This window comes from Schistocerca piceifrons, chromosome X, assembly GCF_021461385.2.
Source record: "Schistocerca piceifrons isolate TAMUIC-IGC-003096 chromosome X, iqSchPice1.1, whole genome shotgun sequence".
NCBI lineage: Eukaryota > Metazoa > Arthropoda > Insecta > Orthoptera > Acrididae > Schistocerca > Schistocerca piceifrons.
In genome coordinates, this window is record NC_060149.1 from 433,199,206 (window position 1) to 433,271,294 (window position 72,089).

Consider the following 72,089-nt stretch of genomic DNA (forward strand, 5'->3'; position numbering starts at 1 on the left):
CACAGAAACTGCAAATCAGTATCCTCTACAGTGGCCTGGACAATCTTCCGGTGATTAGGCTAAAAACTACGCAAAGCATCTGTGTCTTTTGCATCAACGTAACAACAAGAAGCAGAGGATTCACCGAATGCGGAATCTGGGCCAACAGGGAGGTGAGAAAGAGCACCTGTGTTCGTATGCTTAGAAGCGGGCTGAAACACAATCTCATATTGGTAATTTGATAAAAGGAGAGCCCATCGTTGCAGATTCTGCGCTGTGCCCTTTGGGACTGACGGAGAAGGACTAAACAAAGACTGTAGAGGCCTATGGTCAGTAACCAAGTAAAATTTTGCGCCAAATAGATACTGGTGAAACTTACTGACACCACCAATAATGGCGAGAGTCTTCTTTTTAATCTTCCAATAATTACATCAAGCTTTGTTCAACAGCTTCGATGTAAAGGCAATCAGCCTGTCAACAGCACTGGATTTAAGCAACAAAACTGCATCGATGCTGTAAGAGGAAGCATCCACAGGCAAGAACACAGGTTTGGCTGGATCAAAACGACCGAGTCATCGATCAATAATCAAAACATCTTTCAACTTCCGGAAGGAAGACTGACACTCTTGCGACCAAACAAAAGGAAAATTCTTCCTGAAAGTGAGTCACAGTTTGAGTGGCGTTAGGAATAAATCGGATGTAATATGTGAGCTTCCTAGCATAGACTGCAATCCTACACATTGCGTGGGGGTGAAAGGGCACAGATAGCAAGCAAATTTGATTGCAACGGGTGAACCCCCTGGCTATAATGATATGTCCTAAGTACTCAATTTCAATCTGAAAAAACACATACAGGGTGAGCCAAAAAGGACTTTACAACTTTGGAATGATATATAAATTTATTGAGATGACTTACAGAGCCGGCCGGTGTGGCCGACCGGTTCTTGGCGCTACAGTCTGGAACCGCGCGACCGCTACGGTCGCAGCTTCGAATCTTGCCTCGGGCATGGATGTGTGTGATGCCCTTAGGTTAGTTAGGTTTAAGTAGTTCTAAGTTCTAGGGGACTGATGACCTCAGAAGTTAAGTCCCATAGTGCTCAGAGCCATTTGAACCATTTGACTTACGGAATCGGCAGTAGTGCCTTTTGGAGCATACAACCGCAGGTCAGTCGCTCGCACACTGGACTCGCATTCGGGAGGACGACGGTTCAAACCTGCGTCCGGCTGTCCTGATTTAGGTTTTCCGTGATTTCCCTAAATCGTTCCAGCAAATGCCGGGATGGTTCCTTTGAAAGGGCACGGCCGACTTCCTTCTCTAATCCGATGAGACCGATAACCTCGCTGTTTGGTCTCTTCCCCCAAACAACCCAACCCAAAATCCACCAGTAGTACGAGACACAAAAACTTTTTTGTTCTCAGGTAGCACTGCAGAAGAGTTGGGAACCTGTCCTGAACGGCTATTACACTGTTGTTTTGCACTAACAATACTGTAGCGCCTGGAAAACACACTACACACTGTTTGTGACAGACTTGCGTGAAGAGTAACAAAGGGGACGTCTTGCGCTTCTGTTAGCACACATACTGTATATGTTTCCTTTTGCTGAAAAAAAAAAAAAAAAGCAAGTCGCTTCACGTGAGGGGCAAGATCAGCGATCACGTGCCGTATTACAGCTACGGCATGACTTCACACCTTTTGCCGGACGCGATACATGTTTATCTGAGCGTTGTGGCTGAGGCCGGCCGGGCCACTGTTTGCGAGCTGGCTGCGAGGCTTGTTTGTCGCCGCTATCTACAGAACGAGCAGGCGCTACCTTAAAAATGTTTACTGCACTTCTGCTAAATCTTGATAGTCTAGAATTTGCAGACTCTGATGCAGGTATTAAAGAATCAGCCGGCCGGTGTGGCCGAGCGGTTCTAGGCGCTTCAGTCTGGAACCGCGCGACCGCTGCGGTCGCAGGTTCGAATCGTGCCTCGGGCATAGGTGTGTGCGATGTCTTTAGGTTAGTTAGGTTTCAGTATTTCTAAGTACTAGGGGACTGATGATCTCAGATGTTAAGTCCCATAGTGCTCAGAGCCATTTGAACCATTTTTTAAAATTAAAGAATCTGTTCCTGAATTCGAGAGTCAGCTACATTTTGCGTGATGGCATCACGAATCATGGCATTACCGTAGTACTTGCCACAGTCACAATTGAGTCTACAGTGTCTAGTAAGGCCTTGCAATTCAGTCACCCACTGACGGTATGTCTGTCCTTGTTGCTTACGCAACCTAAATAATAAATAATTTCTAACGGGCAGCCGCCATTTGTACCCAGTCCTCATAATACTTTTTAAGCTTCTGCAACAGGTCCTCATATGGTACCAACTCAGAGCACGACATTGGAAATAACTTCGGGCACAGCCGATGAATAGTCACTCCTGCCGTGCCCATGAAAAAGAGTACCTTGTGTGTGATGCTCTGCGATGGGCAAGTTGAACCGTACGAGGTACTCCGTCCAGTCTTACTTCGCCTCGTCAAACGCACGAAATGGCGGCATATATGCACACAGTGCAGGGGGTGGCGCTCCGTTGGGTCCGGCGTCTTGTGTGAAGTCATCTGTCAATTTAGGGAAATCACTCGGTAATTGATCACTTCAAGCAGTTGCGCCATTTGTTGACTCAGAAACTGAATAAACTGAGTTAGATCAACTGCAGGCAACTCAGCAGCCGATTGCAGATTAGTAGCCGTGTTAATTAAGCGATGCACACAATAACAAGACAAACAAGCACAGAGAAAGCAAAAAGGGATGCGAAAGCAGTAACCTTGAAACGTAGAACATAAAGAGCACAAGCAAGGCAAACACTGGGGACATAAAAAATAAATGGTTCAAATGGCTCTGAGCACTATGGGACTTAACTTCTGAGGTCATCAGTCCCCTAGAACTTAGAACTACTTAAACCTAACTAACCTAAGGACATCACACACATCCATGCCCGAGGCAGGATTCGAACCTGCGACCGTAGCGGTCGCGCGGATCCAGACTGTAGCGCCTAGATCCGCTCGGCCACCCTGGCCGGCGGGGACATAAAAGACATGTAAAAAAAAACCTATAATAGCAATAGACAACAGAATAGGGAGAAAGAAAACTCGAAGACAGCCACAAATAGGCATGATGACTCGTCACTGGGTATGTTGTGTACGACTTCGTACACAATGGTAAGGAGAGGTGGGCTATGGAGCGGTGTAGCAACTATCATCGTATCAAACCTGGTCAGGAACAGAAATAATTAGCAAACAAGTTAACACAATAAACAGAAGATTTACTTAACTTGTATTTCTCCAAGCGTGCAAAGACTCATTACAAATAATGCAGTAAGAATAGAGGCTAGCTCATACAATAGAGACAAGGATGAGGCTCTCTGAAGTAAGTATTAACGACGTCTGCATAGCATTACGTAGAAAAGAGGCTCCAAGTGCGAGTGAGTTGTGTCGTTGCCACCGACCATCTTGTATTGTAGCAACTATCATCGTATCAAACCTGGTCAGGAACAAAAATAATTAGCAAACAAGTTAATACAATAAACAGAAGATTTACTTAACTTGTATTTCTCCAAGCGTGCAAAGACTCATTACAAATAATGTAGTAAGAATAGAGGCTAGCTCATACAATAGAGACAAGGATGAGGCTCTCTGAAGTAAGTATTAACGACGTCTGCATAGCATTACGTAGAAAAGAGGCTCCAAGTGCGAGTGAGTTGTGTCGTTGCCACCGACCATCTTGTATTGCGGCGACAGATTGTGCTCGTAGTCCAGACCCACAGTAGGCATAGGTCAGCGGGCATGCACCACTGGGTCCGCCAGAGCCTGAACGACTGTTATTGGCATCTGTCCGAAACTTGCAGCTCTGTTGACAATTTATGATGCCCATGAAGTGGTAGCAATACGTGATACCACAAGACATTCTCACCTCGACCTCAGGCTACTCCACAGGACCAGAACCCATCAACTCCCTCTACTCATTGCCTGTCAAATCTTGTGCCCAACGCCTCATGCGCTATGACAGGGCATCTTGTCCTTTTCGAGACCTGCAATGCCTCTTTTGGCACATGCAGGGTCACAAAGCTGAAGTACATTTATAAATACTGCACCACACCAATCCTTCTGGTGCTGCAGGCAATCCAGTGTTCTATGCGACTCTCCCCTGAGACTTGAAAATAAGGTGCTTCATATTCAGTTATGAAGCTGTAAAGGTGGTGCTGCTCAAGATGTTTGTTTTACTGTACATTCTATTAAACATAATGTAGATAAAGATAAAAGTATTTGTTCTTCTGCTAATTCTATTGGAACTAATGTGGCCTTAGTTCCTGAACATTTTTATCGTGCAGTTTTTCTGGGTTTGGACACTGATGGGCATATTGTTAAATTTTAAGTAGATACTGGGTCTTGTAACTCTATTTATTACTGCAGATACTTATGCTTGAATTGGTTCTCCACAATTGTTTTTTCAGGTGCTCACAAAAACTATACTTTCCATGAAGTGCTGCTTGGTGGTAGTTGTCATGTGCAGGTGCAGTGCCATTCAGTCACAGTGTGCTGGTGCAATTTCTTGTCAGACGTTCATACAGATCCGCTGACATTTTGCACTTTGATCTTCTCCAGTGTCTGAGTCTGTGTGTCCACAAACCAAATGCCCACATCCAGGTCTCGGATATCCAGGTCTGGTGGTACCACCACCATCGCAGCGGAGTCGTCTTGGAAAATAACTTGGTAGATATGGAGTATTAAGAGGAACTATCAGACTTATACTGCATGTCAAGTTGCAGACTTAGTTATTGATGGCTATCTGTTCTAGGAAATGCTATTAATGTTCAATTATACTAGAGTTCTATATTTTGTTTAACTGTAATAATAAACACAGTATTGTACTTGGATTCTTTGCTTGTGCAGGTGTCTCAGGCACTACACTGGCAAAGTCATATGGAAGTGACGTGCTACTCGACAGATAGCCATATCACAACACAGTAATTCATTAACATAAACTGTAAACAGTAATGAGCGTATAACTCTCTAGTTGAGTACACCCAAAATTAATTATGCATCTGTCGATTTTCTTCCGTTAAAAGCAACATGTTGAGTTCTACACTGCCTGCTCAAAAAAGTGGATCACTCAGAAGACGTGGTCAGATGCCAATGCACTTTCCCATATCTACACACCACCGCTGTGTCTGTTAATGATAATAGTTACAATTTTCTGTGACAGGTAAAATGACAACCATAGCTCCAGATCGAAACAGCCTTGCGGGTAATGATCGGAGTCAGTGTGCTGGCCAGCCTGTATGTGGTTTTTAGGCGATTTTCCACATCCACCTAGATAAATACCAGGCTGGTTCCAATGTTCCACTTTCTATACACATTACACAAATTCTTCGCAAAGCAATAACACAGTAGACCATGAGATTACAGTAGACTCACGCAGAAGGAATACACGGATTCTCACTGCAGAGGAGGAGAGGGGAAACTGGCAATAGCTTTAAAATGCATTTGCACAGGCCAACACTGTCACTGTATGACGATGTGACTGTTTTCTATGAAACTACAGAAGAACCATAACAGTTCTGACCTGGCTGGATAAAGGGCACTAGAAAGGAAGGAAGATAGAAAGGCCACAAGAGTGTATTAGTGTTGTTCATGTTTAATGTTGCTATCAAGCCTGATAGGATATATAAGGGATGCTAACATAATCAACAGTTGAGTGATCACAGAGGTGTTGTGAGGCAGTGTTAACAGTGTCTGACATGGTTTGCCAGTAGGTCTAATTGTGGAATATCCAGATTTTTGAGGCATTTGAATGTGACAGTGGGCCAATTTGGACTGTACAGGAACGTGAGGGCAGGCATACTCGTCATCCAGGTTCCAGTCAACAGTGTCTGATCACCACAAGGTAGCATCAACATATTGTGCACGAAACACATCATACCCCTCCCACATCTGCACCTGTCATCCAAGAGCAAGTAATGGCCTTCTTACAACATTCCATGTCATCCCACACAAATGAGTAGATATGAAGTGGTGCCATGACTGGAAGCAAAGACTGTTGACGAATGACAAAACATTGTGTTTAGTGATGAATTGTGGTTCTGTAGTACCTTGAGTGAATATCGTCAGTGAGTATGTCGGCTACCTGGGAAGGGGTCCCATTCTTTCAACGTTTTGGTGAGATGCAGCAGTGTTATTCCTGGTGTCATGGTGTGGGGAAAAATCGGGTATGACTTTAGGTCACAGCTGGTAGTGACTGGGGGAACTCTGATGGCACAACAGTATGTCACGGACATTCTGTGTCCTCATGCAACAGTACCATTGTGCCCTTTGTAAAGAGGACAATGCTCGTCCACACAAGAAACATCTTTCTATAACCTACTTGCATGATGCTGAGCAAGATCCTCAGAGCTGTCTCCAATAGAACATGTTTTGGACCAGTGTGGATGTCAACTCCAACCCAGTGCCAGTATTTAGGATATCAGAGACTAGTTACAACGTTTGTGAGCCACTTTACCTCGGCAGAGGATACAACGACTTCATGACACTTTTCTCCACAGAATCATTGCATGCATCCAAGCCAGAGGGGGGGAACGTCATAAAGTAGGCTCATATTACCAGATTTGTTGTGAATTTGATTCAATTTGGTAACCCCTGAAATAACATCCCATACTCTCTCAACCTGTGAAGTTTCATTTCGTGTCCCCCTCCCCTTCTGGGTGCTCCACTTTTTTTGTCAGGCTGCGTACCAGCAACGACGTCCAGACTGCTGTTACAAATGTGGTTTGATACTCAGTAAATTCGTAGTTTGTTCACTAAACGACTTTGTGGAACAGTATCGAATGCCTTTTGGAGTCAAGGGACATCACATCAACATGGGCTCCTTTGTTTATCACATATTGGATCACATGGACAGATAGTCAGAGGTGGGTTTTGCAAGAGTTTTTGTGTAATCAATAATTGTAGAGGAGATTTTCGTTCTCCAAAATGGTGAGAGCATAATACATGTTCCATAACAAAGAAGAATGTGTAACTACGTGATTCTTTGGAACTGTATGTCTTAATCTGCTTCTAATTCCGACATTCTACCAACAAAAAGTATCCTATATACTAACGAAGACCTCGTTTTTGGAACCTCCTGATAGGATGACGAAAGATAAAAATCACGTTACTAGAAGGGCGAGTGGAGAAAACCGGCAGTCTCCCCATGTGGACGATAAACAACGAAAAAAGGCGTAGTATCACCAGCTCTTCCAACACCCTGGTGTTGCGTTGATAGTATCGTCTTTTGCAGTACAAAAATTATTATTGTATCGTAAAAGGGGTATAACTAACTTGGAAAGCAGGCAAAAATCTGGGGGGGGGGAGGGAATCAATTTATAAATATCGAAGAATAAAGTGGCACGAAACTAAGAGTCTCGAAGATGACAAGGATTCCAGAATATTACAAAATATCTTTAATACAGGATACCTACCAGTTGCTAGATCACATGGATGGACTTGCGGTCTAACTGGCTGCAGATAACAATGCAGCCAGGAAAAGGCGCCCATTCACTGGCTGACCATAGCTGCTGTCAACAAAAGTCCAACATGATTTGTGAGTCCACAATAAGAATTGGCAAACTACAAGAAGTTAAGTAGTGCAAGCCAGGAAACGAAAGATGCATGATGAAGAAAAAAAGTAACAGCGACTGACTTGCCAGGATGTAAATGGAATCCTCTTAGAGAAACATCATTCCTCACCATTTACACCCTCACATAGCTGTCATCTACAGAGCCGTGTTCACAATGATAGTGCTAAGTGAAACACTGATAATAGTGAGCACACACTTTACGTGTATTGTGTTTAAGTTAGGTCTTTTTCATGGATATGAGAGTATTTTGCTGTTTAGTTTTTAGATAAATTGCACGAAACATGTAAATTTCAATTTTTCGAACAAACGCTTTTCATATTATGTGTTTCTTTGAATTATAATTCCTTGTAGTTTTGATAAAGCGATGTACTTAGCAATCATCTAAATAAATTATTGTTACAATTATTATATTAACTTTTTAATAGATTTTATTATTTTATTAAAATCATAGGTTTCTGTGACATTTTGGAAGTGAGAGTGAGGGCAAGATATAATTGAGGGGGGGGGGGGGGGAGGGGGAGAGGCAGTAGCAAACTAGAATCCCTTTCCCCACACCCAGGTAAAAGGACGTTGCAGCCGATAACTGAATTAATGGAAATGGTAGATATAGACAGGGAAACGCCAGAATGGAAGAGAAATGCAGAACTTGAGTCAGGCACAGGATTTGCGCAAGGGAGAGAGAAAAGTGAAGCAGAGAGTCAAGCCAGGGTCAGTTTAAGACACAAGCGACACAATCCTCCACTTGGGGTGCCGAACTGAGAGAGGCACCAGATGTGCCACAGCAGTTAAGTTTTCTATAAGAACATATCATAATTAGTAGCAGATGCTTGAGGCATCAAGGTAAGGAGAAAACCATGGGCGCCCAAGTGAAACATTTGTATACAATGCAATTCACAGTTAGTAGTGAAAATTAACATGGATTAAAGTGTGCAAGAGAAAAGGAGGTAGAGGGAAGGGCGCCAAATGGTAAGTAAATTGTGTGGATAAATGGGGTGAAGATTCGAGTAGAGCTCAGTGGCATGTTTTTGTGGCTTTCTTGCAAAAGCAGTAAGAGGCGCAGGGTATGGTCCCAGTAAATTCCTCCTCCCTCCCCTCCTGACTCAAGGCAGGTGATGTGCCTGTACAGTCATTTGCAGCTGAGTGAACAATATGTTCTTCCCCACAGATGCTAGTCATATTTTGTCACTGAGATCCTGCATAGCACTAAGTATGGCTCTCCTGAACCCTTCATTTCCATATTCACATGATATTCGTGGAATCCTAAACAACACAAGCAGCAATATCAAAGAATGATAAACCAGTCTTGATAGTCCACAATCCTGCCACTGTCGAACTACTTACATAAGCATTTGAATGTCAAGGAGCTATTTATGAAATTTTCTCTTGAGTTGGGGGCTAAATTAGAAATAGCCCGCTACTTACTACACACCAATCATTACGCCTGTTTGCCTTATCCATTTTGTGTTTCTTCTTCCATAACTAATATCGTCATAAACAACTGGATTTTTCTCCTGCATTAAATCTGACTTTTCCTTTATTTAATGAAAATTGCTTCATCAACTTGTGTTCTTATTTATGTTCAGTGTGGCCGCCAGTTCTGTCCTGTTACTGTTAAACCTAAATAATTGTTCGCTTTCAGATATCTGACCTCGATTGTTGTGGAAGAAGACTTAGTAGAATATATATATAAAATAAAGATTAAGAAAATACAAAAGCATGAAATCCATTATTTTAAAACGAGTGAGCGGGGCGAAAGTAAGTTAGCTTTCGATATCAGGAGACGATGAGGCCGCCAAAACTTCCTTTCCAAGAAACTGTGACGTGACGTGACGTGATGGTCCGTTGGTGGCTTGTGTGAATGCTGCCATTTAAATTGTACAGTGGAATGTTTTGACGTAATGTGATGGTCAGTGTGAATTGGGTTTAACTCCTACATTAGCAGACGACACAGTCGGCCCACCAGCGTTCATGCAAGAACCTTCTTCCTAAGTAAACTTGACTTCAACGTCCCGCTCTTTTCCGTTGACAGCGTATGTGAACTCCACCATTTGATTTTCCGTTCCTGTACGTCAAGTGTGAATCTACGTTAATCGTACTAACAGCTTCGTAAGCAACATTCGACCATAGATCAATATCTGTGGTGGAAGTTGTCAACAGCATCCATTGTCATCTTTGGTTGTTTTTGTTTTTCGCGCTTTGATTGAAAAACAAATCTGATACATATAAAGAGAAAAATGAAACTGTTAGTAACTGACGGCATAGTAAGAAATGAAACGATTTTGCCGATATTTAATGGTTTCTTCGTGTGTTGTTTATGTGGTTGTCACCCTGATAGCTGTGTACAAACTATACTGTGTGGTTGGTGACAAAGGTACATTACTGTATTTTTCTATGTTTCTCACTATCTCACAGTTGTGTTCCTGGACAACAAAGAGAATGTGTTTTCTGTGCTGGCTGTGTACCAGTTTTTCATTTAAGTTTCATTTCTTCACACAAATGGAGTTAGATAATAATTTAGTTTCATCGGCTCTTGTGACGTGAAAGTTTGTTTATACCAATCTTCTGAAGTATTATTGATCAACGGGTACGTATGGATAGAGGAACTGGTAATACGGATTGAGGAAGGGTATCTTTGTTCAACCTGATGCATGGTGTTAATGGTTCAAGGTTGTACAGTTTCCTTTGAGCCTCAGAACATGCCATATTCCTGACATACTTTTCATTTCGTACTGCCTCTACAGCTTAACATCCTTAATATCATTAGTGATGAAAATTAGTAGATATGTAGGAAGGATTAATAGTACCATTGGAAATTCACGCGTTAATGCCAAATAGTGAGACAACTCTTTAGACGAAAACAGAAACATTGAGAGACTCCAGACATGTGATTGTAAATGACAAAGTGAACGTTCTAGATTAGGCTACCGATACAGTTTGTTAATTAATTGTGAAAATAAAGCAGACTTTTTGCAAATGACGTGCATTATTTACACTTTCGTTACACATCAAGCAGGCAGGTCGTGTTATACATAGCTTGATGCAAAGAATTGATTCGTCAATAAGCAATGTCTTCATCATTGTGTGTGCCTGTTGAAAACTGAACACTTCTGCATTTTAGTGAATTGGTGTTGGAAGTGGTACTACATTTACTCAGTTAAAATTCTAGAAATAAACATGAACTCTTATGCTTGTGTGTGGAAACGAACACCCCTGCTGTCACACTGAAAGCATTGAGAATAGATAATGATGTAATCAACTTGTGAGTCTTAATAATCAGAGAAAAACTTCTGCATGAAAGGAATATGCCCTTACTCTCAGTATCAATAAAGGAGCTATCGTAATGTAGGACAAAGCTGTAGGATAGGACCAAAATAAAAGGAGCAAATCAGATGATGCTGACCATAATGGTAGATAGGAATATTGCAATATGGAGTAAAGCTTTTCCTCTTTGTTAGCATCCTTGTAGCTGAACAAATGCAACGATACTGCACATGAATTTGTCCAATGCTAGGTTGTCATGGATTTGAGACTGAGGAGAATTGAGGTATCTAACAGGGAAATGTTTCTTATTCCACACCAGCAGCAAATGCAAGTGATTGCTTTCTCTATCTGTACTCCATTTAACACTACACTTTTCTGTATCTAATTTTGTGCTCATGTTTCTCTTGAAGAGTGTTTGAATTTGTTAAGCAATCTCCGCCACTGAACATTTGAGTGGTCATAGTGCCAATGTCCCACAAGTTGACTAACTGAGAACTTCATACAACCAGAGGATGTATGTTTTCTGAGTGCAGGGTACAGCACAACTTTTAGGGCATTACAGAAGTGCCCGATTCCACCCGTCTGCTTTGACCCATGATGTCATCAATATGATGGAAACAGCTAGTTCCAGTGAATACAATATGGTGACAATGATGTCACTACATACACACACCACCAAACATGAACAAAAATAAAAATGACCCAATAATGTTTCACTACAAAAATAAAATGAAACTAATGGGACAGCTGTGGAAAATTGGGGGTTAAGAGCAGGGACAAGCTAAAAACATAACAATAACAAAAATACACTGCAACATCCTAAAACAAATAATATTAAAAAAATTTTAAATCACAACATTCCGCTACACCAACAAAACCACAGGAATTGGACATCTCCCTTGATCTATAGCTATTGATACCAAAAAACCAATACTTACATCTCTGAAAGGTAGAATTAGACATTTCCCTTGACTTCAATCGCAGCTGTTGATATAAAAAAAACCAACACCTACAACTCCAAAAAGTGGAGCCAAAACCCCAACAACCCAAATACCCTATATCACAATTACTTTAGAATAAAGCCAAAACAAAAATTACTGACAGAAGCCTCCGGTAGTACCACCTGTACTTTCTGCACAACAAATATTGAACTAATTAGACCTAACAATCATACCAAACACATAAACAGAAAAAAAACCTTAGTAACTCCCTGAATACACTTCCACAACCCACATTACTGCGCCAACTACCTAAACTATGAACTGTGTTAGCACAATGACAACCAAAACTCAAATGAACCCAATACCACCTGTTATACTCAGCACATCCACCACCAGAGGACACCATCAAATACAACATCACATCTACAAACACAACCAACTCAAAAACACAGTGCCATAGTAATGTCACTCCACAACATTATTACATCCCGGATCAAAACAGATGGGTGGACACTTCCATTGAACTCTTCTTAGTGCATAAAATGAACTTTTCTTTGTAGTTGTTCTCTGGACCCCTGTTGTTGGAGACATTGCATTGTGGCAAGAGTATAATGATTTACACCATTGTAGCAACTTCCCAGTAATTGGCTACATATTTTTGTTGAAGATAAATGCATGTCTTCTGCCAGATTCGTATGTGAGGAGAATGGGAACTCCAACAGTCCAGTTGCAAAACAGCACACATTCTACTTTAGAGTGAAATATTTATTTTGGAAATGACACACAGGCTGTAGCTAAGCCTGTTCTTTGTGATACTGCTTCTTCTGTGAATAGTAGTTCAGCAACTTACACTTCTGTGATATTTGGAAACTGGGAGAGAAGTACTGCTAGAATTTAAGCTCTGAAGATGAGTTGTGATGATAATTCAGTGAGTAACATGATTATGACCATGACAGGCAGCCTGATTTGAGCTCCTGCCCAGCACACACTTCTGGTGTGCTAGGACATTGTAAAGATGGTGATAAACTGAGTTTTGACTGCAGTATGTGGCTTTACAAAAAAAAAAAAAGAGAGAAGGAGGTTTGTGAATGTGTCACCAGCATTATTTATTTTGCTGAGTGTTATTCATGTCACCCAGCAACATGGAGTAGTATACTGCAGTTATCGTATTTCTGTCAAGAAGGAAGTTAGGAACAGTGCAGTTTCTGAAACCCGGTACACAGTTGCAAAATCTTTGCTTGCTGACAGTCGAGTTTGGATTTTGATTTCTATCCTACTTACCCTTCATTCTGCATGCGTCATCTTGTTCCCTGGGTTGCAGTAAGGGTGACATTTTGTGGAGCAGGTTGCAATTTTATTAACAAAAACCTCTCATGTTGCTGCAAAATAAATGGCAATTGCTATCATATGTATTTCTTGTTTTTCTTTCTGAGGGTATAAAGAATCAACCTTCCATACATATGACAGTGCCCAAAACTTTCACAAAGAATGGCCCAAGTACTCACAACAATTATGCAAGCCTATCATTTAAATTCTGCATGTTCATTTCCTTAAGCAACATGATTACTGGTACATTTTTTGGACCAATCAAATACATAATAGACTAAACAACACTCTTGAACTGTGATCACACTCTGGTCAAAATCTCAGATGATTTGACCCATTTGTTAACAGCAAAGTGGGTAATATGAAATTGTTCGAAACAAGTGGATATGTATCCGATAGTTGCTCATTACACCACTTATGAGGGGTTAGAAACGGAAAGATAAGAAATTAATCTTACCCTCCATATGGTCCTGTATAAGTACTAGGAGCACACGAATCTGCTTACTGATAACTCAGACTCCACATTTTAAGCTTTGCGTATATTAATATGGCTCCTGTGCAGTGTAATATAACTAGCTGTAGTCAAGCATAATGAACATGTTTATTATTATTTTCTGTGGACATATGGTGACTAGTGGTTGGAATTACAGCTTGGCAAGATGGTAGTAATTCAGTGATGATTTTGTACACTTTTGATTTAGTAAGTACTGCTTTTAGATTTTTGGTCACTACTACTACTACTACTACTACTAATAATAATAATAATAATAATAATAATAATAACAATAATACTGTTTTAAAGTATGATGTTCATTTTTCAGAAAGTGATGGCATTTCCCAACTGCATTATCCTGGCATGAATACTCATATCTCCAAAACAGAGTACTCGAAAATCAATTTGAACAGTGAGACAACAGATAAAAGAAGTAATGTGGAAATTTGGGGAAAAGCTGCTATAGCGAAATATCTGTGGCATCATATTTTGGATGGAAAAGTTGAAAATGGAGAAGGTGGTTTAGTTGAGACAGGTTTCAAAATACTGCATGGCATCAACTTTACGTATCGATATGGACCAGGTGTTATACAAACTACAGTGCCTAGTAATGTGGAAAAACTTGTGCTAGTGTTAAATGGTCGCTCAGAAGAGAAAATTAACGTTGCAAAGCAGTGGTTAGATTATGTTCCTCTTTACAAAAAATTGACCCACATTGCAGTTGTGTTATTAGGAGATGAAGGTTGTAGTAATGATTGGCTCCTTCCATATATGAAGTCCAGAGGAGGAAGAATTGATGTTGCCTTTCTGGTGTATGATTCACCACTGATCGATAATGTCCAGTTTTATCAGTGGCCTCTTGGAGTTGCGATGTAAGTAATTATAGTACAGTTATTGATGCAAATATAAAATTTAATAATTATTAGCCAACTATACAAATAATGCTGTAACTACTAGTTGCTTTCAGTTCTGTGCTTATATGTACTTATTTTTTTAAGCAAAATGTGCAAGTTAAGAAGTACAAGAGATTAGAATTATTGCTCTCTGTTGGGAGATTAATATTTTCACAAGTGTTTCATTTGATTATGAACATGGCTGTTGTTTGATTTATTGGTAGCCTATGTTTCTCAGATGATGACAAGAATTGATTATTGATTTGAAAGAAAAACTTTTTTGCAAACTGAAAACTTAATGTGGAGGGAATCAATTTTTTTGTGCGTAATGGAGAAGTGATAGAATGTTACATCAGTGGAACCTCAGTATCTCAGGGAGTTATTTTCTTTCTTCTTTTTCTTCTTCTTCTTCTTCGCAGATGGATTGCTTAGGACCACTCGAAATCAACATTTATTGGCCTTCCTCTTCACCCAGTATTCCTTCATATGCAACGAATGGGCTAGTTTTCATTGGGCAGACCACATATGTTGGTTAGTTTTTCTCTCTTCTTCCTCAAAATCCAGTGTGTTTGTGATTTTTCTGATTTCATTTCTGTCATGCACATTTGGAGACCCTAATTCTCCCAGGTGTTTTTCCATCTGTTTGTACCAGTTCAGTCTTGTAGTTTTTGTTCTTTAAAAATGTATGGATTTTGTGCATTAATCTGTTTGAGTCCATTGTTTCTAAATGCCCCACGAATTGGATTGTTCTCATGCACATTTTGTCCGTTATTTTGGAGATATTTTTATATATTTCTGCATTGGATTTCGGATAGTGCACACCATCTGTATTTCTTGGTCCTAGGATTTTCCTCATTATTTTAAGTTCTTTCACTTTTATTAATTCCCCTTTTAGTGTTCTGTGTTGAAGATTTAGTGTCTCAGATGTGTAGAGAGCTTTGGGTTTAATTACTGTTGTGTGGTGTCTTATTTTGCAGTTCCAGGAGAGACACTCTTTGTTGTAAATGTTTATTGTTAACTGAAACACCGTCGCTATTTTCTGGACTCTTGATCTGACAGATTTCTTTTCATTACAATTTTCTGCAATCCATTCACCTAAATATTTAAATTCTTTTACTTGAGAGATGTAGTTATTACCAATTTTGAGATGAGCCTCGACCAAGGACTGCAATAGTCTAGTCAAGGGAAGACAGAGCTTTGAGGGGTGGCATACATGCTCTGGCACATGATGCAAGAGGATACCATTTGAGTAACAGCAGTGTCTATGCCACACCAATAGACATGGTGGCGGGTCAGATATTTAGTGAGCACCAAGCCCCAGCACCCAACATGGAGAAGAGTCAAAACGTGCTGCTGGGAAGCTGCAGGGATGACCACCCAGGTGCAGCCATTTTGATGGCCAGCTGTGGCACACCAGGCAGAGGATCTCTCTGAGGGTTGGGCCCTCTGTGGTGTGGCGTGCGATGAGTTTGGCATCCAGTAGGAAATTGGCCATAGCTTCTTCCGCAACGATGTTGAGGTGGAAACACATTTGGGGAATCTTTGTCGAACGCTGGGTCTTGATCCAAGGGTATGCTCAGACCAGAAACCCTTGACCATGGAGCCAGTCTTGGAGAGACATGAGGAGATTTCCCAAGGCAACATGGAAGATGGCGCCCAGGCACTCGGTCTGGTATTTGTGGGTGTGCTTTATCTGCTGGCGTAGAGTCAACATCTGGGCAGATGGATCCACTGGTTTCATCACACTGTCTTCAATGTTATAATGGTCATATTGTCAACTGCAAAACACATGCAAGCAGTGACTACCTGGACCAGAGGATGGCGATGGTGAAGTTTAGACTTTTGGGTTTTAAAAGTATATACGAATTGTTCCACTAGTCCATTTGAGGCAGGGTGAAAGGATGCTGTGTGAATGAGGGCAAAGCCATTTTTGTCACAGAAGGTGGAGAATTCCGCAGATGCTAATTCGCGACAATTGTTTGTGACAGTGGTGTCAGAAACTCCTTTAATGGGAAAAAAAAAATGTGAGATGGGTTTGCCAGCTGTGAACACAAAACCTCATTGCCAACTGATACGTCCTCCGATGGTGGCAGAAAAAATATTCCATTAGCAATGATTGAACAAGTTTATTTATCAAAGTTTAATAGCATCTCTACTCTGATGTGGATTGAAACAAAACCTAAAATAACAATATTATACAAAGGATGGAGTTATACTCACCATATAGAGAAGACTCTGAGTTGCCGACAGGCATGATGGAAAGACTGGCGTATGATTTAGCTTTTAACCTAAAATCCTTCTTCTGAAGTAGAAAGCACGCGCGCGCGCGCGCGCGCGCACACACACACACACACACACACACACACACACACACACACACACACACACACACACACACACACACACACACAAATATATATATATATATATATAAAAATCACTGTCTTTCTCCACTGTGGCCAGACTGAGTCATAATTGCACCTAATGGGACAGCAATTCTAAGAAGGAGGGGTAAAGAGGTGAGGAAGTGGGGGGGGGGGGAGGGAGATAACGGGATGGGGTGGGAGAAGGTATAGTGCTGCTTGTTGAAGTGTGCAGGGATGTTGTGGGGACAGGGTATGGCTGTTGGGTGCAGTTGGGAAGTTTGGGGGGAGGGAATGGAATAGGGGAAAAGGACTAGTTAGTGGATTTGGTGCTGGAATGAAAGGCTGTGTTGTGCTGGAGTGGGAGCAGAGAAGGAAATAGGTGTGGAGGACAGGGACTAGTGAAGGTTGAGGTGGATATATTCTACGATCCCCTAACTCCTGACCTCATCTTTTGCTAGTCCATGTTCCCCTTCCCTGCTCCCCCTCCAGCATAACACAGGTTTCTATTCCAACACCCCTACGAGTCCTTTTCCCGTTCCCTCCTCCTCTCCTTTTCCACTCCCCATCCCCAGCCCCCAAATGTCCCAACGGCACCTAACAGCCCTTCCCTACACTCGCCATATCCCTGCATGCTCCCACAAGCAGCACTACACTTTCTCCCACCCTACCCTGCTGTAACCCCCCCCCCCCCCCCTCCTCTCGACCCTATGCCTTGCTTTACCCCAACCACCATATTGGGTAAAATTCTGGAATTGGGCCAGTGACATACTTACGTGTTTTTTTGCAGGAATATTGTCAGTGTTTGGTGTGCAGTATGATGGGAACAAGTGAAGGTGTGTCAGCTGTTTGTGTTATGCAACCAGTGAGAGAGCAGCAGGCAGACGGTGTGTGGCAATGTAATACTTTGGAAGACAGGGTGAAACATTGCTGTAAATGGGGATTATAAATTTAATTGCTCCTTGTTTGAGTTACTGTTGTTTAAACTGTGCCAGAATCTGCAAACCAAGGACAGTGTTGCAACCCGTGATATATTCAAAAAAGCAGTGAAATATTTCTCTGCTCTATGTTGCTACGCAATCAATCTGTGTGAGCACAATGAGTAAGTGCATCAATGTTTTTTGATTAAATTATGGGAGGAGGTAGGTGAATCAATGTTTTTCATTAGATCTTGGGAGAAGGTGGGTGAATCAATGTTTCTTTTTTTAATTAAATCATTGGAGGAGGTTGGTGGATCAATGTTTTTTAATTAAATTATCAGAGGAGGCAGGTGCCTCAATAATGTTTGTTAATATGAACATACATTGATCCACTTCTCTTCTCCCATGATTTAATTAAAAAACATTGATCCACTTACTCAGTGAGCTCACACAGACCCCGATTGCGTTCTCATTTCATGACCATGTTTGATACATTTTAATATGAGCAGTAGCTAAGCATTGCTTTAACCTCCGCTAACCCTGATCTAAACTTTAGCCCCAGATTGCTGCGTCCATGAGGCACGGTTATACAGTTATGACTCTGTCCAGCCACATCAGCCAGAAACAGTGTGTGAGCTGTGCTTCTGTGTGTGTGTGTTTGGGGGGGGGGGGGGGGGTGCGCACCTTAGAAGAAGGCCATATTTAGCTGAAAGCTAAAATGTATAGTAGTGTCTCCTCTATAAGCTGGGAATCCATCCTTTTCATAGTGTTGTTGTTAATCCACCCTGGACTTTCCATTGATTGGAAACATAAAATAAGTCGCTTCTTGAAATAGAACAGTAATATTACAGGTAGATGAAGGTAAGTTAGATTGTCACTGAGCCTAAGTTCATTTAAGACACACTTTATGGAAATCAGAGTCCAGTATGACGCTCAGTGTTAAATTACAAACAGAATTAACAGAATTTAAGTCCCGTAGGGAGCAAAATTGTTTAAGTCTGGCATTTAGCTGTTTGAAAGCTAAACAGGAATAAATTTATCAGTCCACAATTCTGCCACGATGACAGTGTCCCTGTCTTTGTCACGGAGGCCACGAACACTCTTTAGGTCCACTGCTGGCCACTCCTGGGGTCACAAAGTGAGATGTGAATGGGAGCAACATCATGGGGGTGGCTCTTGAGTGAGACTCCTGGTTGATGGAATCCTTGCAGAAATGGCGCCTGGCCCTGGAAACTCACTTGGAGTGAATGAGCCTTGTCTGGATTGACCACTGCCTTACATACTACTCGTCACTAGGATATAGCTGGCCTTGCAGAAGAGAATAGCTCTATGCGGCCTGTAGCGTCACTTAACCTTGTGGATGGTCAGAGCATGGCCATCTAACTTCAGGAAAATTCTCCCCTGTTTGTTAGGCATCTTCGAAGAACTGATGTGATAGTGGTTGCCGACACTACAGGTGTGAGGCATTGATACAGCAGTAAGGTGACTGCATTAACATTACGCAAAGACCATAGGTTACAGAGCTGTTCATACCAATAGTGATTTTTGTCAACTGTTCATAATATACAGACTGTAATCTACAATTTTTGAGCCAGTAGAGGCTAGTGTTTTTTTTTTTTTTTTTTTTTTTTTTTTTTTTTTTTTTTTTTTAAGTTGGATCTGATAGACAGATGTGACTTGGAAACATTAGCAATGCAAGAGATGGTGCCATCTGGGATTTCCACTAATCCAGTGGACTAAGGGTATTTGCTTTGAAACTGGGATCTGATGGATCAGTTTTCCCCTAATCACCTAAAGTTAGCTGTCAGTGAGACTCGAAATGATTGGTGAATTAGTGTTCCACATTTGTTAGGCTAGCTTGAAGATTTAGAGATTTTCCAGAGAATTACTGTTAGCAGAAGGAATGGATGATAAATGGGACTGTATGCATTATACCTACATATACATCCATACTCCGCAAGCCACCTGACGATGTGTGGCGGAGGGTACCTTGAGTACTTCTATCAGTTCTCCCTTTTATTCCAGTCTCGTATTGTTCATGGAAAGAAAGATTGTTGGGCTCTAATCTCTCTGATTTTATCCTCATGGTCTCTTTGTGAGATATACCTAGGAGGGAGCAATATACTGCTTGACTCCTCAGTGAAGGTATGTTCTCGAAACTTCAACAAAAGCCCGTATCAAGCTGCTGAGTGTCTCTCTTGCAGAGTCTTCCAGTGGAGTTTACCTATCATCTCCGTAATGCTTTCGTGATTACTATATACTCCTGTAACGAAGCACAGTGCTCTCCATTGGATCTTCTCTATCTCTTCTATCAACCCTATCTGGTACGGGTCCCACACCGGTGAGCAGTATTCAAGCAGTGAGTGAACAAGAGTACTGTAACCTACTTCCTTTGTTTTCAGACTGCATTTCCTTAGGATTCTTCCAATGAATCTCAGTCTGGCATCTGCTTTACCAACAATTAATTTTATATGGTCATTCCATTTTAAATCACTGCTAATGTCTACTCCCAGATAATTTATGGAATCAACTGCTTCCAGATGCTGACCTGCTATATTGTAGCTAAATGATAGAGGATCTTTCTCTCTATGTATTCGCAGCACATTACACTTGTCTACATTGAGATTCAATTGTCATTCCCTGCACCATGCGTCAATTTGTTGCAGATCCTCCTGCATTTCAGTACAGTTTTCCATTGCTACAACCTCTCAATATACTACAGCATCATCCCCAAAAAGCCTCAGTGAACTTTCAATGTTATCCACAAGGTTAGTGTGGTGTGCGTACTGTAAGACCTTCGGTACACACACCATCAGATTATTTGACTGGTCGCTCTAGCGAAGTAGGCGAGTGTCAGCAGTATGTCTCGGGGTCTTATCGTGGTGTGTTTATCTTCTGCTGTTAGGTCAGATGATAGAAATGCCACTTGCACGCTTAGAGTAGCAGATTGACGGTGACCAACTTTAAACAGAACTTGATTAATTTTCACACACATTTATTAAAATAATAACAAGCATAAAAATAACTTAACTTGGTTTTGGATGCTATTTACAATTGACAATCTGAAGTTCCTTTGGTCTTGGTACGTTAATCTTATTCTCACATATCTCTGATACTTGACAAAAGTGTCTATACATTTATCTTCATGGCTATGTACAGGAATATGATAATCTTATTAGGCGCAGACTGAAACTTGCCTATAGACTAATGCAGACTGACTAATCGGAGGTCTGTACACTTGTTATAATACCTCGTACGTTCATGTATCACTGCGCGAGTGTGATCCGCGAGGAGAAAAGGTTCTACGTTAGGAGCAATCTCATTGGCTGCGTTACATATTAATACGCGGATCGGCGGAAGTAGAATTTGGTCCGTCTTTATGGCAGCGCCATCTCTTGGAGCAGAGATGGACGAGTGCTCCGTCTGCGCTGTTGTGCTTAGCGGGGCGCGCTCTAGTGGGAAAGTTGTGTACGCGCTGACTATGCAGAACTATGTACACAACACTTAGCAATGGTTCTACAACACTCCCCTGTGGCACACCTGAAATCACTCTTACTTCCCAAGACTTCTCTCCATTGAGGATGACATGCTATGTTCTGTTATCTAAGAAATCTTCAATCCAATCACACAATTGGTCCGATAGTCCATATGCTCTTACTTTGTTCATTAAATGACTGTGAGGAACTATAACAAACGCCTTGTGGAAGTCAAGAAACATGGCATCTACCTCGCAACCTGTGTCTTTGGCCCTCTGAGTCTAGTGGACGAATAGCGCGAGCTGGGTTTCACACGATCGTCTTTTTCGAAACCCTACAGCGTAGATTTTTAGCCTCCAGAAAAGTCATTATACTCGAACATAATACATGTTCCAAAATTCTACAGCTGATCGACGTTAGGGATATAGGTCTATAGTTCTGCACGTCTGTTTGACATCCCTTCTAGAAAACGGGGATGACCTGTGCCCCTTTCCATTATTTTGGAACGCTAAGCTCCTCTAGAGCCCTATGGTACATCGCTGCTAGAAGGGGGGCAAGTTCCTTCGTGTACTCTGTGTAAAATTCAACTGGTATCCCATCAGGTCCAGCGGCCTCCTCTTTTGAGTGATTTTAATTGTTTTTCTATCTCTCTGTCATCTATTTCAATACCTACCATTTTGTCATCTGTGCGCCAATGTAGAGAAGGAACTACAGTGCAGTCTTCCTCTGTGAAACAGCTTTGGAAAAAGACATTTAGTGTTTCGGCCTTTAGTCTGTCATCCTCTGTTTCATCACCATTTTGGTCACAGAGTGTCGGGACATTTTGTTTTGATCCACCTATCACTTTGACATTAGACCAAAATTTCTTAGGATTTTTTTCCAAGTCAGTACATAGAACTTTACTTTCGAATTCACTGAATGCCTCTCCCATAGCCCTCCTCACATTACATTTCGCTTCGTGTAATTTTTGCTTGTCTGCAAGGCTTTGGCTATGTTTATGCTTGCTGTGAAGTTCCCTTTGCTTCTGTAGCAGTTTTCTAACTCAGTTGTTGTACCACGGTGGTTCTTTTCCATCTCTTATGATCTTTCTTGGCACATATTCATCTAATGCATATTGTACGATGGTTTTGAACTTTGTCCACTGATCCTCAACACTATCTTTACTTGAGATAAAACTTTTGTGTTGAGCCATCAAGTACTCTGAAATCTGCTTTTTGTCACTTTTGCTAAACAGAAAAATCTTCCTACCTTTTTTTTAAATATTTCTATTTACGGCTGAAATCACCAATGCTGTAACTGCTTTATGATCGCAGATTCCATGTTCTGCGTTAACTGTTTCAAATAGTTCGAGTCTGTTTGTCACCAGAAGGTCTAATATGTTATTGCCATGAGTCGGTTCTCTGTTTAACTTCTCTAAGTAGTTTTCAGATAATGCACTTAAAAAAATTGCACTGGATTCTTTGTTCCTGCCACCCATTATAAACGTTTGAGTCTCCCAGTCTATATCTGGTAAATTAAAATCTCCACCCAAAACTATAACATGGTCGGGAAATCTACTCGAAATGTTTTCCAAATTTTCCTTCAGGTGTAGTGCCACAACAGCTGCTGAGCCAGGGGGCCTATAGAGACATCCAATTACCATGTTTGAGCGTGCTTTAACCGTGACCTTCACTCAAATCATTTCACATTTCGGATCTCCGTCAATTTCCTTTGATACTATTTCGCTTTTTATTGCTATAAACGCGCCTCCTCCTTCACTGTCCAGCCTGTCTCTGTGGTATACATTCCAATCTGAGTTTAGAATTTCATTACTGTTTACATCTGGTTTCAGCCAACTTTGCGTCCCTAGTACTATGTGGGCATTGTGACTATTAATGAGAGCAGTTCTGGAACCTTTCTATAGACGCTACTGCAGTTTACTATTACCACATTAATATTGTCATTCCCTGTTGCGTTTTGCCTACTGCTACCTTGTCGTGTTTCAGGAGGCGTCTTGTTGGGCCTAGGGAGGGAATTCTCTAATCTAAAAAACCCACATGTGCACTCCACATGTACCCCGCTGGCCTTGTAACTGCTTCCTGTGTGTAGTGCATGCCTGACCTATTCAGGGGGACCCTACATTTCTCCACCCGATAGCGGAGGTCGAGAAATTTGCACACCCTGATCTCCGCAGAATCGTCTGAGCCTCTGGTTTAAGCCTTCCACTCGGCTCCAAACCAGAGGACTGCGATTGGTTCTGGGAGTGACACTACAAATAGTTAGCTCAGATTCCACCCCGCAACCGAGGTTTTCCAACTTCACCAACTCCGCCAACTGCCTGTGTGAACTGAGGATGACCTCTGAACCCAGATGGCAGGAGTCATTTGTGCTGACATGAGCAACAATTTGCAGTCGGGTGCATCCAGTGCTCTCTATCGCTGCCGGCAGGGTCACCCGCACATCTCAGATGAGATCCCCCCGCAAGCAGACAGAATGACCACTGGCCTTCTTCCCTGACCTTTCCGCCATTTCCCTGAGGGGCTCCATCACCCGCCTGACACTGGAGCTCCCAATTACTAATAAACCCCTCCCTCTGTGTGCCTGCTCGGACCTTGCTGAAGGAGTGGCCACATGTCCACTCACAGGCAGAGCAGGCGATGCCACATGGCCAGCCTCCACATTGACCCTCCGCCTCGTGCGACGCAAACGCCGCTGAACCTGCCACTCCCCTTGGTAGAGGGTAGCCCAACCGTGCCCGTTACCTGCGAAGATGTCTCGACAGCAGGGACCGTGGCTGAAGCATGCAACACCTGGGGTGTACCATGCGGTGCACCAGGCTCCCCACTGCCGCTACACTCCGAGGCAGCAGCCTGAAGACAGTTGACCGCTGCCATCAGCACGTTCAGCTGTTCACAAACTGTGGTCAGCTCCTCCTGCGTCCGTACACAGCAATCATTCTGCAAGTCAAGTCTTTTTAGTTGAAAATCTTCAATGTTTAAACAGTTTTTGTGTTGCCTGGACCTTGAAAAATCTAGGCGTCCGTTGGCAGTGTCCCTGGGTGTTGGTTGTGGGGTCATGGACATTCTGGGACTGAGGCACTGTTTGATAGTGTTGTGTCTTATGTTGGAAGTTAATGATTCAGAGAAATCAAGGAAATTATTCTTCTAGTACAAAAAGCTTCGAGATTTGCCAGTGCATTTTCATGTGTGAACATGAATATCTGGTCAGTTGTTGTAGGCAAGAGTTGCAGCTTAGTATGTGAGTAAGTGATTATTCAACAGCAGACCTCACATTAGATCATGCATAGATCTGCCTGATGTGATGGTGAGATAACAGTTTCCTGATTTCTCTCTTGTGCTGTCTTGTGGTGCCTTGTTTGACCTAAGAATATAGTAAACTGTCCTGTTTTATGATGTAGTCCCATTTTCTCCAAGTAATCCAAGGGTGTTAGCTGCTACCAACCTGAATGTAAATCCAGTGTGTTAACTACTGCGTCACCTCACGTGGTAGCTTACAGAACTCAACAATGTTGTCACTTTTGTTGCATTTTTATTGCTGCTGCATGGTAGGCAGAAATAATTTGTTTCTGTATTTAACGATAGCTACATATTGAGAACCTTTTTTTTATATTTAGCATTAGCTATGTGTATTTCTTCAAAAGTGTGTCCCTGATAATCACATAGAGTTTACCACTACTCTACAGTTTGCCAATTGAGACTTACTTGTGTGTTCTTTACATTCATGCTGCATTTATTCGGTATTCTCAGCCTGTAACACCAATCTCATTGTTCCTGGTCTCTCTACTATGAGATGTAGTTTGTTCTTTCTGTAACCACTTTTGAAAGTTACCACTCTTTTTTTATTTAGAAACCTAATATCTGGTGCCTCTTCGCACAGAATTCTGTTATAATGTGTTTCTATTACCTCTAATTCTTCCTCCTTCCCTGTCAGATACTTCCCAGGATTTTCTGGCCAATACTTAGAATCTAAAATCATGGTGCACTCAGACAAATCGGAATCATCTCCTTGATGCAGTCACTTTCCAACAACTTTTTTCAGACATTTAAATCAGATGACCTAACTGCAGAACTGCTTTTTGTGGAGCTCAGATCTATTGAATTTCATGATCTGTCTTCTTTTTCTTTCTGAAAGTGATGGATAAGTGCTTCAAAGTCTTGCAACACTGCATAAACGGTGTGAAAGCTAGATGTAACCCTGTGAGTGCATAAAATTCTGTCAATTTTAGGAACCTGAAGATCCAGAGTGACTGCTCAAGCCTGTAGTGTTCTTAGGTGAAGCATGATAAGTTATGTAAAGTTAGTTCATAAAACTCCTGAAGTGGTTCACTGCTGCCACTCTGTTCACCGTGTAACTGTTCACTGTTTAACCAGCCGACAATTCGAGGGAATGATTAACATGTTGCCAGGAAATAATATTAGGAAACTTTTCTTGCCTTAGGCTCCTTACACCTTTCTGCATGCCAAATTGCATGGCTGCACCATCAAAAGTTGTAGACAATAGATACACCTTTAAGTAATCTCTAGAGAGTCCCAAATCCTCAAAATGACTGAAGATTTTACGGAAGCGTCCAATCCCACCCGTCTGCTTTGACCCATGACGTCACAAATATGGCGGAAACAAAAACAAACACACACACTTTCCACAAGAAGCCTAATGACACTAACGGGACAAGCGCGGGAAATAGGGTGTTTTGGGTTGGGGGCAAACTAAATATAAACAAATTTAGACGCCTTGCGTAGCTACAACTTGTAAGTGAAGACAGCCATGCATGAATACCCACCCACCTCCCCAGGGGTCGTAACCCCTGCAACCCATAGAAGATAAAGATGCTTCAGTAGCTGATTAGTGTTTTTTGCCTTTAAAAAAAAACTCACGGGATAGAACGAACAGATCAGAAAGATAAATATAATAAACTAAAACAGAAATTCGAGGAAACAGATAATTAAAATAAGTAATAAGTGTTTTTAAATTTAAGAAAAAAAGTCTCACGAGATAGAACGAACAGACCAGAAAAGTAAATAAAATAAAATAAAACAGAACTGGAGACAGCCACACTCAAACCAAACTCCGTGCCGTCTTGACGTCACACACAACACGTGTGGGAACGGACGCTTCTGTAGACCCAAATTTTGTCTTGTCAGACCATATGACGTGTTTCCACTGATCAGATGTCCAGGATCTATGCTCCAAACACCATGTTTTACTCTTCTTTGCATTGGTTGTCTTCACTAATGGTTTCGGTATAGCAACTCATCAATGAATATTCACTTTATGGAGTTCTCAGCCGACAGTGTCAATAGATACGGGGTCTTGATGATGGCTATTGACCTCTGCAGTCACTTTAGCTGCCGTAGTTTTGTGTTGTTCTGACACAATTCATGTTAGCTACAATGATCTCTGCCATTTAGTTTTGATTTGCGTCGAATATTATGTTTACACAATGATGTTTTTCCATGTTTTGTGTAGGCTGTCATCACTGTTGAAACAGTTGCTCTTGAAATGTTCAATAAGTTGGCTGTCTTGGTTACTTATGCTCCAACTAATCAGGTCCCCCACCATCTACCCGCTTTGGAACCCTGTTAGGTCTATTATTGCACGTTGACCTCATCCTCTGACTGCAAGTATGAAGTGTGCACTACTTGTATACAACCCGCACTGATGTCTGGTCCATACTGAACGTAGACAGTCCAGCATGACACGTGCCTTACCTGCTTTGTTGACCGTCAAACACAACCATCTGATTACTACCACTGTTCACATTATTTTGCCTATCCCCTGTAGCTACACTCCATACAAACACTTTCAGAAAGGACTTCCCAACACTTACCTCTATATTTAATGTTACCAAATTTCTTCGCAAACACTTTTCTTGCCATTGTCAGTCAACATTTTATATCCTCTCTATGACAGCTATCATCAGTTATTTTTCTGCCAAAATAGCAAAACTTATCTACTACTTTTAAGTGTCTCATTTCATAATCTAGATCCCTCAGCTGTCCCTGTTTTAATGCGAGTACCATCCATTATTTTTGTTTTACTTCTGCTGATGGTCATCTTATATTCTCCTTTCAAGCCACTGTACAGTCTGTTAAACTGCTCTTCCAAAATTTTTGCTGTCTCTTGACAGAATTACAGTGTTGTCAGCAGATCTTAAAGTTTTTTTATTTCTTCTCCCTGAACTTTAATTATTACTCCAAATTATTTTTTTTTTTTTTTTTTTTTTTTTTTTTTTTACTGCTTGCTCAATGTACAGATTGAATAACACTGGAATTGGCTACAACCTCTCACACTCCCTTCTCAACCACTGGTTCCTTTTCATGCCCCTCAACTTTTACAATTGCCGTCTGGTTTCTGTACAGGTTATACATAGCTTTTGCTCCCTCTATTTTACCTCTGATACCTTCACAATTTTGAAGAGAGTACTTCAGTCGGCATTGTCAAAAGCTTTCTCTAAATCTACAAATGCTATAAATGTAGATTTGTCTTTCTGTAACCTATCTTCTAAGATAAGTCTTAGGGTGAGTATTGCCTCACATTCCAGCATTTCTCCAGAAACCAAATTGATCTCTCCAGAGGTTGCCTTCTGTCAGTTTTTGCATTCTTCTGTAAAGAATTTGCGTTAGTATTTTGCAGCTATGACTTATTAAACTGATAGTCCAGTAATATTCTCACCTGCTTTCATTGGAATTGGAATTATTACATTCTTCTTGAAGTCTGAGGGTGTTTCACCTTTCTCATTCACGTTGCACACCAGTTGGAAGAGTTTTGTCATAGCTGGCTCTCCCAAGGCTATCAGTAGCTCTGATGGAATTTTGTGTACTCCTGAGGCCTTGTTCCAACTTAGGTCTTTCAGTGTTCAGTCACATTTTTCTTGCAGTATAGTATTTCCCATCCCATCTTCTTTGTGTCCTCTTCCCTTTCTATAATATTGCTTTCAAGTTCATCTCCCTTATATAGAACCTCCATATACTCCTTCCATCTTTCAGCTTTCCCTTCTTTGCTTAGGACAGGTTTGCCATCTGAGTTGCTGATACTCATACAGGTGCTGCTCTTTTCTCCAAAGGCGTCTTTAATTTTCTTGTAGGTGGTGTCTATCTTTCCCCTTGTGAAATGTGCTTTATGTCCTTAGATTTGTCTTCTAGTCATTTCCGTGTAGCCATTTTGCACTTCCTGTCAGTCTCATTTTGTAGATTTGTATTTCCACTCAAATGCTTAATTTGCTGAATTTTTATGTTTTCACCTTTCATCAGTTAAATTCAGTGTCTCCTGTGTTATCCAAGGATTTGTACTAGGTCTTCTTGTTTTGCCTATTTGATCCTCTGCTGCCTTCAATGTTTCATCTCTCAAAGCTACCCATTTTTCTTCAGTATTTGGTTCCCCTGTTCTAGTCAATCATTGTGTAATGTGCCCTCTGAAACTCTCAGCCACCTCTGGTTCTTCCAACTTATCCAGGTCCCATCTGATTAATTTCCTACAACTCATAACCAGTAATTGTGGTCATAGCCCACATCTGCATGGCCAGAGTCCACATCTGCCCCTGGAAATGTCTTACAATTTAAAATCTGGTTCCAAAATCTCTGTCTTACCATTATATAATCAGTCTGAAAGCTTCCGATGCCCTCAGGTCTCTTCTACATATACAACCTCCTTTACTGATTCTTAAACCGAATGTTAGTGATGATTAAACTATGCTCTGTGCAAAATTCTACCAAGCGGCTTCCTCTTTCATTCCTTTCCCCCAGCCCATATCCACCCATTATTTTTCCTTTTCTTCTATCGAATTCCAGTCCCCCATCACAGTTAAACTTTGGTCTCCCTTAATTATATGGACAATTTCTTTTATCTCATCATACCTTTCTTCAATCTTTTTAGCATCTGCAAAGCTAGTTCACTTATAAACTTGTAATCTGTGGTGGGTATGGGCTTCGTGTTTATCTTGGCTATGATAATGCCTTCACCTTGCTGTTCACAGAAACCCATATTCCTATTTTCTTAAGTCATTATTAAACCTACTTCTGCATTACCTCTATTTGACTTTGTATTTATAACCCTGTATTCACCTGACCAGAAGTCCTGTTCCTACTGCCACTGAACTTCGCGAAGCCCCCCTACATCTAACTTGAATTGTCCATTTCCCCTTTTGAATACATAGTAATATTTAATCATAGAAACAATGAAAATTTTTCTTTTTTATGAAGTATTTTTAAATTTTCTTAAGGTCTGGTGATTCAGTGCCCCACTTCACGGAAGTGCATTCTTAATGCAGATCAGGGATTATTTGAGTTAAGGTATTGTTGAAATCTGTCTCTGATCCACAATTAATAGAAGTATATTAAAAAAGAAAAATGTTCTTTCCCATAGCAGGTCAGAGGCAGATCTAATGCTTACACCAGCCAATCAAAAGAACACTAATTTCAGTCGAATAACATATTTGGGTGCATTATCCAAAAAAGCAGGCAGATGTGTGAAGCCTAAAAACATTTTTCCAGCTTGTTTTATGCCTTCGGATCTATGTAGTAAACTCAGGTATAAGAAAAAGCTGTGGTAAATAAATAAAATGAAGTGGGTATATACTGCATTAGGGGCAGTGGTTGCCCTAAGAAATACATATGGCAAATTAATAGGTCATTTTGCAGAAGTTTGCAAGAACACCTTAACTTAAATAATCCTTGGTCCACATTAACAACACACTTACCCAAAGTGGTGCACAGTGTCATAAAACCTTCAGAAAATTTAAAAATACTTCTTAAAAAATAAAAAAATAAAAAACAAATTTTAAATATACAGGGTGGCGCACAAAATGTGTTACCATTTTGTTTTTGAATATAAACTTTATTGTCAATACAATCTGAAAGGAACATATACTACAATGAAGAGCCATCCATGGAGATTTGTTCTAACTCAGCACATGCTCAATATGTCCACCATTTCATTTCCTAACTTCCTTCAAACAAACACTGAAGTTAGTGATTACCCTACAGCACATGTCTTCCGTAATTTCACTGCAAGGTTGAAGAATAAGTCTTCTGAGCTCCATTAAATCATGTGGACATTTCAGGAAATTTTTTTCCTGTAGGTACCCCCAAAGAAAAAAGTCACATGGATTGAGGTCTGGACTATTGGGGGGCCAATTTTGTCCATCATTGAAGCGACCTGGAAACCTAAGTGAAATGATCCACATGTCGAAATGCTCGTGTAAAAACTCCAACACAGTGTTTGCAGTATGTAATCTTGTTCCATCTTGCATGAACCACTGCGTGTTGAAGGGCAAGGCAGTAGCAAGAACCTGTGGAATGAAGCTATTGCGAAGCATGCTCAAATAACGCTCGCTGTTCACAGTTTCTTCAAAGAAAAAGGGTCCAATAAGTCCATGACTGGAAATTGCTGCCCACGCTGTAATCCTCGGAGCATAATGTTGCCGTTCATGAAGCACTTGTGGGTTTTCAGTGGCCCAAAAGCGTACATTTTGTTTGTTAACCACACCATCTAAATGAAAATGTGCCTCGTCTGAAAACCAAACGTTGTTGAGAGTTTCTTCCCTATCCTCCGCCCACTGAGCAAACGGTAGTCTCTGCTGCTTGTGTTCTTCAGTGAGCTTCTGTGCACAGATCATCTTGTATGGGTACATATGGAGGTCACTTTTAAGAATGCGTTGAATGGAGCGTCTGGATATTCCCAGTTGCACTGCTGCCTTTCTACACGATTTCCCAGGACTTCTCTGTACAGCAACTCGTACAGCTTCAATATTCTTCAGCGAACAAACAGCCTTAGGCTGAGGTCGCTTCGCTTCCAATACTGTTCCTTCCTGTACAAATTTATTATACAACCTGTGGATGGTCTTCTTGCAAGGGACCCATCGTGTGTTAAACTGTTGTCGAAAATGCCTCTGAGTCGCAACAAGGCTTTTCGTTTCATGAGAAAGTAACACAATTGCTGATCGTTGCTGTGTCGTCAGTCTTTCATTGTCAGCCATTGCTGCTTACTAGTCTCCTAGCGGCAGTATCGTGAATTACACATCATTTCGTAACTCATTTGTTTTTCCAAGCTCTGCTGGTACTGCTGTAGAGATCCCAGCGGGATATCTAATGTGCATCGTAAATTGTGAAAGAAACAATTGGTAACACATTTCGTGCGCCACCCTGTAGTAGAGGAAATAGACATTTTCAGGTGTAAAAAATAAATAAAAAATGCACAGTTCATATTCAGTAATTAATTAGGATTAAATTTTTCTTATTTATACAATCAAGTATTAGTGCATAAGAAAATTAAGTATTAAATTGGCTTGTAAATAGAGCAACCGAGTGCTCCTAGTCATGAGCACATGATGTCACACCATCCTCAAGATAGTTTCCATTCCACCAGCCTGTTAGTCTGACTTAGTCGCTTGTGCAGGCCACTTCTACTCTCTCCGACATCCGGGTTGCCCTGCCATCATACCAGTAAGAAAGTGCCACCTTATACCATTCCATACAGAAATTTGCATTGAGCCCCTACTAAACAAGTTAGTAGTGACTATTTAATAGCCAATATGGCTTTTCACAAAAATTTCTGTAGTGTCCTCTCACTATAAAATGTCTTTTCTTCTTTTAGATGCTGGCAAATATTAAAATAAGGATCTATAACTACAAGATCCACCCGCCAGCAGCTTTAACAAAATTAACAGATCATTCCTTGTCACCCTTATTCGCCAGAATGTAATGTAGACAGTATTCACTGAATAATATATCTTGACTAGGAGTGATGAATACACCTATGACCATTTAACACTGCAAGTGTATATTAGATATTATCTTTATTAATTTTAATAATCTGTATAGTTGAGACACTGTGTATTGTTCTTTACGATGTTGGTTGCACCTGATAATGAGGCTTTAGGCTGCGAAACCAGTTGTGTGTCAATAAAACAAAAATTTTGCCAACTGTCAGTGGAATTCTTAACATCGTACACTTCAACCATTGTTTTCTTTTTTTCCTTCAAATATTATGTTTTGGTAAGCTTTTTGCCCCACACTCTCCTTGCGATTGTGTATCTTTTTTCTTAGGGACATTGGCCTAACTGTTGTTTGTGGGATTCTCCAAAATGACTGATTTTACCATTTGCTCTCTCCACTGAAATTTTCATTCCCATCCTTTTATTAACAGCTAGACTTCAGATATCATTGCACTGTTTATTGCCCAACATTTTATTCTTGACACGCAACTCCTCATTTCTCTGACAAAAGTGATTTTTCTGCAACAGTGTCCAACACTGTGGCCATTCATAAACAGTATCTTTCTTTTCTTGACCATGTGTAGATTCAACAAACTCTGCGAGCCTTCCTTTTTTTACTGATCATGTAAGAAACTATCTATTTTACTCATTTTGAAGAATTATTGCAGTTGTTTAACTTGGACTCAAAACTGACATTAACAGCTCCAAAATACTTGCTTGTAACAGTGAGAACACCACAGCACAAGAAAAACTGATGTAGAAAGTGAACTGAATGCAACTTCCTGTTTTGACACCAATATATGAAACAAAAAAGTGTGGTGATAACTTATAAGGAGGAAATCTGGAAATTTGGTTTGTTGTTGTTGTTGTCGTCGTCATTGATGGCTCAAAGTCTTGTCTAGGGGTACATTCTTGCAGCTGAACCTGTGCAAGAATTGTTAGTGTATATGGTATCAGTTACCTCTACAGAAAAAAGTTTAATGTTAGAGGAGAGTGATTCATTATTCTTGATTACTAAATAACTTATGAAGATTTGCCTGTATTATTCTTGAATTTTATTCTTTGTTACATCTTTCAACATCACACCGTATTTACATTTTCCACATTCAAAAAAAACAATAATTACATTGTTAGTGACAAACTTAGAAAACATCTACTTCCATCAGAGGCATGCCCACCATACTTACACTCTGCGGTACTCACATTAGTCCAAAGAGTTCACAAAGCAAAAGAGTTTACAAACTTTCTTCTCCAAATCATATCATTATTTTTATAAATAAATCCAGAAATAAATTTAATAACTAGAGTTAGATGAATTTTAAGTATACCAGAAATTTCATAATTTCCAATATTTTTAAAAAAAGAGTAATTTTAAATGTTACTACCTATCAATTGTAACAAATGAATTTCTTTCTTATACATTTTAATCTGAAATATAATGCATCGCATACAAAATAATATGAATTCTTTTAGTGAAACTGCTGAGATAATTTTAACCTGTGCAAGAATTGTTAGTGTACATGGTATCAGTTACCTCTACAAAAAAACAAAAAAAAAGTTAATGTTAGAGGAGGGTGATTCATTATAAAGTAAACCTGATATTTTTGAAAATGTCACCAGAAAGAGAGGGATTAGTGAGCATGATGCTGTTCTACACATACATGATAACTCTGCAGTTCACAGTAAAGTGTTTGACAGATGGTTCATTGAACCATTTTCAGACTGGTTTCTCTCACTTTTCACTCTCCAATAGTGTGCGGGAAAAATGAACACCTAAATCTTTATTTCTGAACTGTGATTTATCTTATTTTATTATTATGATAGTTGCTCCCTATGTAAGTGGGAGTCTACAGGATCTTTTCACATTCGGAAAGGGAAGTTGGTGATTGAAATTTTGTGAAAAGGTCTTGTCCCAATGGCAAATGCCAAACTGTTAGATATACACTGATCAGCTAGAACTTTTCACCACCAACCTACTATTAATATAAACCAGTCCAGGTTATAGCAGCATCGCCTGGCGAGGAATGACTGTTAGTCAGACACACGCATGGGGCACGTAGTATCAGTGAGCATGCTGTCCATGTGTAGAATGGGAAGGCATGTGATCAATCTAAGTTTGACCATTATAGACTGGGGGCTGAGCACGAGCATTTCAAAAACTCAATGACTTGTCAGGTGTTCGTGGAGTGCTGGGGTGAGTGTCTTCAACACGTGACCAAACCAAGATGAAATTACGTCAGATGTTGTGGGGTTATGCGGCCACCACTCATTACAGATGTTGGGCATTGTAGGTTGGGCAGACTGATAAAACAGGACAGGCGGTGATCTATTGCGGAACCAACATCAGACTTTAATGCTGGGCAGTGTATAAATGTGTCTGAACACACAGTGCACCAAACACTCCTATCGATTGGCCTCTGCAGCTGATGACCCACGCATGTGCCAGTGTTAACACAATGACTTTGGCAACTACGACTGCAATGGGCATCTGACCATCAGCACTGGATGTTGGTGCAGTGGCAGAATATCACATGGTCTGATGAATGGAGATACCTTCCTCAATGTGCCGAAGGGAGGGCACGAATCCGTCATCTTCCAGAGGAACAGCTCCGTGACACCTGTAGTGTGGGATTGAGAAAAGCTGGCAGCAACACCATTATGCTCTGGGGAACATTCACATGGGCATCCAATGGAGCTCATGCAAGGCACCGTGATGGCAAAAAAGTATCGTACACTGGTTGCAGACCCAGTCACGTTTCCTATCGGCAGTATCATTTTTCGACAAGATAATGTGCCATGTCACAAGTCCAGGAGTGTGACTGAATGGTTCGAGGAACACAGTGGTGAGTTCCAATTGATGTGCTGCCCCCCCCCCTCCCCCCCCCCCCCCCCAACACACCAGATCTGAACGCAATTGAACACATCTGGGATGTGATTGAACATGGCCTCAGATTTCATCACCCTTCTCTCAGGAATTTACGGGAATTAGGTGACTTGTGTGTGCACATGTGGTGCTAACTCCCTCCAGCAACCTACCGAGTCCTCATTGCTTCCGTGCCACGATGCGTCGATGTTGTTATCCGTTCCAAAGGTCGACATACCAGCTATTAGGTACATGATTGAATGTTCTGGCTGATCAGTGCACACCATCAACCTATTTCAAACATTAATTGAGGACATTCAATTTAAAGAGGTCAACCATGTTCCAGACAAAAACATACCATGTGAAGTAATAAAAGACAGCAAATACCCATCTCGGTTTAATGCTACCATTGAGAGAATTGTTTCATAAACACAGGTTACTACTTGCTCACTACAAAAGAGAGTGCTGGGAAAGTCGCAGAGAAACATAATTTAATTAGGTGCATCCGTGAAAAGATATACGAGTGAAGCATGGAGTGATTTCCGCTGTCAGATCCTCATGTAAGATCTGTCAGAATATCCTAAAAAATTCTGGTTGTATGGGTAAAGTCAGTGAATAGACCCAAGCATTCCATACAGTCTTGTCATGGGTCAGTCTGGTCTTGAAATTGAAGACAGCTGACACAGAGTGGAAATCGGAAATTCTTCGCTTAAAAATGTATTCACAAATATGGAACTACTGTAGCAGTGTTGAATGCCTCACATTCTCACAGATATGAGATATTGAAATAAGCATCCGACAAAATCCATGGAGTTGCATATGTGATGTGAACACTTCCTGACATAGGGGCTAAGCAAATTCTTCAGGTGCTTAGCAAGTGAGTACACCAGGACACCAATGTTGGTAACAGTGGGTCTTAAAAGACACCGCATCTTTGTGAGGTTTTGGCTCTTCATAAAGTCTCAGTGGATCTGGTGCTGTCTGTAGTAGCTTCTTAACAAAGTTGTCTGGCAAGCTGGATTCTTTGAGAAACACTATAGTCATCTTCCCCACCCTCTTGGTAGGATCAATATCAGTCTTCTAGTCTTCTCTGATGTCCTGAATGTCAGACATCAAAATTAGAGTGTGTATCAGAGAGAGAACTATGTGATGCTCCCTGCAAGACTATCACCAATCCCAAAGATGTCTAACTTCTGGAATTGTGTTATTAAAGAATCTGTCGAGATTTGAGTGAGGGAACCACTGATCGATTGTGATAGCGGCTACATCCTTAGTAAGGCTTGGAAACCTGCACTGAGTCTGATTAAGAAGAGCAAGGAGGTATCCCACTATGAACCAAGTGTGGAGGCAAGAGGAGGAACAGCAGAGGTGACACAGCCTGCATACCTGGACTCGAACTGCCGGCACACGTACGAGTACGGAGCAACGTGTCGGTGAGAGGGGTGGGGGAGATTATGCTGGGCATAGATGACGGACAGAGTGGCAGGTCGGAGGGAGGGGGGGAGGGGAAGAGAGGAAGAGACAAAGAGACAAAGAGACAAAAATGCAACTCCAGCCCCTAAGCAGTCAATTCGTCAGTGTACACGATGATGGCAACACGGTCACTTGCCGAAATACTTTTCGTCTTCGACAGTGACATCTGGCCACTCACCTGTGAACTATTTTGTCACGGAGTATACCACGATGAGCTGAAGAGGCACTGACTGCCTTATTGTTGTCATAAATCTAAGCATTTTAATGTGATATTTTGAGATTTACTGCTGCTTTCGATGTCTAATTTCTGAAGAACAGATTTCTCCTACCACATTTCTTGTAAGCATTACAAGAGATAGTTATAAAGTTTGCATTATCACCTGAAATACACAGAATTACATAACTAATTTTTTGTTCTTTTGCAAATACATATGTGCAAACCTGGTAAACATTGAAATCCTTGTGCTACAGTATCGTAGCATGCTGCCAGAGGAGCAAAGACACGAGGCACAGCCCATTGATAAAATTTAGTTGGGGGTGTGTCAGTTTGTACTAACTCCTAATTGTGTGGTGTGGTACTGAGGCCCAATAATTTCAGTATATACCAGGACTTTAGACATTTACATGCAAACATAAAAAAATTCACTACTCGACTCGATTTTTCGAAGTAATAATTAAAACTTGATGACTACTCATAGTATGTACTCGACTTTATTAATGGGGTGCATCAGTTTGTTTCCACTCCTGTAGCAGCGTGCTGTTGTGCTGTGGCTAGGGGACTTCAGTATGTATCAGGATTGCTTTTATGTACATGCAAGCAAATAAAAATAATTACATAACTTTTTTTCTTGTGGCAGTGACAAAATTTAATGGCTTTCCCTTGTAAGGCTTCTTAACATATTGTTCCTATCACTGGTATTGGTTTGTAGTGCAGACTCTCAGCTGATCAGTATTCTCAGGTTTTATCCTATGAGAAGACTGATAGTTCCTCTGAATACCTCTGCTGCTTTGCATTTAAATCTGTAGTAAATTTCGAAAAAAAAATTTTTTTTGTCCCCACTTATGTGCTTTAACACTTCATCTACCGCAGCACTTTTATTTTGAATACTGACTTTAGAGTTCTTAAAAATTAAATTATCCTATTCCAGTATGTTATCAATTTTAACCATACTGCACATCTTATTGCTACATTTCTTCACATGAGTACCAGATCATGACTTTTCCTTTTGTGTAAATAGAGGTTATAGGTTTTATACTTAAAATTGCATTTCATCACTGAAACACAGGTTCTGGTATTTTCTGTTGGTTCTGACACCAACAAGAAGCACAATTCTAAATGTCCCTCCTCGATGATGACATCGAGGTATCGTCGTCGCCATCGTCATTGTCGTCTTCAGATGTACAGTTCAATACTTCTATATTTTGTAATCTAGAAGGCTATAAATGATTACAAGAGATAACAAGCTAATCATATGGACAGTTCCTTTTTAATTTCTTTAAAGTGATACAGGAAATTTCTCTTAGTGTATATGCATAAAATAATTAATTTTAACTTGAGTGTCAAACATTACTTTTGAAACATGACTTATTAGCTTATGAATAAGCTCACATTTTTATCTGCAACTCTGTTAAATTATAAAATTATTCTTTCGTTTTCAGAAAAAAACACACTACATTCATTTGGCATCATTTGATGCTAATGAAATGCAGATGCCAATGAAATATAAATATTTCAATTTTTGATAACTGCATATAGTAGATTAGTAGTAGTCATAAAATAGTGATGTGAGCTTCCTTTGAACTGCAGCGAAGAACAGTTGTATGGTTTTAGGAAAATATGACTACAATGGATTAGTCATTACCTGTATGGCTGATTATTGAGAAATATTATGAGGAAAAGGAACATATTACCCTTATTATCCTTGATTGAAAGACTAGTGATTATGGTGGTGATAAAAAACTCAGAGACTTAGTAATGTGTGGAAGATAGATGTACACCACACATATTTATTAAGTCAAAATGATGAATGAAAAATTCCAAAGTTATGTTCAGTGGTAATCAGTGTTCCAGTTGCTTCAGCCCAAAACAAGACAACATACAATACAAGCTTTTATTCGTTAATGTAGTATTTAAAATAAAGAAGAGAATTAAGTTCAGACAAATGAAAATAAAGAAGAGGATTAAGTTCTGAAAACTATCTGAATTTAAATTGCTTGCCATGATTAATGATGTTGAATGAGGCAGAAGTGAAATTGAAATAAAAAGGAACTGAATAGCATTCTAGTGTCAAGGCAGGTCTCAAAAAACTTTGGTTTCACTGCTCATTGCCTAACGATAAATACTAATACTACATTATACAGAAAAGAAGTTATGATAAGTGCACATTCCAAGAAATTGTAACATTAAAAGATGGAAAACAGCATGTGTTTACTACTTCAGAATAAAGTTAGTTTTTTTTCTTTCAGAAAAGCATTCTACAAGAGCTCCTTTCTACCAGTTATCACATACAGTCTAAATAGTACCAGATGGGAAACAGAATTTTCAAGAAAACAATGGGCAAGATAAAGAATAATGGTGTATGTTACCAAATCTGTATGATACAGCCACTCATGGTGCTCTGTGCTATATCAAATTAAAAACGTTTGCTTGTATTAGAACAGCCAAAATATTGTTTGTAACAGAAGTGAAAGGTATGACCTCAAGGTGCTGCTTGAAAGAAAGATGAGTGGTACCAGATGACCCAAGACCTTAAAAGGCAGTAGACTAAAATGGCAGCAGCTTATGAGCGAAACTGATTTTCTAACTAGGCCAACTGTAGACCACTCACTCAATGGAACCATACGACTGTTTCCAGGATTGATAAATGAAATTTTCACCTATTAAAGACACCTGGCCCTTTGTGAATTAGATGTAGGAGTGTTAAACTCATCACTATTCAACTTTTTTATTTTATTTTATTTTTGTTTTAGGAGATATGGCTGCATAAGCCAGTGCTGCTTGTAGTTGTCAAACCTGTAAGATGTTGCTGTGATAAACCATAAAGCCTAACATAGCTAGGAGCACAATGGTCAAATATGCCTTGTGAGAGTGACCAGTGCCTTTGGCAGTTCTCACCTGTGTGCTCATAATTTTCAGTGAGCAGTTGATGATTTATTTCCATTACAGATTTTACACGACATGTTTTATTTTCTCACCAGTCTCTATCTATTCTTTTTTTTCTTTCCAGTTACCGTGGCTTCCCAGATGTGAAACCTAAAGATTTGGATCTCAAGTCATCTCGATCCCTCACCTGTAACTTTTTGGGAACAATATACGAGAACTCATCACGCCAGTTACTAACGGATGTAATAAAAAAGTCTGGTCTGCAGGATAGTTGTTACATAAAAGGCCGTAAGAAGTTAGTATTTTTCTTTGTTATATGTACCATCTTTAATCTCTAATGACTGCGGTATACCTTTTTCGAACAACAGGTTTTCTGTTGTGTTAGATTTTAGATTGAATTCCTTCTTCACCGTAGTTGATTTTCTGACACATATCTATAAATATTCTGCAGTGTTTTGTGCCTATATATAAATGCCAGTAGGCAGTGAATGTTGGCTGTCAATATATCATGCTGTGCAGCAACCTTTGCCTGTTTTTATGGTGCATGTGAACATTTACATCATGTGCAAAGATGCTTAAATTGTTTACAGGCTTCTATCTGAAATTATTTCAAGTTCAGTATATTGAAGATTTTGGTTCTATTCCTTTTTACTTCAGTTGTGTGTATATGCTGCATGCAGAAATATCTATCAAAGTATCTTGAGAAATATGAATAACAAAACAAATCCTCCATAAGCAAACCGAATTATACAAAGGGGGAAATAAAGATTGCTATCAGTTTTCTAACACATGATAATTTTAATGGTGACATCAGCAGTAACTTAATTTTTCAACTGGAATTTCTATTTTTTTATTGGAGTGTTAAATCCCATGAGAAAAAGTTACAGTCCTCCTAACTAACTAAACAACTGTATCAGTGAGGTGGAAAAGAGGTCATGTGCCAGAAAGTAAATTTTTCAGGAGAGACAAAAAACTGATTTACTACGCAGTGGGATTAAGCATGGTGTCATGAAGTTGCTACATAGCAATTGGCCCCAATGTGGAACAATATACATCATTACAATATACTTGAGCCATTGACTGTGGTTCATAATAGAATTTGAGTGTACTGGAGAACATCCCTTTTCAAACCTGGCGATGTTTATGAGGCAACTACCATTATGTTTCCAGTTGAAGGATTGTGCTATGCAAATTTATATTTTTTTGTAGTCATTATAGCAATAAAAATGTGTGTTATGAGCACACAGGTTTATTCATGGTGTACTCAAAATACAACTATAAGCAAAATACAGCAAAGCTCTGGCAAATGCTGTTATAAAATGGTTTCTGTTCATCTGGTATGTATTATAGAATAATCTTCACCTCGTTTAGTTTCTTCTTTTTTATTGGAACATATCCCCTATAATCTTGTTTATACGTACATGGCCCCTTCTTTAACTCAATACCCTTCTAAGAACAACTTCCATTGATTTGACCTTGTTGTACCAAACAAAGTGTACAGGTATAATGTTAAAAGTTGTTTTCCATTTCTGTTTATTGTCCTACACAAGGAAAATCTACTTTATGCTGCAGTAAGTGATATATCTGTCAGGCTCGCTTTAGTTTGGCAGTGGAGTTCATCTAGTTTCACAGATAGGGATGATTAGTACAAACATTATTTGTGGTGGATCTGAAAGAAACATATACATGGGTCTTAACATCTGTAATAAATAATCTTGTGCTTTACTAATTGTGTTGTTGATGTGTTTCTTGTCAAAGAAAGTGGGTGCTAACTAAAAACATCAAACAGTGAATTACTGTTACTCACAAAAAATTTCTGTCCTAGTTGTTGTTTCTTCTGCCTCGTATTGTGTAATTACTTGCATGATACAAATGTACACAAAAAGCCGTTGGAAGTGTTGGAGAAATTTCTGGGTATTTCTCAAACTGGTATTATGAAAATACTTAAGCCATGTAAATTTCGTAATTATCATGTTTTGATGCTTCAGTAGCTTCATGAAAATGGTTTTCATAATCATATTTTGAGAATGGGGACATGAAAAAAATGGAAAGACAAATAACATTATAGGCCAGGCAACTACATCTAAAGAACTTGTACATAATGTGAAGGACAATCAGACAATTTAAATTCAAAGATGATAAAATAATCTATGTTAAACTGCGTGAAAGTCCAAATCCGCAATTTCCATTCATTTATTTACTTTTTTCCCCCTGCATGATGACTGTTTTCATACCCTGGAGGTATATCTGCAGATTATATAAAACCAATACTTCTAATGCCATGACTTCCAAGGTGTAAGTGCACGTAAGAACCTGTCACTCCGCAGTAAAACTATAGATGAACTGGCAGATGGGCATCCGATACGAACCATGTATCCGATATGAACCCTTTCTGTACTCCCCACTTGTCTCTCCCTGTGTGTTCTACTGGAACTTTCCTACAAAATCACTTCCATTTCTGTTGAATGTTTGCAATCCAGTATGACATACTGTGTTAAATCAGTCATGTACCTGAGAATATAATCCTTTAAATCATATCTTGGTTATTACTAAATGATTTGGCACTGTTTCAAATGTCTTGTGAAAATCTAGGGAGACAGAATATACCTGTTTGGTTTCATCTATTCTTTGCAGACATTGTGAATGAAAAATAGAAACTGTATTTTTTCCTGAACCCATGCTGAATATTCCAGAGAAACTTCCTTCCTTTCATTAATTTTTTTGTGTTTGAGCATAGAATATGCTTGAGATTCATGCAGTAGACAGACTTTAGGAGTACTGATCTGTAATAATGTGTGCCCATTCTTCTGCCATTTTTTTGCAAACAAGAGTCATGTGGTCTCTTTTTCCAATCACAGGGGATTTTCCCTTGCTCATGAGGTTCTCAGTAAGTATGAACTGAGCAGGTAAGTAGCTAATTCGATGGTGTATTAAATGTAAAATTTAACAGTAACTGAACCAGGATCTTGTTCATTTTCAGTACTTCTGCTTTTTAATATTTAAGCTTATTTCAGTACCTTTCATTTGAATGTATATGTGGTGGTTTTACATTGGTATGATAGTAACATCCCGATTTGTGAATGTATTTCATATTTGTGCCATCTGCATGTTGTCGGAAGTTTCAATAGCATACTGATCCACAAGAGACCAAATGAAAGGTTTGGATCAGTTTATTGACTTGACACAGGAACAGAACTTACTAGTATTTTCAGATTGGTCTTTCTGAAGGATCTGGTTGTAGAAATTGTAGCCATTATGTATAGCCTCCTTTATGGATGCATGTGTTACCATTTGGTTTTCTCCATCAGTTTACCTGTAATCTAGTTTGAAGTGAATGTGTAACAATATTTTTTTGTAACAGTCTCTTAAAGATGCATCTTTCTCATCATTTATTACCTTATTTGTTAAGCTTTTCACAATAGCACAATTTGTCATATGTTTGAGGCTTAACCACAACTCTTTGCAGGCTACTGGACTAATTGATTCAGACAGTTGTGTAGTAATGTGTTCAAGATTACTTTGCAGTACCGTTTGTGTATACCTTTGGTAGCATGTGTAGTTTTCATTGTCAATATTAGCCAAGATAAACTCTCCCACTACTATTGTGATATGATCACCGTATATCCACACAAACAAATGCTAATTTTGAATGACTATGACCAGTTTAGTGAATTTGGCAGTTAGTATAAATATTAAAGTAATTATGTAATGTCATTACCGCCAATTACTCTTGTCCATGATCGTTTGCAGTTGTATATATTTTTAATCTAACTGAACTTAATTTTTTTATTCATTTAATGTTACACAATTTCTGTGACAAGCCATTACAGATTTCTATCTATTTTAGCATACAGAAGTTTAATTTGGATGGAGTAAATTTCATGGACATGTGTATTTCGGACAGTGCATCATACAAAAACTAAATAAATGTGACCTCAATCTGTTCATTTGATCAGATGCAGTTTACGTACAGGATATCGTTGTTTCTGCATGTGAAAGGTGTGACACTGACCATAGTAAAGAATTGCTAGGCAACTTATGTAGGAAGATTTACATTTTCTGTGTAGATGCATTTTACACATTACCCTCTGACGAAGATATCAACTAGGACAAGATGGCAGAGAGCTTCTAATCTCCAGGCAGAAATGGGTGGGATATGCAAAACTAGTCCAATGGTTGTTTGGGGAGGGGAGGGGGGGGGGGGAAGGAAGGGGTGGTGGTGCAGCATGCTGTGACCAGTAAGAACACTGTCCTGACACTCAGTAAAATGTGTATGCGAAGCGACATTCATATAACTGTATACTTCTCGGCTCTCCTTTGTTTATACTTCAGCCTTCACTCTCAATTTCTCAACCGGGCTTATGACTACTTGTCTTCTATTTTGGGTACAATTTGGTTCTTGATTCACTTTGTAAGCATTTCAGCAGCATCTACACCCATCTGTGCATTGTTTTTTCTGTAGTTCCACAGCTTCAAACCAGGCTTGTGCAGCTCTGCTGCTATTTCAAAACTTATGAATATATACAGGATGGTCCATTGATCGTGACCAGGCCAAATATCTCATGAAATAAGTGTCAAACGAAAAAACTACAAAGAACTAAACTTGTCTAGCTTGAAGGGGGAAACCAGATGGCACTATGGTTGGCCTGCTAGATGCTGCTGCCATAGGTCGAACAGATGTCAACTGCATTTTTTAAAATAGGAACTCCCATTTTTATTACATATTCCTGTAGTACATAAAGAAATATGAATGTTTTAGTTGGAGCACTTTTTTCGCTTTGTGACAGATGACGCTGCAATAGTCACAAACATATGGCTCAAAATTTTAGACAAATAGTTGGTAACGGGTAGGTTTTTTAAATTAAAAAACAGAATGTAGATACGTTTGAACATTTTATTTCGGTTGTTCCAATGTGATACATGTACCTTTGCGAACTTATCATTTCTGAGAACGCATGCTGTTACAGCGTGATCACCTGTAAATACTACATTAATGCAATAAATGCTCAAAATGATGTCCGTCAACCTCAATGCATTTGGCAATACGTGTAGTGACATTCCTCTCAACAGCGAGTAGTTCACCTCCCGTAATGTTCGCAGATGCATTGACAATGCGCTGACGCACGTTGTCAGGTGTTGTTGGTGGATCACGATAGCAAATATCCTTCAACTTTCCCCACAGAAAGAAATCCGGGGACATCAGATTCAGTGAATGTGTGGGCCATGGTATGGTGCTTTGACGACCAATCCACCTGTCATGAAATATGCTATTCAATACCGCTTCAGCCGCACGCGAGCTATGTGCCGGACATCTATCATATTGGAAGTACATCGCCATTCTGTCATGCAGTGAAAACATATTGTAGTAACATCAGTAGAACATTACGTAGAAAATCAGCACACATTGCACCATTTAGATTTCCATCGATAAAATGGGGGCCAATTATCCTTCCTCCCATAATGCCGCACCAAACATTAACCCGCCAAGGTCGCTGATGTTCCACTTGTCACAGCCATCATAGATTTTCCGTTGCCCAATAGTGCATATTATGCCGGTTTACGTTACCACTGTTGGTGAATGATGCTTCGTCACTAAGTAGAATGCATGCAGAAAATCTGTCATAGTCCCGTAATTTCTCTTGTGCCCAGTGGCAGAACTGTGCACAACGTTCAAAGTCGTTGCCATGCAATTCCTGGTGCATAGAAATATGGTACGGGTGCAATCGATGTTGATATAGCATTGTCAACACCGACGTTTTTGAGATTCCCGATTCTGGCGCAATTTGTCTGCTACTGATGTGCGGATTAGCTGCCACAACAGCTAAAACACCTACTTGGGCATCATCATTTGTTGCAGGTCATGATTGACATTTCACATGTGGCTGAACACTTCCTGTTTCCTTAAATAACGTAACTATCCGGCGAACGGTCCGGATACTTGGATGATGTCATCCAGGATACCGAGCAGCTTACTTAGCACACACATGTTGGGCATTTTGATCACAATAGCCATAGATCAACACAATGTTGACCTTTTCCGCAATTGGTAAACGGTCCATTTTAACACGGGTAATGTATCATGAAGCAAATACCGTCCGCACTGGCGGAATGTTACGTGATACCACGTACTTATACGTTTGTGACTATTACAGCGCCATCCATCTCAAAGCGGAAAAGGTGGTCCAGCTAAAACATTCATATTTCCTTACGTACTACACGAATATGTAATAAAAAATGGGGTTCCTATTTTAAAAAAATGCAGTTGATATCCATTTGACCTATGGCAGTGCCATCTAGTGGACCAACCATAGCGCCATCTGGTTTCCCCCTTCAAGCTAGACGAGTTTCGTTCTTTGTAGTTTTTCCATTTTACGCTTATTTCGTGAGATATTTGGCCCGGTCACTGTCATTGGACCACCCTGTATAGCTCCACTGCCATCATAGTGCTCTGAACCATTTACTACAGAGTACAAAAGAAAATCCAGTATTTCAGAGATGGAGGCTACAAATACTGCTTTTGTGGGAACATGAAAATTCAGGTACATTACCTCATGCAATGAAAGGTTTCAAATGTTGTAAGTGAGGGAATTTTTTGGCACTGTGTAAGGGGGACAAATGACATGTACACATGATAAGCAAGGGGCAAACTTCTGAGAATACTGTGTAGTGTGTTCCTAGAGCGGCAAGAGACTAAGCAGAATTGTGTGCTACAGAAGTGCTAGCTACCAGTGCAGTGAATGTAAGGTAGCACTTTGTGAGTTACATTTATTCAAAATTATCATATGGAACAAAAAATTGCACTATAAAAGCATCCCAAAGAACATTCCTTACATGTTATATGCTGTGTTGTTTGTTGTAAAATAATTGTTTATGAGATCTACAGCACATGTATTTTTTTCAGAACCGTTACCCTTCTAATGGGGTAGTGGTCTTGTTTCTGGCACCTGGATTAGTGAGTGGGAACGAGGAAAGTGAGCAGAAGCCCCAGAGCAAGAGAGAATGGAATGATAAACCTAAAAATAAGCATTATTAATATGTGAGAAATTGGGGACTGAGGTACAGGTGGCAAGGTGATTAAGTGTGGACTTATTATGGGTAGGTTAAGAAAGAAAGATGGTTACAGTTTTCTAGTGTAACAGGGTACATGAGAAAAGGCAGTTGGCAAGCTAAGACTGCTGGACATTGAGACTAGGAGGGTTACAAATCCATAGGATCTTCAGGAGGTATAATTCCTATCTGCAAAACTTAGAAAAGGTGATTATCATCAGGATCCAGATAACATGGCTGATCAAAAATCCATTGGAAGTTCACTGCATTGTGCTGAGCAGATTGCTCTAAAATTTGGTTCCTGATTCTGTTTTTTGTCAAAATATAGCCTTGACAGTTTGTGTATGTGACTAGTTGATTGCATCCACGAAGAAAGCTGTCCAATGAACACAGCTCCATAGTTATAACCTTTTCACAGAAGACTTTGTGTGTGTGTGTGTGTGTGTGTGTGTGTGTGTGTGTGTGTGTGTTTTCTTACAGTACCTCTAGTATGTATTCTTTAGATTCTCTTTGTAAAATCTTTTCATTCATTCTTCTGACATTTCTGTCTCAGGTGGCAGCCAAGTGAAACTCCAGAAACGCTCAAGATATATATGTCAGCAATTCTTAAATCAGACTTAACACTTAGTCCAGTGGGAAAAAATACTGAGTGCTACCGTATTTATGAAGCAATGTCATTAGGAAGTGTCCCTGTTGTAGAAGATGTTGTTACTCCAGGAAACTGTGATACGTCTGCAGACTCTCCACTAAGGTTATTGAAGCAGTATGGGGCCCCAATTATTTATGTTAAAAGCTGGCACCAGCTTCATATTGTGCTTCACCAGGAATCACAGTTGACGATTGAAGAAAAAGCTGCAAGGAGAATACAAGTCACTGAGTGGTACACAAATTTCAAGACACACATGAGTGCCTCATTTGTTCAAGTAATTGAAAAGAAATTTTTATAAAAAAATATACTTTTCATTTTGTATATTACAAGTTACAGTTTCTATATTCTATTGTTCAGTATTAGCAGGTAATTTTTGTGGAACTAATATTTCTGGTAGATGATATTTAAATAGAGTTAAGAACCTTATATGATCTGCTGTTGTCATTGTGACAGAAAACCAGTACAAATTTATTACTGTATATGAAAAAAGGTGTTTGTGCTTTTTGCTCTTGAAATACAAAGTATGTGTTTGCTAAAATTTATTGTTTAAAGCAACAAATGTACATACATTGTATCTAATGTGCCAAATAGGAAAAAAGATAGTGTGCCACACTTTGTTTTGTTTATCTTCAGTATGTTATAAACTTCTTGACTTGGTATTTTTTGTATGTTGATGTAGTTGATTTAATAACACCAATAAAATTTGTCATGGGTGGAACCCAGCTTTCACATGTTGTGAAACTGATGGCATGAAGTCAGTGATCATACACTTAATATGAAGCTAGTTTTTATAGATATGAAAATAGAAAACCCTGGGTGGAAGGGAAGAGTAAAAATAGCAACTCATCCTACAGTTGAGGTGTTGAGCGGACAGTAGGAACATAAACAACATTGGGAACATTAATAAGCTTTCAGTGCCTTCCTGCAGAGCTAAGTAAAACAGAAAACTCTCTCTCTCTCTCTCTCTCTCTCTCTCTCTCTCTCTCTCTCTCACACACACACACACACACACACACACACACACACACACACACATGATGTGTGTGTTGAGTAGTGTAGTGGTGAGGAGAAAAGGGGGAAGGGTGAGAAGGGTAGCTGATGGCTGGAAGAAAGAATCAGAGATTAGAATCTTAAAAGGGATAGTTAGAAAGACAAAGAACATGCAGAATGTTCTGTACAAGTCACATTCTTTTTGACGCCATTTACTATAGACAAATAATGGCTGAAGTAAACCACTTACAGTTTGAAATTGAGAGCAACTTCCTTAAATCATGAGTGGCCCTTCATCAGGCACTATCAATTATTTTAAAGTTGGAGACAAAAACACTAACTACCACAATAAAATAACAAAAAATTTTGTAGCCCATAGGATAAGACTAATTAAGATATTTACTTTTGCAGTTATATGGAATACATGTCAGAGGCTGAGATGTAATGTTCTGTGCAATGTTCACATGCCCAACCACTGCTGAAAATTTCTATGCAGTAAATACTACAAAGCACTGTTTTTATTCAGAATAGATTTATAGATTTGACTTCATCTGCAACACTGGAGTGCAATATTTGGTTACCTATGGAAACTTGGAATTTGAGCCACCTCTCATTTTGCACTGGATGGTCAAGAAGTCGGAAACTATCAACACCTTTGTGACATGTGGGTGATAATTCCGTATCTAACATTTTTAACTTTTGTAGTCCTGTCTTCCTCAGCTGCTTGGTAATGTTGTGGTATATTGATAATTTTTAGTTTTGAACTGTCTAACTACAACTGAATAAAAAACAATTTTCGTTCCATACGCATTTTGCCTTTATTCTCTGCAAGGCATTTTTAGTGGCCTGAAATATGTACATATTTTTACTATTTAGTTTATCTCGTGGGGCAATGTCTCTCTATCCAACCACCAGAATTGTTTATAACCTATAGATAAATTGCCTCAAAGTGTAAACTAAATAGTAAAAATATGTACATATTTCAGGCTATTGAAGATGCCAGGTAGAGAAAAAAGGCAAAATACATACAGCATGAAAATTATATCATTCAGTTGTAGTTAGACGGTCCAGAAGTAAAAATTATCAATGTACTGTATTTCTGTATCTCTTTATGGATCTCCTAATACTGAAATGGTTAAAACCATAACAGTTCATTGTGTGATAATTAAGATTTTCTAGTTATTTCTATACATCAGATCTCACACAGATAAAAACAGTTTGTTCCATCATATGCATCGAAGCATGTGATCTTCAGAAAATGCTAATCTTTCATATTGAGTGTTAAATATTTTTCAAGTTAAGAAAATACATAAAAATTGTATTCAAATGTATATTTGGAAAATTAAGCCCTTTGTTAATCCGTTCAGACATTTAAATGATTTTATTCAGTTAGTTATGGAAATCTTACAGTTTTCACAAGATTTTGTTTCCAGTATTCAGTACATCTTTTTCTGCCAGTGGTATGCTGCGCAGCCTGCTTTTGTGTGTATTGTATGATTACTTAGATATCACATGTGGTAGGTACTTTGATTGATAGTGGTCATGTTGCCACTAATTTTCAGCAGAGTGCATACTTCACCTAGAGTAGAAATGTTTCACCTCTAGTTGTAACTGCTTTCCTGTAGTCATGTTAAGAAAGGAGCATGAAGAACTTTGACCCTCGAAAGAACATCACACAAATTTCCCAAAAGGGTGTTTCATAGGCAGTAGTTATGTGCAGTGGCACAGCTGATAGGGTTTTCTATCAGTAGATGGAGAGCTCCCTTATTACGTGTGACTATTTTCTGTGTGGACTCTTCCATCAGTTACAATCTACATATTCCATCAATATGCGTCAGTTTTAATATTTATTTTCCTCTGCTCAATCCACTCTTGAGACACCTTCTGTATGTTACAGATTCATGCAACTTGTGTTTGAATACAGTGCCTGCAATCATTTACCAATTGCTTACACATGATCAATCATTTCTCATTTTGATGTGGCCTTCCTGATCAGACAGATGAAAACATTGATCTACATTATTCAAAGTGTTGCTGAATAATGGCTTATTAATCAGGCATCACCATCATCATCATCATTTTCACCACCACCACCACCACCACCACCACCACCACTATGTATGTTAGCCCAGTACTTAGCCATATCTGTAACTTTTCCTTTAGGGGTGGTCGGTTTACTGACTGATTAAAGTACTCGGTAGTGAAGCCACTTTATAAAAAGGGAGACACTGATAATGTTGACAATTTTAGACCTATTTCTATGCCATCGGTGTTTGCTAAAGTTATCGAGAAGGTTGTATATACAAGGTTACTGGAGCATTTAAATTCACATAATTTGCTGTCAAATGTTCAGTTTGGTTTTAGAAATGGTTTAACAACTGAAAATGCTATATCCTCTTTTCTCTGTGAGGTTTTGGATGGATTAAATAAAAGGTTGCGAACACTAGGTGTTTTCTTTGATTTAACGAAGGCTTTTGACTGTGTTGACCACAAAATATTACTGCAGAAGTTGGACCATTGTGGAGTAAGGGGAGTAGCTTACAATTGGTTCACCTCTTACTTTAAGAACAGAAAGCAGAAGGTAATTCCGCAATATTGAGAGTGGTAGTGATGTTCAGTCCCAATGGGACACTGTTAAGTGGGGCGTTCCCCAAGGGTCGGTGCTGGGGCCACTGCTGTTTCTTATTTATATAAATGATATGCCTTCTAGTGTTACAGGCGATTCAAAAATATTTCTGTTTGCTGATGACACCAGCTTGGTAGTGAAGAATCTTGTGTGTAATATTGAAACAGTATCAAATAATGTAGTTCATGAAATAAGTTTGTGGCTTGTGGAAAATAATTTGATGCTAAATCACAGTAAGACTCAGTTTTTACAGTTTCTAACTCACAATTCAACAAGAACCGATATTTTGATCAGACAGAATGGGCATATTATAAGCGAGACGGAACAGTTCAAGTTCCTAGGCATTCGGATAGATAGTAAGCTGTTGTGGAAAGCCCATGTGCAGGATCTTGTTCAGAAACTAAATGCTGCTTTATTTACCATTAGAACAGTATCTGAAATAAGTGACACTTCAACATGAAAAGTAATGTACTTTGCATATTTTCATATGCTTATGTTGTATGGTATTATTTTTTGGGGTAATTCTTCTGATTCAAAAAGGGTATTTTTGGCTCAAAAATGGGCTGTTGGAGCTATATGTGGTGGAAGTTCGAGAACCTCTTGTCGACCCCTATTCAATAGTTGGAGAATTCTGACATTGCCCTCACAGTATATATTTTCCTTAATGTCATTTGTTGTTAGCAATATTAGCCTATTCCCAAGAGTTAGCAGCTTTCACTCAGTTAATACTAGGCAGAAATCCAATCTGCATGTGGATTGCACTTCCTTGACTCTTGTGCAGTATTCTGCTGCATCCATTTTCAATAAGCTACCAGAAGAACTCAAAAATCTTAGCAGTAGCCCAAACTCTTTTAAGTCTAAACTGAAGAGTTTCCTCATGGCTCACTCCTTCTATTCTGTCGAGGAGCTCCTGGAAGAGCTAAAAAATTAAGCAAATTCCAGTGTTACATTGTTGATTTTCTTTATTTAAACTTACGACTTGTCACCTGAATATGTTTTTTTTATATTTCATTTTATCTGTTTCTAATATCGTGTTATAATTTCATGTATTGACTCGTTCCATGACCATGGAGACTTTTCCTTAATTTGGTCCCACGGAACAATAAATAAATAAATAAAAATAAAAAACAAACACCACCACCACCACACACTGACATGCAGTATCCATAACTGCGCATACTAGTGTATACAGAATTGTGTTTAGAAATGTATTCATGTATCTTAAATGAATTCCTGTATCTGAAATATGAATAAATATAGTGACCTGAGTCGCATCACATCATATCACATTTTACCCCCCCCCCCCTCCCCCCCCCCTCCCCCCCCCCCCCCACACAAAACCACAACCATACCACTTACTTCATCCATTGTTACTTTGATTCCCCATTCTCTTTTATTGAAGAAAGGTGGTGACATAAACTGTTAAATCTAAGATGGCAATGGAAAGTACTAGGTGGAATGTGAGTTGTAGAAAAAGGTAGAATAGACCCGCAGCCCTTCCTTGCCTGTCGTAAGAGGTGACTAATAGGATTCTTGTTATTTGGTCATGTTTTTACCTTGGTATTTTGACTATACTGTGGACGTCCTAAGGTTTTTGATTTTTGACACTTTTTCCCCTCACATTTTTTGGCATTTTAAATTCTGGTCCCCATTTTGGGTTTGACCTCCACTTCCCAAATTTTACAGAAGTGCGGACCACTTGGGAAAGGACACCTTACTGTCATGCATTAACTGTCCACTATGCACTGTTATCTTTTGCACCTACCAGTCAAGTGGATCTTCCTCTGCACCTGAAATCTGGCACAGTAGCCAGTCCATCATGGTGTGGTTGTCATGTACCCTCTCGGAGGTAGCCCCTGACAATGCAGGGATCACACTGCTGATGCCTGATACCTCCTCGTGTTAGCTAAGGAGTAGGTACCTATCAACTTTAGGGTACTGGGACTTCAGGCAATGGCTGCTGAGCCAGGTGGCCTTTGCATTGGCGGGATAGTGCCCATAGGGAGAGCCTGTGATCAGAGTGAGTGGCATTGGGGTGGATAGTCTGCAATGAAATTGATCAAACTTGATGGCGGCTGTGCCAACACAGCTGTCTCAACAGTCAGAAACAGTGATTTTGACACAGAGGTTTACAATCTTATGGCATTTCCGTTTTTGACCATGGCTCAAGATGAGAGCCAGATAAGGAGAAATGGAAGTGGACAGTTTGCTGAGTTTTTGGTTTGTTTCCAAACTGATGGTTGACCTTTAGCTACAACGAAGCCACTGTTTTTTGTTGAAAATGTTGAGGATTGATTTGGGGAGGTTTCAGAAATAAAGAGTATGAGAAGTGCATCTTTGCTGATCAAAACATCGCACGCCAACCGATCACATGCACCTCAGGCGTGTGTAAAGATAGGAGATATACTAGGCATCATTTCTCCTCATAACAAGCTCAACAGAATCGAGGTGTTATCCTCCATCTGGGCCAAATGCTGCAAAATGATGAAGAGCTGCGTACTAATCTGACACGGTGTGGAGTCCATTTTATTCACCACATCCAGAAGGCACCCAAAGATAATAGAGTGGACAATGGAGCTTTTATCCTGGCCTTCAGTGGCAACATTTTACCCAAGACGGTTATGGTCATGGTTTATAAGTGTGATGTCAGGCCTTATCTTCCTCCTCCGATGAGATGTTGAGATGTTTTACATGACAGAGGTTTGGACACATGTCCTCCCACTGTTCTAGTGAGTCTATCTATTGGGCATGTGGACAGGCATCCCATGAGGGCAGCCGTTGTGACCAACAATCCCTTACTCCTCTGGCTCATCCCAACAACAGCTATCAGGGAACATTTCAGGGTGCTTCAATGGCACAAGCACTATCCTTCAATGCATAATTGAATAGCATTCAAGAGACTCCAGGTGAAAATGTGATTTTTAATCAAGAAAAGGAAGCAGGAATGTTGAGAGCAATATGTATCATCTGTGCGACCCTACACTCCATCGTCCCAAGTATGGTCTAATCTCCATTGCATTTGTGGCTGTCTACCACCCACAGCGGCTCCTGACATTCTTGTCAATGGTAACACGTGTACTGATTCCGTGGTGCTTGCCGACTGTTTTGAGGCTCACTTTGCTGAAGTACCTGCTTGCAGTAATTACCACCCTCTTTTCCTAACCCATAAAAATCTTGCTGACTGCTGCCCACTATCCTTCCATGCACACGACTCTCTATCATATAATGCTATTGTCAATGAATGGGAGCTTCACAGTGCTTTGGCAGTGTGTCAAAATCGGCCCCTGGACCTGACAAAATCCATAACCAAATGCTCAAACATCTTCGTGGTGACATCATGCAACATATTCTCAGACTTTTTATTTATATTTGGCGGGAAGGAAAATTTCACACTCTATGACATGAGGGTAGTATCACTACAGTCCCGAAACTGGGAAAGGGCCCACACATTTTAACTAACTACTGGCTGATCTTTCTGACAAATGGTCTGCATAAGCTATTCGAACAAATGGTCAACTGCAGTTGTTGGTGGTGCCTTGGAGCTGGAAGGCATATATCACAAAGGCTTTTGGGCCTTCTAGTCCACCACAGATCGCCTAGTTCATTCGGAATCTGCAGTGCACAATGCTTTCACACATCACCAACATCTGATTGTCGTGTTCTTTGACCTACAGAAGGCATATGATACCATGTGGTGACATCATGTCCTGTCTTCACTGCATGAGTAGGGTTTCTGGGGCAGTATACCCATTTTTATCCAGACTTTCCTATCTCCGATTTTTCCAGATTTGGATAAGCTCAACTCTCGGCAACAAATATGTACAGGAAACTGGGAGTACCTGAGGGATTAGTTCTGAGCTTAACACTGTTTGCTATCACCATCAGTGGCATCAAAAATGCAGTGGCCCCCACTGTCTCTCTGCCACTGTATGTGGATGATCTTTGCTTGTACTTGTGTGCTCAGCATCATTGCACACAGCAGAGTGTCAGCTTCAGGGGGCTGTCTGGAGAGTACATGACTGGACTTTGAATCATGGCTATGTTTTCACCTACAAAATCATAAGTTGTGCATTTTTGCAGACTGTGCACATGCACCCAAAAATTTATCTTAGTGACCATTTACTTGAAGTTGTTGAAACTTTCTGTTCTTGGGTATTTTATTTGAGAAGAAGCTGACTTGCCTGCCACATGTCCACCAGCTCAAGTCCACCCACACGAAGAAGCTAAATTATCTCTGTATCCTTAGTAACTCCTCATGGGACATAGACCACGTAGTTCTTCTGAGATTTTCAAAGTGTTTATTTTATCCCACTTGGACTATGGATGTGTTGCCTATGGGGTGGCAGCACCATCCGCACTTAGATTGCTGAACCTTGTTCACTGCACTGGTGTGCAGTTGGCAATGGGGGCTTTCGTACAAGCCCTGTTGACAGCCACCTGGCAGAACCCAGTGCCCTTCTGTTAGACAGCAGCAACTTGTGGCTGATTATGCAGTCACAGTCAGTCTCATGCCTGCTCAACCATGTCACTCAACTCTGTTCCGCAACCAACAGTTCAGGCTATTCGCACGCCACCCTAAACTGGATAGACCAGCTGGTATCCGACTTGATACTCTACTGAGAGACCTCCAACAGCCTCCCTTAGTGTGCGTTCATAGGGCTCCCTTTCGAGCCCACCCCCGTTGGTCTGTACCCTGTCCTGTGATATGGATGGGCCTTTTTTGTGGCCCCAAGAAGGATGCTGATTCTAACCTTCTCTGACATCTGTTTCGTTCGATTCTCCATGATCATTCTAATTCGTTATGCACCTACACAAATGGATTGAAAGTGAACGACGGGGTTGGTTACGCTTCTATACACGCAAGGGGACACAAGAAGCACTTCCTGCCAAGCGCCTGCAGTGTATACACTGCAGAGTTGGTTGCTATATCTCAGGCATTGCTGTACGTCAAATTCCTTGCCACGATGAACTTTCTGATCGGTAACAATTCTACGAGTTGCTTAAAAGGCATATCCCTGTGCTATCACAAAAATCTTTTGGTCATCAACATCCAGGACCTACTGGTTGACATATGTGGATCTGGAAAGACTGTGACCTTCATCTGGACTCTGAGCCACATAGGCATTCCAGGAAATGAACTTGCTGATCATCTCACTAAAGACGACACTACAGGGGATCAACTTGATGTTGGAATACCAGGCTCTGAGTTAAGATTACAACTTCAGCACAATATTTTGAGGCTCTGGGAGTTGGAATGGCAGGCTACTATGACCCAAAACAAGTTAAGAGTGATTAAGCAGTCCACTAAGCTGAGATGTACATCTTCACAGGCCTCTCAGAAAGATGCCGTTGTGTTATGTTGACTACACACTGGCCACATAAGACTCCCCCGCAAGTTCCTTCTGCATCGGGAGGATTCTCCAAACTGCAGCTGAGGTAGTCTACTGATGATAGTGCAAGTTCTTGTTGAGTGTGCCCTGCTGGCTGATCTGTGGCATGCTCTCAGTTTGCCTACCTCACTACCTCAGATGCTTGCAGGTGACGAGACAGCCACTACCAAAGTGTTGAATTTCCTGAGGGAAAGTGGACTTGACACTAAACTGTAACCCCCACCCCCCACTTTCAGTGTTAGAGGTTGTTTGTGTGTGTGGGGGATGGGGGCCAGAGAGCCTCCCCTTGTGGCAGGTGTACCCCCTCCCCCCTCCTATGACCACAGGTTACTTTCTTCCCCACTCATCTTGTTGTGCATTCAGACTGCTGCCTGAGTTATCTCAATTTTCTTGTACCTATCTTGTTACAAACACTGTCACGCCCTTTTTAAACTCTTTGACTTGCTTATATAGTTGGAGCAGCCATGTCCCCACTTTTTTCACTTTTTACCTTTTTATGTGTTTTCCTCACAGAATGGAGGGCTTGATGACCAAGTAATTTAGTCCCTTGAAACAAATAATCATCAATAATCACCTGTGAAATGCTTGACTCAGGGTACATGCCAATGTATGACGTATTATGGTTCTATTCACGAATGAAATACGGGAAGAGTTACTGCTTAAATAAATGCCTTTATGCACACTGTAATTTGTCTAATATTGTCTTTGTGGTACCTAGAAGGTTGTAGTATATTTCTCACTTAACAATTGTTCCTGAAACTGTAAGTAGGGCTTTAGGGGATAGTTGGTGTCTATCTTCAACTGTCTGCCATTTCAGGTCCTTCAGTATCCCCTGTTAGTCATATCTGAAATGGCTCCCATATACTTGAGCAATATTCTATGATAAGTCATGCAAGAGGTTTGTAAGTAATTTCCTTTATAATCTGCTAGCAATTCCCCAGTATCTTCATATACTAAAATGTGAGAGATAGGGAACAGCTGATGTGTTATTCAAACAATGGAAAATCCAGGATGGAATGTAACAATATTGTGAAAAGGAAAGTTGCTACCCACTATATAACGGAGATGCTGATTTGCAGATAGACAAAACGAAAGACTGTAATAAATATAGCTTTTGGCCAGTAAGGCCTTCATCAAAATTAGACGATAAACACACACACATATGCACTAGTTCTGATGCTCGCAATGTGGCCTCAGTTGCCTGAGACTGCAGTCATGTGTGTTTGAGTTGCATTTGCATGAGTGTGTATGTGTGTGTGTTTTTCGTCTAATTTTGACGAAGGCCTTACTGGCCGAAAGCTACACTATGTGATCAGAAGTATTCGGAGACCTGGCTGAAAATGACTTAAAAGTTCGTGGCACCCTCCATCAGTAATACTGGAATGCAATATGGTGTTGGTCCATCCTTAGCCTTGATGACAGCTTCCACTCTCGCAGGCATATGTTCAATCAGGTGCTGAAAGGTTTTTTGGGGAATGGTAGCCCATTCTTCATGGCGTGCTGCACTGAGGAGGGGTACCGATGTTGGTTCGTGAGACCTGGCATGAAGTCAGCATTCCAAAACATCCCAAAGGTGTGCTATAGGATTCAGGTCAGGACTCTGTGCAGGCCAGTCCATTACAGGGATGTTATCGTTGTGTAACCACTCCGCTACAGGCCATGTATTATGAACAGGTGCTCAATCGTGTTGAAAGATGCAGTCACCACCCCCAAATTGCTCTTCAACAGTGGGCAGCAATAAGGTGCTTAAAACATCAATGTAGGCCTGCGCTGTGAAAGTACCACACAAAGCAACAAGGGGGCAAGCCCCCTCCATGAGAAACACGACCACACCATAACACCACTGCCTCCAAGTTTTACTGTTGAGACTACACAGTCTGGCAGATGATTTTCACCGGGCATTCGCTATACCCACAGCCTGCCATCGGATCGCCACATTGTGTACCGTGATTCGTCACTCCACACAATGTTTTTCCACTGTTCAATTGTCCAATGTTTACGCTTCTTACACCTAGCGAGGCATCGTTTGGCATTTACTGGCGTGATGTGTGGCTTATGAGCAGCCGCTCAACCATGAAATTCAAGTGTTCTCATCTCTCAACTAACTGTCATAGTATTTGTAGTGGATCCTCATGCAGTGGATCCTGTGCGATGGTCTGGATAGATGTCTGCCTATTACACATTACGATCCTCTTCAACTGTCGGCGGTCTCTGTCAGTCAACAGATGAGGTCAGTCTGTATGCTTTTGCACTGTACATGTCCCTTCATGTTTCAACTTCACTATCACATCAGAAACAGTGGACAAAGGGATGTTTAGGAGTGTGGAAATCTCGTGTACAAATGTATGACACAAGTGACACCCAATCACCTGACCATGTTCAAAGTCCGTGAGTTCCGCGGAGTGCCCCATTCTGCTCTCTCATGATGTCTAATGACTACTGAGGTTGCTGATGTGGAGTACCTGGCTGTAGGTGGCAGCACAATGCATGTAATATGAAAATCGTATGTTTTTGGGGGTGTCTGGATACTTTTGATCACATAGTGTTTATTGGTGAAAGTCTTTTTGTCGTGCCTACCTGCATCTCAGCATCTCTGCTATATGGTAAGTAGCAACTTTCCTTTTCTCAATACTGATGTATTATTCACCAGATATAAAAACTGAAGCAGGCACTATTGACTGTAGTACATTATGATGATGATTCCATAATACAGAAGCAAAAGGTAAATGAAAGTATCAAAGATGAAGTCTGCAGTTGTAGATAAAGTACTGAATGGGAGCAAAGATGTGAGTAGGCCATTTAGGTAAATGACACTGCTAATTGCAGTAAGGTCCAGAACCTAGAATTTGTAGCAGGACAGGAAAAATTCAGAGCTCCATTAGCCTACATTTGTAGAATCATTAAATTGGTTTTTCAATATGCATGACTGACTGTGCTTAATTCAATGGTATACAAAGAAAGCAGTTTGGCTTTCTTTTTCAATCAAAGTGACTAGTGTAGAAATTATCTGCTAGTGACATGTGATCTACATCAACATCCATAGTCTGCAAATAACTGTCAAGTTCATGGCAGAGGGTGTGTCCAATTGTACCAGTAATTAGGGGTTTTTCCCCATTCCAGTAATGTACGGAGCACAGGAAGAATGACTAAATGCCACTGTGTATGTTGAAATTAATCTAATATTGTCCTCACAATCCATATGGAAGCGATATTTAGGGTGGGGTGTTGTAGTATATTCCTAGCACCTCTGTTCTTATCACAGACGTACCAATCGGGCACAACTGACTGCTGTACCATTCTCAGCCAATGGCATCATCAAGATATGGTGGCACATCACTCTCCCACTATTGTTGGGTTAACAGACCTGTTGCTGCCACTACTCAAGTAGCTCCTCAATTGGTATCACAAGGCTGAGTCAATCGAAACTTGGTCCCCTGCATGGCAGTCTGTTGTACTGACCACTTAGTTATGGAAGCAGAGGGTATATTCCGTGAGTCATCATTGACAGCTGGTTCTTGAGATCTTGTAAGTAGACTTCATAGGGATAGTTTATGTTGGGCTTCAAGAGTCAGTTACTTAATTTTTTTTCGACATCTCATTGCCACTCTCCAGTGGGTCAAACAAATCTGTGACTATTCATGTTGCCCTTCTCTGTATATGTACCATTTCTCCTGTTTGCTATGTTTGGTCCCACACACTTGAGAATATTGTAGGAATGGTTGCACTAGTGATTTGTAAGCAGTCTCCTTTTTAGACTGATTGCATTTCACTAATATTCTACCAATGAAACACAGTCTGCTATCTACTGTTCCCGATGACTGCTCCTGTGTGATCATTCTACTTTATATTCCTACAAGATGTTACATCCAAGTGTTTGTGTGAGTTGACCAATTTCAGTTGTGATGTACTGATACTGTAGTCATAGGAAAATATGTTTCTTCGTTATGTGAAGTGGACAGTATTACTCATCTAAAATTTAAAGCAAGTTTCCAATCTTTGCACCATTTTGAAATCTTATCAAGTTCCAACTGAGTATTTCTGCAGCTTCTTTCAGGGTATTTCATTATAAATAATTGCATCATCTGCTATATTTCTGAGGTTACTATTAATATTGTCGACAAGGTCACTAGTACAGAACATGACTTCCCTGTAGCACACCTGAAATTACTTCTGTGTGTGTGAATGACTCTCCATCCAAAATAACATGCTGCATTCTCTGTACCGAGAAATCCTCAACCCAGTCACAAATTTCACTTGTTACTCCAAAATGATTATATTTTTGATAAGAAGCTTGGGAGTGGTACTGAGTCAAATGCTTTTTGGAAATTGAAAATACTGCATCTGCCTGGCTGCCTCGATCCATGGCTTTCTGGATGCCATATGAGAAAAGTGGAAGTTGCATTTCACTTGACCGATGTTTTCGAAATTAATGCTGATTGGCATGGAGGAGATCATTCTGTTCAACATACCTCATTATGTGTGAACTCAGAATATGTTCTAAGATTCTACAACAAATGGACATTGCGGATATGGGATGGTAGTTTTGTGGGTCTCTTCTGTTACCCTTTTTGTAGACAGGTGTGACTTGTGCTTTCTTCCAACTACTGGGCATGGTTTTTCTAGGGGTCCACAGTAGATTATGGTTAAAGGAGGAGCTAACTCAGCTGCAAATTCAGTGTAGAATCTGATAGGGATGCCATCAGGACCTGGAAGTCCGTTCAGTTTTAGCGATTTCAGCTGTTTCTCAACACCATTTACACTAATATCTATGTCATCTTTGCAGTGGTGCAAGGATTATACTGGGTCAATAGCCCAGGATTTTCATTTGTAAAGAAATGTATGGAAACTGAGTTCAGCATTGCTCTCTTGACAGCTGAACAAGTTTCATTTAGCATCTCTTTATCTATAGTGCTGTGCTTTGTTTTATACCTATTGTGTAATAGCCTCTGTTTCTTTAGGAGTTTCTTTACAGTGTCTGTACACCATGGAGGGGCTGGAGCCGAGTGACCGCTAAGGTCGCAGGTTCGAATCCTGCCTCGGGCATGGATGTGTGTGATGTCCTTAGGTTAGTTAGGTTTAATTAGTTCTAAGTTCTAGGCGACTGATGACCTCAGAAGTTAAGTCGCATAGTGCTCAGAGCCATTTGAACCACTCCCTCAACATGCCTGTCATGCAGGGCAGGCTACACAGCAGGGCCTTGAAACTGAAGTATTTGCCCCTGTCATACAGACTACCATGCAATGCAGGCTGTTACTACTCAAAAGTAACATGCCTGTCATACAAGGCAGGCTATACACCAGGGGCTGAAAAAACACATTTTTGTCTGTATCTCTGCTCTTATTGGAGCTAGGAGGTTATAAGCTCAACAGTGCTAATGCTTGTGAGGCCCACTGTTCCTGTACCAAATTTGGTTGAAATCAACCCATGGGTTTGGAAGGAGATCGCAGACATACACTGTTGTGATTAATATATACACTGACAGAAAAAAATTGCAACACCGCGAAGGAGTTATGCGACACATACGAAAGCTGGTAGATCATTTTCCTACATCTGAAAGAGGTCTATTTAAATTTTGTGGTAGTCACATAAGAGTGCCACTATGATGATGCAAATCAGGTTTGCTTTAAATACACGCTGTAACAACTGTGAGCATTAGTTACCTTTGAGACTGGATGTGGTGAGTTGATGTTAGTCAAGAATGTCTTTAAGGTGATAAAAATGCCATTATCAAAACCTCTTTGAGTTTGAATGAGCTCATGTAATAGGGCTACGAGAAGCTGGAAGTTCTTTCTGTGATGCTCCACAAAGAGTTGGCAGGAATGTAGCCACTGTATATGATTGCTGGTAGCAGTGGTCACACCGAGAGGGAAGGCTATGGTGTTTGGTGTATGGTTCTGGCACATTGTACTGCATCTGCAACAGCAATTTTAGCAGCAGTTGGCACTGCAATGACTTAACAAATTGTTACAAATCGGTTACTTAAAGGACAGCTCTGAGCCTGTAGTCCTGTAGCATGCATTACACTGACCCAAAACCGCCACTATTTATGACTTCAGTGGTGTCAGGCGAGAGCTCGTTGGAGGGGAGGGTGGAAGTCTGTTGTGTTTTCTGATGAAAGCTGGCTCTGTCTCAACGCCAGTGATGGCTGAGTGTTGGTAAGGAGGAGGCCAGTTGGAGGACTGCAACGAACCTGTCTGTGTGCTAGGTGTACTGGACCTACACCTGGAGTTATGGTCTGGGATATGATTTCATATGACAGCAGGAGACACACTTGTGGCTATTCCATGCACCCTGACTGCACATTTGTACGCCAATCTGGTGCCTTGACCTGTTGTGCTACCATTCATGAACAGCATTCCAGAGGGTGTTTTTCAACAGGATAACGCTCACCCACATACCGTTGTTGTAACCCAACATGCTCCAGCATCATTCACAGAATGCATTAACCATCCATATATTGGCTGAGCAAGTGCAACAGGCATGGAAATACAGCCCACAAATTGACATCTGGCACTTCATGCTTACGTTCAACATTCTGGGAGTTGCACTGGTTATTAATGTACCAGCAGTACACATTGGTAATGATCTTCCTTGCCCTTACATTAAACAGTAATTTCACAATGTTAATCACTTGCATATGTTACCTAGACAAATGTACTCCCAAAATTTCATTACTTTACATTGATTATTTTTTGATTTTGGGTTTTTTCTATCAGTGTAAAAGGAACTATAGAGGGCAGGACGTATTAACTGCAGCAAAGCTGGTACACAAACACTCTGTAAGTGTTCGATAGTTCATGCAGTATGGGTTTGACAAAGGTTGTTGTGGAGCCGATTAGTGTCACATTCTGTGTGACGTGGCAATATGTCTACAAGATATCTTTTGAGTGCTTACGATTGTGGAAGAGCCTTCGAATGGCTCAAAGCTAGTCAAACTGTCACTACTGTGGCCACAATAATGGATATGTGCAAAAGTATCATATCACGATTAAATAAGGTTGCTGAAGGTGGAAATGCTATGCGAAAGCATACCAGTGGTCATAGATGGATCACGCCGTCGCAAGAAGATTGACATGTAGCTCTAGTGGTGAAAAGTAACAGACATCTCACTCCTAGTAACAGATGTCTCACTCCTATGCAGATCGCTGCATACCTGGCAACCATTACTGGCACACATGTCCCTGGCAGAACCATTTTGCACCAATAAAATCACACTGCTTTGTACGCTTGGAAGCATGTTAAATGCATCCCACATCAACCATGCCATCATCAAGAAAGAGGTAGTTGGTGTAGGGAGCATGTTGGTTGGGCTCAGCAACATCAGTATAGACGAGGCACTAGGATGTGAACAGTTGATATATACAGGGGCTGACTAACACTGGATATCACTGTGCAAGGTCCTGCTACAGCACAGCAATACTGCAGGGAGATTATTCTGGATCATATCTGTGGTGTGGTAGATCCTGACTTCCTGTTTATGGGTGAGAAAGCCCGCCCACATAGGATCGCTGTGGTGTTTGACACATTTCAAAGTGAATATATTGAACATATATAATAGCCTGCATACTCCTGTATAAAACATGCATGTTATTTGTGTGTTATCCTGCTTTCCCATGTCGTGATATCTCTAAATATGCACAGTGTTTCATGTTGTCCATCATTGCCTGTGACTATTCCTATCCAACAATGTCTCTGTTGCTTACCAATTGTCAACAAGTGTAGAAGTAACTTCGGGTGTGTCCCAGGAAAATGAGTTGTGTCTCTTGTTGTCATGTTTTATATTAATGACCTTGCAGACAATATTTATAGTAACCTCAGACGTATTGCAGATGATGCAGTTATTTGTAATGAAGTGCAGTCTGAAGAAGCTACATAAATATTTAGTTGGAACTCAATAAGATTTCAAATGCGCAAAGACTGGGAACTTGCTTTAAATGTTCAGATATGTAAAATTGTGGACTTCACAGAATAAAAAAACATGCTATCCTATGAATAAAGTATCAATGTGTCACAACTGGAATCAGTCAACTCATACAAATACTTGTATGTAACACTTTGTAGGGATATGAACTGGAACGATCACATAGATGCAGTCATGGGTATAGCAGGTATTGGACTATGGTTCATCAGTAGGATACTAGGGAAATGCAGTCGGTCTACAAAAGAGATTGCTTACAGATCTCTCATGCGTCCCATCCTAGAGTATTGCTCAAGTGTGTGGCACCTATCCGAGTAGGACTAGCGGTGAATATTGAATGTGTTCAGAGAAGGGCAGCACAAATAGTCACAGGTTTGTTTGATCCATGGAAGGGTGTCATGCAGATTCTGAAGGAACTGAACCGGCTGCCACTTGAAGATAGACATAACTTATTGAGAGGAAGCCTACTTACAAAATTTCGGAACCAGTGTTAAAAACTTAATTTAGGAATATACTACAACCCCCTATGTATTGCTCCCATAGGGAATGTGAGGACAAGATTAGATTAAGTACAGTGCACACAAAGGCGTTTAAACAGTTCTTCCTCTTGCGCTCCATATGTGAAAGGAACGGGGAGAAGCCCTAATATCTGGTACAATGGGAAGTATCCTCTGCCATACATTTCACAGTGGTTTGCAGAGTATGGATGTAGATGCAATGCACACAAATGAGCGAACAAATTGTAGTGTGTGGACCAGAAATTAGCACAGGTATTCCAAACTTGAAAGTTGGAGGTTTGACAAAAATTACTCAAATCTTTGTGTGAAAATCACATCTGCTTAGACAAACGGTTGCACATGGACTGGAAATTGCCGCATTTCTGGTTCACAAAATGAGTATGAGTTGGCTGTTTGTTCAGTTTAGTCATGTGCACAATCCATTGAAGTTGGTATAAACACTGTGGGTACACGGCTTTTCCTCCTTTCGCATCTGCAATGTTTGCCATGACTGTCTCAATACAGGATCACGCTCTGCTTGTAAAGCTGTATTACAAGAATGATGACTATGCACACGTCACTCTGCAGAAGTTACAGGCACTGAAGAGTTTGAAAAAAGGCGTCGGTCCAATGACTGCCATGGGTTTGGAGAAAATGATTCAGAAATTTGAAAAGACGGGTTCTTTTGGTGTGCAACCCTGTAAAGGGAGGAAAAGAATTGATGTCAGTGGAAGCAGTGGCCACAGCAATGCAGGAGGAGATGAGTGGTGGTGTGCAAACATCTAGTGCACGGAGAATTGCCCGAACATTGGATATACCCATTAGCACGGTGCGTAAAATCCTACCCTTCTTTGCTTTCCATTCAAAATTACTTGTGTGCACAAGTTGCTTCCTGCTGACCTCTCAAGAAGAGAGACCTTTGCTTTAGAATTTCTTGCTCACATGGAAGTGGACAGTGATTGGGCGTGGAAGATTTTGTGGGCAGACGAAGCCCACTTCCATCTTACAGGATACGTCAATATACAGAATTGTCAGATACGGGCAATGAAAAATCCACACGCAGATCAGCGAGTACCACCTCATCCTGAAAAGGTCATTGTGTGGTTCTGGTTTACAGCATCATTTATCATAGGGCCATATTTTTTTGAAGAGACAGGTGCTTCTGGTCCTGTTACCTGTACTGTCACTGGTAAGCACTAACAGTGTCTTTTGTGCAACCACGTCATTCCAGCTCTCCAACAGTGTGTATGTGTGGATGGGATCATTTTTATGCTAGATGGCACACCTCTGCACATTGCAAATCCAGTTAAGCGTCATTTCAGAAATGCTAGAATTATCAGCTGCCATTTCCCTACAGCCTGGCTGACCCAGTCACCTGATAGTAATCCGTGTGATCTCTGGCTGTGGGGCTATCTGAAAGATGTTGTGTTCCGTGTTCCGATTGCAAACTTAGCTGCATTGAAGGCATGCATGGCACAATACATTCTGAACGTGACCCGGGAAACATTTCGATCAGTTGTGGAACATGCTGTTTCTCGATTTCAACTTGTTTCAGAAAATGGTGGACAGCATATTGAACGTTTTTTGCACCAGCCACACTGAAATTAATAATCCAATTTGATTTTGATTGATGCTTTTTATGCGGTTTTTGGCCTCAGGACAATTAAAAACCAATTTTTCCCATCTAATGTGATATGATCTTGCTGTGGTTGATGGGCTTACATAACTAACAGTATCGCATCCATATACCCATGCACACTGAGTAGTACAGTTTGTGTAATGTCAAACATACACCATAGACATTGTTGTATGATTGATTTGTCATTTGTAGTCGACCACTATTAAATTATGATGTGTAAAGCACCATCTATCGTTACATTTTGTAACTCTTTATTTTTCTTCTTCCATACATTTTCCCTCTTTTCCGATAATATTCCATTGCAATTTGATGTCATTCTGACCAGTGGTGTTATTTCTGCAGCGGTTTGAAAGTTTAACTGTAATTATAATCACCCTGTATATTGAGAGACCGATGTCAGAATACCCAGACTAATAAACAGGGGTCGACAAGAGGTCTGCGAACTTACTTCACTTAATGCCTGAACCTCCCATTTCTAGGCTAAAAATATCCTTTGAGAATGGGAAGAGTCATCCCAAAATTCAATACCATGTGTCACAAGTGAATGAAAATGAGCAAGATAGGCTACTTTTCATGTCGAACTGTCACTTACTTCAGATACTGTTCGAACAGTAAAAATGGCAGCCTTAAGTCTTTGAACAAGATCCTGAATGTGGGCTTTCCACAAGAGTTTACTATCCATTTGAACACCTAGAAATTTGAACTGTTCAGTTTCGCTGATCATATGCCTATTCTGTGAAATTAAAATGTAGGGTTTTGCTGAATTGTCTGTTAGAAACTGTAAAAACTGAGCCTTGCAATGATTTAGCATTAGTTTATTTTCTACAAGCCCTGAACTTATGTCATTAACTGCACTGTTTGAAACAGTGTGAATGTTGCACTCAACATTCTTTACTACCAAGCTAGTGTCATCAGCAAACAGAAATATTTTAGGATCACCTGTAATACTAGAGGGCAGATCATTTATATAAATAAGTAACAGAGTGACCCCCAGCACTGATCCCTGGGGCACCGCCCATTTGACTGTGCCCCACTCAGACTCCACATCATAGCCATTCTCAACACTGCGGATAATGACCTTTTGCTGTCTCTTGTTAAAGTAAGAGATTAACCAACTGTGAGCTATTTCCCATATTCCATAAGGGTCCATCTTCTGGAGCAATATTTTGTGATCAACAGAAACAAATACCTTAGTTAAATCAAAAAAGATGCCTAGCATTAGAAAACCTTTCTTTAATCCATCCAGTACCTCACACAGAAAAGAGTATATAGCATTTTCAGTTGTTAAACCACTTCTAAAGCCGAACTGTGCATTTGATAGCAAAGTATGTGAAATAAAATGATCAATTATCCTTACATACACAGCTCTTTCAATAACTTTAGCAAACACTGATGGCCTAGAAATAGGTCTAAAATTGTCTGCATTCTCCCTTTTTATGAAGTGGCTTTACTAATGAATACTTTAATTGTTCAGGAAACTGGCTGTTCTTAAAGGGAAAACTACAAATATGGCTAAGTACAGGGCCAACATGTGCAGCACAGTACTTTAATATTCTACTAGGCACTCCATCATATCCATACCATATCCTTCAGTGGTTTAATTATTGACTCAGTCTCAGAAAGGCATTTTCCAAGAGATTTATATGATTCCCTGTAGAAGCTAAGTTTCATTTAATTCACCAGCAATGCTCAGAAAGCGATTGTTAAATACTGTATATATATTTGACTTGCCGGCCGGTGTGGCCGAGCGGTTCTAGGTGCTACAGTCTGGAACCGCGCAACTGCTACGGTCGCAGGTTCGAATCCTGCCTCGGGCATGGATGTGTGTGATGTCCTTAGGTTAGTTAGGTTTAAGTAGTTCTAAGTTCTAGGGGACTGATGACCTCCGAAGTTAAGTCCCATAGTGCTCAGAGCCATTTTCAGCCATATCTGACTTACCAGTAACAGAAATATTTTTACTATGAACTGACTTTATATTGTTGACCTTGTGCTGTTAACGAGACACTTCCCTCGTGACTGACCACACAGTTTTAATTGTATCATGTTAATTAGCTACTGTATTTGTGTACCACATACTCTTTGCCTTCCTCATAACATTTTTTAGCCCCTTATAATATTGTTTGTAATGGGCTACTGTAGCTTGATTGTGAACTACTTCTAACATTTTGATATAATTCTCACTTTGTTCTGTGTTATATCCTTATCCCACTAGTCAGCTACCCAGGCTACCTTTTACTGCTTGTACCCCATTTAGAATGTTGTAATGGAAAACAATTCTCAAAGAGCATGAGAAATGTGTCAAGGAAAGCATTATATTTGTCATTTATGATATTGGCACTATAAATATCCTCCCCGTCTTGTTCCTTAACGAGGTTTAAAAAATGCTCAATTGGCATTGGATTAGCTTTTCTACATAGTTTGTAATTATGTATGACATCTGTTTGAGTACAAAGACCTTTCAGTGTTAAAATTTGTGCATCATGGTCTGAAAGGCCACTCACCTTTTTACTAACAGAATGCCCAGCTAGTAATGGAGAATGAATAAAAATATTTTCTGTGGCTGTGCTATTGTTCCCTGCTCCCTGGTTGGAAAAAACACAATCTGCATCAGATCATACGAATTTAAGAGATCTTCCAACATCCTTTTTCTTGCACGTGAAGTCACCACATATAACTAATTTCTGGTACTTCCTATCAAGTGAACCAAGAAACCTCTGTAGCTTGAGCAGAAAGGCTCTGAAGTCAGAGTTAGGGGACCTATAAACAACAATAATGGGAAGATTAGTTTCACTAAATTCATCTGCCCCTGCACAACATTCAAATACTTCTCCAGTGCAATTCGGTGATACATCTATGGACTCAAATGGAATACTGTTCTTTGCATACGTGGCCACTCCCCCACTCCACAAAGAAGTCCTTGAAAAACAGCCAGCTAATATGTATCCTGGTAAAGGAAGCCTCTGAACTGTCAAATTATTTAAGTGGTGTTCCAATATACCAATAATGTCAGAGTCAAAATCTATAAGCAGTTCACTAACTTTATCTCTAATACCTCTTACATTTTGATGAAATATGCTAATTCCTTCTCTACTTGGATACCTGACCACCTCTGAAGGTGATTCCTTAGTTAGAAGGACTTCTTTAAGCAGGTATACCTATAAGCTGACCTCAGTCTTAAAAAGGTGCAGCTCTAACACCAACTACTACAGGAATTTTCCCATGAGTGATCTCACCACTGCTCACTACACTGTCACCCATAAGCATAAGCTTTGCCAGTCTTTCCTTCCCATATCTATTGAGCTACAGGTCATGCCTAGTGAAACCAAAGCTACTGATAGATTTTCCTGGTGTTTTGGCAGATATCTGCAATTTTATTTTTTCAGTGTGTAGCTGGAGTCAGCCCAAACAAATGCTGCTTATCACGTGTTTCATGCAATGCCCAGCAACGATGAAAAGTGTCAATTTGTTTACTGTTACAAACAAAATTACTATTAATGCGAAATTTTACTTGCCCATTTGACAGAGCTGTCCCAAATTACACTGCATCCACAGTGGCACTGATAACAGTTGCCAGAACCATCCGATAATGTTGACCAACAGCATGGTCACAGTATGTCCAGTCCCCTTCATCAGTTTGTGGCAGGGTCAAGGAGATTAGGTTAGGTCAGGATCTATTCTATGTACTGTATTAATTAGGTTATTTTAACCCAGGGTGGGATGGGTACTATGTCGTCTCTGTGCTTGGATATGAGTGCTGCAGTCTGGCTTTTGGTATTAAAAAGTATTAAACAGACATCAAATGCATCTGAGTGAGCTATATCTGTCTGGAAAATAACATGGCAGGTACTGTACACTTGATCCTCAGTTATCGGAATAACCAGATAGGTTTTTTGAATATATGAGATTGAGGGCGGAACAATCTGTTAGATACTTGAGATGATTGATTATGATCATGAAAATCAAAATTACAAACATTCTGTTTTTCTGTATTTATTTGATGTTGTGCGGAAATATGTCAATTAACATTCAATGACTACCTTTCAGTATCATGTGAAAGACAAACATAAAGCTTAGAATAAGGTACACTGAACACCTAAAGCAATGAAAAGTGCAAACATAAAACACCACATTTACTAACCACTTCATATAACAGTCACCATCCAACTTCCATAGAAATGCCAGGAAGCAGTAGTAAAAGTTTGTAGGCAGCTACTACGCACCTACCACAACCCAAAAAAGACCCGTTACAGTAACTATAAGCATAAGATATGCCACCATTCTGAATTGAACAGATTATTTTTTGAGGTTATAATTTTAAGCCTAAAATTTCCAATAAAAATTTTGCTTACTTGTGGTTTCCAATAAACCTGCAATTTCAGTCTATAGATTCCAAACTATATCTCGATTATGAAATTTTTCATCCTCAGGATGCCACAAACTCTGTCTTCCTCGGAATAAATTTATTAGCTTCTCACAGTCCATACTTCATTAGTAATAACGTCAGTCGATTTGACCAAAGCAAGCAAACTGATTTGAGACACAAAGGAATTACAAACATTAACTGACAGGTGGTGTTGATTTATGTCAGTGGGGCAAGTCACAAATTTGCAGCAACTCGCCGATTCCCATAAGCATTTGAGCTTAATGTAGATTCATACCAAAGGGATCATTGGTCGTTATTGCTTTAATTATACAGGGTGAACATTAATAAGACCAACAAACTGAAGGGATGGATTCCTGACTGGAAATGGAGGAAAAATGTCCCATGAACATGTGTTTGGGAACACGTCATTGCCACAGTAGATGATTCTGACAAATGGAAGTTCCTCTGACCACTTGGCATGTGTTCCTTGTGTGTTGCTGGCTGTGTGGCTGATGCAGCATACTGTAAGCAGCAGAATGGCTGAGAGGCAGAATCCAGTTCTCCAAATGTTGTGTCAGTGCATCTTCCTAGTGAGCAGAAGCCCCACATTCAAGTCCGGGTCTTGCACAAATTTTCAACTTGACCCATTGATATACAAGCCAATGATAACTTTTCGTAAATTATGCCCACTAGCAGCTAGTATCTTTAATTTAATTGTGTCTTGATTCATAGTGGCTGCAGTATCAAAATTGTGTATGTTGTTTAAGACATGTCCAAAAGAACAGACACCACATGTATATAATTAAGACGATGATGGCCAATGATCCCTTCAGAGCAGGTGCACACCAGGCTCGAACTCTTATGGGAATTGCTGAGATGCCATGAGTAATGAGAATAATGAGCAAGGGCATTACATCAGTAGTGTGTGGTATAAATTGAGAATTTGGGTCTGACAGGAGGTGTGCTAGGGTAGTCTGTGCAGCTGTGGTGACCACTCTGTCCAGATGGCATAGCTGTTAGCGCATTTGCCTAATGAGCAGAAGACCCGGGTTCAAATCGCTGTTCAGCACAAATTTTCAAAATGGTTCAAATGGCTCTAAGCACTATGGGACTTAACATCCGAGGTCATCAGTCCCCTAGACTTAGAACTACTTAAACCTAACTAACTTAAGGACATCACACACACATCCATACCCGAGGCGGGATTCGAATCTGCGACCGTAGCAGCAGCGCAGTTCTGGACTGAAGCGCCTAGAACTGCTCGGCCACAACGGCCGGCCACAAATTTTGAACTTGCTTCATTGATATACATCAGTGCCAACTAGCAGCTAATGCCTTTAATTCCTTTGTGTCTTGATTCATAGTGGCTGCAGAATAGAAATGGTGTCAGTTCTTTTAGACACATATAAACTGATTTGAATTTCACTGATTGTTGTTCGAAGTCTCCAAACTTCGATGATGAGATCAGTTACAATGTTATCGTGCATGTAGTGGCTTACTCATTTGAAAAGATCAGCCG

The 72,089-nt window shown here is 40.3% G+C and overlaps 1 protein-coding gene across 1 annotated transcript; it reads left to right on the forward strand.

Moving 5' to 3' along the window:
• Window positions 1–9,797: 9,797 nt before the first annotated feature.
• LOC124722034 (ribitol-5-phosphate xylosyltransferase 1-like) lies at window positions 9,798–47,846 on the forward strand. Its single transcript, XM_047247223.1, has 4 exons — window positions 9,798–9,999; window positions 13,978–14,521; window positions 39,576–39,746; window positions 47,052–47,846. Exons 1-4 carry the CDS (start codon window positions 9,897–9,899, stop codon window positions 47,443–47,445), a joined length of 1,212 nt encoding a protein of 403 aa, XP_047103179.1. The 5' UTR covers window positions 9,798–9,896; the 3' UTR covers window positions 47,446–47,846.
• The last annotated feature ends 24,243 nt before the right edge of the window (window positions 47,847–72,089 follow it).

Bases quoted from the DNA above. Each gene is read 5' to 3' on its own strand.
- LOC124722034 (XM_047247223.1), top strand. From the start codon at position 9,897: ATGAAACGATTTTGCCGATATTTAATGGTTTCTTCGTGTGTTGTTTAT. The intron at 14,522-39,575 runs GTAAGTAATTAT...TTTTCTTTCCAG, and splicing joins TGGCCTCTTGGAGTTGCGAT to TTACCGTGGCTTCCCAGATG. The intron at 39,747-47,051 runs GTTAGTATTTTT...TTTCTGTCTCAG, and splicing joins TACATAAAAGGCCGTAAGAA to GTGGCAGCCAAGTGAAACTC.